The sequence below is a fragment of the Castor canadensis genome, chromosome 10, assembly GCF_047511655.1.
Source record: "Castor canadensis chromosome 10, mCasCan1.hap1v2, whole genome shotgun sequence".
NCBI classification, from domain to species: domain Eukaryota; kingdom Metazoa; phylum Chordata; class Mammalia; order Rodentia; family Castoridae; genus Castor; species Castor canadensis.
Window position 1 is genome coordinate 26,716,722 of NC_133395.1, and position 72,089 is coordinate 26,788,810.

A 72,089-nucleotide genomic window follows, 5' to 3' on the forward strand; every position below is an offset into this window, starting at 1 on the left:
ATGAATAATAAAATTTAAAAAAAAAGAAAATGTGGTATTTATATGCAATGGAATTATATTCAGCTATTAAAAAGAATGAATTTTGTCATTTGCAGGTAAATGGATGGAACTAGAGAACATCATCTTAAGTGAAGTTAGCCATGTTCAGAAGGCCAAAAGCTGCATGTTTTCTCTCATCTGTGGAATATAGGGCTAAAATAAATACTGCAATAGTTTGAAAACAGATCATGCTAAGGGGACGTTACATATGAGAGAGGTTGGTTAAAAGAAGAAAGTTAAGAAGGTGAATATGGTTGATGCATTCTCTATATAAGAATGAGTATAGAGTTTTTAAATGCGTTGAAACCACCATAAGAAAGACATTATGGTAGAATCAAGAAAAATATAGATGAACCAATCCATGATATAATACATATGTACATGTAAGTGCCCAAGGAAACTCCCTGTGTAGCTACTTTAAGAAGCAAAAATGTCAGAAGATGGAACCTGTTCTTCATGGAGGGGGTACCAGTGGGAGGGAGGAAGTGGTAGGGAAAGGAGGTAGGAACATGAATATGGTGTGAATACTGTATACACACGGATGTAATTTGAAACATGATACCTGCTGAAACTATTTCAGGAATGTGGGTGAGGGGTGATAAAAGAGAATGGTTGGGGTGAATTCAAGTAGGATATATTTGATATATGGTTAGAAATTTTGTAAATGCCACAAGGCACCCCCACCCAGCACAACAGTAAAAAAAAATAGAAATAAGGTTTCCTGATACAATTGAGTGCTTCACAATAGCTTAATAATACACTTAAGATATGATCTGACCATTATATTTGAAAATTATGTATTGCTTATTCTGAGTTTTGAAGCAATTATGATTTCAAGTCACATTATAGCCACAAAATCAATTAAAATAAAAATTTTGGTAACTAATACATTGTATTCTATAGTAGCTCCTTCAATTTTACATAAAATCATCTAAGATAAAGTTAAATATATAATAGCTCTCCATAGGCACAGCAGGTTATAGTCAATATCCAAATGGATAACACTCATCATCTTGAAAATACTCTAGTTTATTCCTGTTTCCCTATCAATAGGTATTTATCTTGGAGTCTGTGTGAATTTGTACTGATAATAGAATGCAGGTTTATCAAAGGAGACTTACATTGATTTAATGCAAAATGATAACTGAAGTCATCACATAAGATGTGCCTTAATTGCTTATATATATTTGAATGGACTACATCTTTTCCAAGGTGAACAAGTGGCACGAGATGAAACATGATAATTCCACAATCCATATTCTCTTTGAAAGAGTCCTAGAAGGGATATTTATTTTGAGCATAAAATATTTCTTTTTTAATTTTCTTTTTTAATTCTTCTGTAAACCAAGTCCTCATAATAGTGCTTAGTACCACAATATTGCATCTAATCCACCACTATCAACCTGAACCGGACAAGTGTTAGTTTTGGCCTCACATGAAGCATTGCTTTGGGGGAAAAATTTCCCAAAGGTTAGAATTCCACAGGCAAAAGGAATATGAACAAAGAATTCTTTTCTCCTGGATAAAAAGATTACTACACTGAGCTTTAAATCTGTCATCATTCAAATGAACTGAACCATTATAACCATACTTACAAATCCTGCAGGAAGTCACAGAATGCAAATCCTTATTCTATAACTCATGCCAAAGAGTTTGCATTTCCTGAGCAGCAAATTTTTGCTATACTTCACTAATTAAGAAATTGTTAAGAAATGTTAAAGGGATTTGCCATGATAAATCCACCTGGCTAGAATTATTGGATATGGTAATGGTATATCTAGAAACCATGTTAGAAAAATAAGTCCTTTTCTGTTTTATAAAAAACATCTATGCAGAGTGTAAAACAAGGAGACTGGGGACATTAAAATTTAAATTGTCTAAGCACTATCTACAGACATGAGCATTAACTTATTAAAATTTGTCACAAAATAAATTGAAAAAATAAATAAGCTTGCATTATGATAAAAGTTTTTAAATAAATGTGTCATAAAATTTCTTTCCTATATCACAGTGTCTAAATCAATTATATTGTAAATGGATGTAATGCTATAAGATTATTTAGCCCCTTATTTGGGTCTCACAAAATAAAATCAATTTATTAAATATAACATAAATTTGTTGTGCAGGATTTGAAGCTCAGTAGTAAAGTCCTTTCCTAGGTCCTGGGTTCGATTACCAAAACCAAAATATATGTACATAAAAAATAAATAAGTAAAAAATAAATAAAACATTACAAGGGCCACTTTACATAATAGTTGAGACTGGCCTGGGGATGCTTGCCTAAAATCCCAGCTATTGGGAGGCAGAGGGAGCAGGATTGTGGTTCAAGGTTGGTCCAGGCAGTTAGTAGGAGACTCTATCTGTGAAAAATAAAATAAAGCAAAAGGACTGGAGGCACGGTTCAAGTAAAAGAGTGCAAATTTAGAGTGCTGAGTTCAATTCCTAGTATTGAAAAAAAAAGGGTGAAAATTGTGACTATTTAACTTGAAAAGTACCCTAAAATGTAATTTAAGTAATTTTTTACATTTAGACAATTTAAAAATGTTTTCATTTAGTTAATAAGTTAAACTCAAATTCTAACAATTTATTGTAAACAAATTTTATTTATTCTGTTAGTGGGATAGTTGTGCCATTTGTAGAGAGACTTGGTTAGAATGCTTACATTTTTTAATACCCAAACAAATCCAAATGCGATTCTCTGGAATTTGGGTTTACTCAACTCTGGACATAGTGGTCAGGAATTGAAATAAATTGTAAATACCCTTACCTGTTCAGCCTTAAGATTACAAAACAAATTGTAAACAATTCCCACCTTATTAAATCATAATATGCATTAAAAGAATGGGCTTACTTCATAAATGAATAGAAAGTTGCATTTTATGTAAGTAAACATTTTTTCATTAATCTACCAATTGTCTCTTGTCATGACACCAGCCTTAGTAAATTTCTCTTAAATCAGAACTATTGAGCCAATTAAATCTTATGACTTCTGACCTTGGTCCTTCTTTGGCACACCATATCTGCAAGATACATATTTTTGGAATCTGTCTTCAAAATATGTATGAAAATATCTTACCTCTCCTAGAGTAATCTTTCCCTAAGTTGACTTTACCATTCTCCATTGCATCCTGTAGTTTATTTTTCACGTATTAGTGGTACTTCAAATACCACAAATCAAACATTGCTGTTATGCCAATCTCTTGATTGCATCAAATAATACAATTTCTTACACACACATACAGACATATATACATGTAAACATAAAACAGAATAGAGTGACAGGTTTTTCCTGTCACATTACATCTGGCTTATTCCATTTGAGGAAATCTTTTATAACTTTCCTCTTCTTCATTAACTAAGATTTAATTGTCATATCAATTTCTTGCCAAGAATGATACCCATAGTGACTTCTTATTATTTTATGTTGCCTTGACTTCCAAAAATTTGACTGTATCATAGCAGAAGTTTTTTTTTTTTATATATGACACAATTTGCAGTTGTTAACCTTCCTATAGCTCCTCAGTGTGTTGGATCCTGACATCTGCTTTCCACAGCTTCTTTCTGATAACTTACTCCCTACTGGACAGCCAGCTACAACCTAACTCATCCCATTGAAACTATACACCTCATGGACAGAAGAGGCATGTCCCAGTGACCATCTCCAGTCATAGTGTAACTCCTTAGAACTCATTCTTTCTTGCTGCTAACCCACAAATTACAAGTTCTCTCAAGAAATATACTTAAGACAACTCCCTGAACAAATATTTCTCTCTCTCTCTCTCTTTCTCTCTCTCACTCTCTCCCTCTTCTCTATCTCTCCCTTCTCTCTGTCTTACTACCTACTTTTGTTCAAATACATTTGCACATATAGTCCTTCATTTCCAAATGGCTCTAAAAGGTGTATTACTCTCCTCTCTCAGGATCTATAAGAAATATACCAGTTCTGTTACTTCATGTTGTTTTATTGAGTTGCCTCCTTGGTATCTCACCTGATTAGCATATCTGAATATCTTATTTACCTGTCAGAACTTTCTTAGAAATTGTCTTTCTTAGAATGAGTCACCTTCCAGGTGAACATTTAGACAAGATCTGCAGGTGTACCTTCCAGTACAAATAATTTTTCTGTAAGAGAGATGCTTGGTACAAATTTGGGGACTTAGGCATTTGTCTGTCCAATAGGACATAGATGCATCCTATGAAAGGCACAAGGTAAACATCCAGAACAAAAGTCCTTGAATCCCTGTTAGGGCAGGTCCCTCTTCTAGGGAGAGACCTTGAGACCAAATTGGAAAAACAAAATACAACAAGCTTACCCATGATTTGATTCCCACTTCATTCAGTGTCTGCTCAAATAGTGCTGCATTCCTGAACTATCCTTTCAAAAATAGATGCATCAACTATTATAATTTAAGTTCTATCTTTTTATATTTCTTTCTGAAATTATGGGGTTTTTAAACTTACAATCATCCACCACTTTACAATGGTGAGATGTTCTGAGAAATGCATTGTTAGGCAATTTTGTCATTGTATGAATATCATATAGTATTAGTACACAAACTCAGATGGCATAGACTCCCCCACACCTGTGCTACATGGTATGTATATTTTGTATAACCTATTGATCCAAGGGCTATGACGAACAATAGAGCATACTATGAAAAATCAAGCACTAAAGAAAGTAATACAACAAGAGACACGTAACCACAGGATGTTGTGCTATTGCCAGCATAACACAGCATACATATTATATGATAAATCTTAAATAAGTAGAACAATTGGGCACTACAATAATCAAAAACAGAAATGATACAATAAATACTTAAAACAGTTGCATAGTTCTAAGTTTTTTAAAATTATCAAGTCCTGTGTCCTGTAACGAACTGCATGTGCTATGCTTTTATAGGACAAGTGGTGCAGGAAGTCCTACTAGAATGTGTGCTTCACAAGAGCTGTCATCAGCTTTCCTACCTGCAAAATCATCAAAGAGCAGCCACTGGCACATAGAAGGTAACTCCACAAAATGTAAGTGGATGGATATATGAAGGCAGAATGAAGTGTGCATTCTCCTTACTAGAATTTCTAGAGCTATGGTACAGTAGCTTATAAATGGTTTATTTGGAAAGGAAGTTAATGGGAACTAATAGTTAAAATATGAAATGATTAAAATTACTGTGCAATTCATTCTTAATATCAAATTTTCCTTATATATTATGATGCTTAGTATTTCTACTCATGTAATGGATGGAGTAAAATCACAACATGCTTATCACTTCAATTGACCAAAACTCTCTGGCAGTAAGATAGAGAGAAAAAGTATTGAACTATTTTCCCTGTAATGGGATAATAAGATGCTCAAAATCTTGTTTTCTATCAATTATATTAAATGATAAAGGAAAGTTCCAATCAGGATTTTGCTGCATACTTAGTCTAGAACTTGGAGTTCAAGAAAATTAATAAAATAAGAAAAAAGAATTAGAAATAGTCAAAGAATAAACATTTACTATATGTAACAAAAAGCAAAGAATACTTCTAAACTTAAAGTAAATTTCTCTTGATTTGGTTTATGGTAGGCCATTTTTCATTGCTTCCAAGTAATAGAGTAACAGAAACATGTATAGTTTGATTTTAACATTGTTATTTACACATGACACATTGTCCTTGTCAACCATATCAATTACTCTATTAAAATTGATTTATTACATTACTCTGAAACTTGTGCTGACAAATTTTCATTCAACCCATCAGTACCTTTCCCTAAAAAAATCAATTCCTTTATTATATTTTCTAGACCATTAAGTGGGATTGGATGCATCTCAGAAGACAATTGCTTAGGGTGATTTTTTTTTTTTTTTGGTGGTGTTGGGGTTTAAACTCAGGGCTTTTACATCTGAATTTGCTAAGCTTTTTTAAGACAAATGACAACAAGATCAAAAAGAATTATTGACAATTACTAGTGTAAACATCTCTTAAGCCTTCCAAAATCATACTTTTATTTCAGTGTGTGATTTTATGTATTTTTAGCTTTCATTAATACTTTATCTGAAACATAGCAAATTACATTTTCAGTGCTCTATGACTAATTTTTAAGAATAAAATATATTTAAATAATAGAATGGTACTTGTAAGTACAGTTTAGAAACAAGAAACAAATTAGTCTATCATAACTAATATGTGTTAGAGAGAGAAAATATGATGAGAAACTCAAACAGTGAAGATATTTTTCCTCTTCTGTCTTTGCAAGATTTCTGTTTATGAATTTTTAATATACAAGTTTGGTAGCTTAAAATGCTAACTTGTCAACTGCACTATATTCTAATATCCTATTATTTCTTTACTCATTTATGAATTGAAACTTCTAAAGAATAGATGAGAATTTAATTGGTTGGGGCAAAGAATAAGGGACTAATTTATGTCCTTTAATGTGAAAATCAGAATCAAATGCCAAATGTAAGCTTTTTAAAATAAAATTCATCAAAATGTTAGAGTTCTTTCATAGGAAGAACTATAGACAATATAAATCTATGTTTGATTTTTTAACATTATTCTTAAACAAATGAGAAATAAATGTACTGAAATATAGGAATACAAGGACGAAATTAAGATTGTTTGGAAGTAATATTTTATATGTGAAATATGAGGATAAAATAAGCAAAATATTAAAAAATCAGAAATATCCATGCATTGGAATATAAGATATTAATGTATAAGAAATACATATTTTGCAACAAAAGTAAACAAGTAGAAAAGTAAATTTAAGATACATAACAAAATCATGCATTATATTGGAATAAACATATGAGATATATTGCAAAGCCATGATAGAAAAAAAATCACTAGAAGAAAGAAGAAAGCTTTATTTAAGTTCAGATATTTTGCTTTTGGGAGAGAAATCTGTACTCAGCAGGCTTGCATTTCTGCTGTTAGCACATATTTTTATGGAGTTTTTTGGATGTTAGGTTTAAGTATTATCAAATGTAAAAATACCCATTTCATTTGATTCAGCAATCTCACCCCTATGGATTTTCCCTACAGATATGATGACAAAAGTACAAAAAAGTATTTATCTGAAGAGAATGTGTTAGTCTTTGATTATTTTGATAAAAAACTTGAAGACAATTTACATATCTAGAAATTAATATAAACAGGATTCCATATTTAATTAAATATAATAGTGTGATTACATAATTTTCAAAATGATAATGCATACATACAATGTATACCTGCAAACAATTATCTTCATTGTGAAAAATTATTTGAGTAGAAGTTTATTATGTAAGCCTATATTCATTTTGTGAAATCTGAAGTAAAGTTCATCAAGATGTCCAACATGATTTTTAAGGTAAGGTTGAATTTCTCATAATGATTAAGTTCCTTTGTATTCTTTATTATACATTATAAATTTTGGATTTGATGCATCTATCTATCTATCTATCTATCTATCTATCTATCGAGGCAGTCTCACCATGTAGCCCATGCTGGTTAGAACTCCTGATCTTCCACTTTCTGCTTCCTGATGGTTAGGATTACAGGCTTATCAATGAGTGGAAAAAATGATTTTCTAAACTAAAGGGTAAAATCTAAAGTGTTTATTTTTGTTTAGAAATCATATATCATTTATCAATACAGATATGCTAATCAAAACCATTTAGAACCATATGGTTTTAAGATGTGTACTTAAAATAGATAGTGCTTAATTTTAAAACTGTTACTTGAAATTTGAAGTTTTCTCCTGAAATTATATTTACATTTGAAGCTGTTTAGTGAAATATTAACATTTTATAAAATACACACATTTTTCAAAGATACACACAAATCTTACTGATGAAGATTGATTGGAAATGACTTTCCAATCATTTTCGAACTTGTAGAAAAAAAAGAACACTGCTGTGAAATGCCACAGTTATAGCTCATGAGCTTGAGAGCAAGATGTTACTTCTGTTTTCTTTATTGTTAGCAAAAGTCTTGATCTGGACATGGGCATTTATTAAATGTGATTAACTTTGTTCAAAATATAAATTCCTAATTTTATATGAAACTATGTTGCCAGACACAATGAGTACTTTTCCTGTTATTTCAGTATATGTTTTATCTCCTAATGTTAAGGTAAGTTTCTAGAAGTTTTAAAAATAAAACAGGAGAAGAACACTTGAAATATATTCTGTATGTTACAGCTACAGCAAAATTTCTGCTCTGTTGAAGTCACAATTTGTCTTCCTGTCATTATACCTGATAATTTTAATTTGAGATTGAACAAGTGAATTTTGGTGAACATTTATTTGTACCAGTAGTATGCTTCACAGTAAACTAAGAAAAATTAAATATTGAAAATTGTTAACTTAAGGAAATATTGACAGTCTGATAATTATAATAAAATACAATATATATTTTAATACCATAATTCCATAATATAGAAAGCATTGTCTTCATCCAAACTCATGATAGGAAGTCAAAAAATTATCAGTCAATGGGAGAAAATATAAGTATTCCTATAGAAAGTGTCTAAATGTTTATGCAAAGAATGGAATACCCAATATCATCTGAAATGAGAGAAAATACGTGGTATAACTTCTATACTAATTCAAGTAAACTCTGTGATTTCAGTGGTTTGGATGGTAACTAAATTTGAGTTGCAAATACAGAAAAAAGTTTTGTCTCTTCCAAGTGGTATCTCTATAAGCCCGTGACAAAAATTTGAAAACCTCCCTCTGGTGACGTCTGAGGACTTCCTCTGCACCATCTGTGCTTTTGAAATGTCAGCACTATAAGTATCTGATACTGAGAACAAGCTGCAAGGAGCTCACAGAAATAGGACTACTAACTTTTATCAGACTCAGCCCACTGCTTGCATAGATGGCAACAGAAACAATCTGATGTCCTTTACTTCATGAAAATGTTCTACCTCAGAAACTGTTAGATACTTAGAGACTCCTAAGAATTTATTGACTCTATTGAAAGATTTTGGATAAGAATTACACATGGCAAATTTAACTTGTGTTGTTACATTTTTGGCTGAAATACTCTGAGGAACTTAATAAATTTGTGCATATACAAGACTAATTAAACTTTGAAATATTTGTTGCAGACCAGAAAAAAAAAGTAATTTGCCTATACTTGAATCAAATAATATTCACAAATTGTTTAACCAAAGAAATGACATAATTATTGTATTGGGTGCATTACTTAAGAGCTATCTTCAAGGAAAATAAAATAAAACATTCACTCATATCCTAGAAGAATTCTAAATTTATTTGCGATAAAAATTTGTAGTCCCTGTTTGTGTGTGTGTGCATAAAGCACATTGTAGGAGTTTAAAAAATAGTATTTGATCTTATAAATAAGCATAAGTTTTAAATGCTTTCCTATAAATATTGTGAAATAAAAAATACCTAAGCTAAAGTTTAGTGAGGTTGTATTATTGACTTTTAATTAGAACAAAAACCATTCCCTACAGAATAAACATTATTATTTGATAATTAACTTTATATCAAACAAGTTGCAATGGAATGTTATTCACATTTAAACAAAAATCATGTTAAATACTATAAGATAAATGAACCTTGAGGTTGTAATTCAAAGTGGCATAAACTAATCATTGCTGGTCATACTGCATGACTACACTTAGATAAGGTATCCAAAGTAATGGAACACACCGAAGTAGAAAGTGAAATGATGGCTATCAGGAGCTGGGAAGAAGGAGAAATAGGGACATGCTTTTCAATGGATATAAAATTTAAGTCATGCAAGTTGAAGTTAGAGTGAACCTCTGTACAACACTCTGCATGTAGTTAACAATATCAAACTGTGCACATTTGTTACAAAGGTAGCTCTTACCTTGAATTTTTTACCACAATTAAAAAGAAGTTGTGTATCTGCTTTTGGGTAGAATTATCATGTATCCAAATATCAAATTAAGTTGTTGTGTAGCATAACATTGAATGTGTAATCAATTGTGAACCCAAACTAGTCAGTTACAGTGGAAACAGCAGCTCTACTGCTTGATCATTTTGTATTCTTTTATTTTTTTCATTTTAAACTTGTCAACCATGACTAATATGCTTCTTTTTGTGTGCAACCCAATGTAAGGATTTGTTGGTATACTGTTGAACAGCTTTTGCTATTTGTATAGGTTTGAATGTAAATTAAAACCATGTAGGACATATGCATCCCCAACTGATGAGAATATTCACAAAGAAAATAATCATTTGTTTGAAAGTCCAGAAAATTAAATATATATATAAAACAACTATGTATTTGTGACACACATACACAAAGATTTATAATTAAATGGATTTAAAACATGGTTGATAAAAGTTAATGTTATATATAGACTTAAAATTATATCTACATTAACATATTCAACTTAATTAAATAGCATGTCTTAATGTATTCACTAATCATTATTCTAAATATGTTGAAAAGAAGTGTCAATAAGCATTATTTTCTGGTGGAAATGACATTCATTCATTTTAACTGCTGTACAAGTGTTGTAAATGTTCAACAGTTTAGAATTTAACTAAGTTAACTAGTCAGAGTGTGAACACTTAGAAGTTATCCATTCACAATATTTTGGTATAAATAACAGTTGATCACAATTTTTAGATTTATGTTTAAAATTAGTATTATGGTTGCATAAAGAGCTCAAAATTGATAATTAAAAATTTGGAATGATTTTGTTTTTTTGTTCAATATCTCTTACTTTCATTGTACAGGTTTCTGATAATAATTTCAAGATAAAATCTTGTCCTTTCTTCTCTAAAACTTAGGAAAACATCATGCAGTTTCTTCAAATACTTTGAATTCCTCAATCTATGAAAACACTGCTCTTATAAAAATATATTACCTGCAGTTCTAACAGAAATAATTCAGCCCATGTCTTCTCACAAGGAGACTTTTTTCCTCCATACTTCTGTTTGGGTGATGCCAAACTAACTACATATTTTGTAATTTGCTCCTTTAACTGGCCCCTTTGCAGTAAGGAAAACATCATGTTTTTATAAAGGTACAATATCTGACATCAGGGAAAAGGACAGAATAACATATGGTGGTCATGAAAACAAGTATACAATGATAACATCAGTGTACATACACAACTGATACTTGTCCACACATGTAATGACAATGAAATGACTTATCTATAAAACTCTCTTCAGACAGGCATGGGAAATTTTATTGTTTTTATCACAAGTTTTTCAATATAAGGAATTTCACTTTTTTCTTTCAGCTGAAATACTAAGACTAGCATCCATTGGATTGTTTAGGGCAAAAAGCACAATCACAAATCAACAAGAAAATTAAATAAGAAGTGTTACTATTGTCAAAGAGCACCATGTTTAACATGGCAGAAGAAACTTTTAAGGTACAAACCTTTAGAAGAACAATTAAAAAACAAAATACAAAACACAAAGTATAACAAAAACAAAATCACCTACAAAGGCAGCCAATCTTAAGAAGTTGCAACTTGGATGAATATCTTTGGAGGCTTTAGTTTGATGAGGTGACACAAGGCATTTTGGTGTTTGGTGACTGAAGCTCCAATTAAGTATCCACCATTTTCATGGCTTAACAAATCAGATACAAGTGGTGACACTGCAGTAGAAATTTAAGTTGTGAATCCAAAAGAGAGAACTTCAGTTGATCTGTTTTTAAAAAGGCCAAATGATAAAATTGACTAAATTCTGAAATTTACATTCATAAAATTCATCCTGCCAAATTAAGGGTCAGAGAACTAAAGTAACATTTGAGCTGATATCCACATGAAAGATTTCTCCAATTTTTACCTTATCATTTTAATTTCTTGCTTAACACTTATTACTTCTATTTAAGAAATATAACAAAACCCACAGTCTGTAAAGCTAACATCCTATTATCCAGGATATAAGCTAAAATTACTTGACATACACAGAACTAGGGAAAGTACTACCAATACAAATAATTTTTATACTAAATATTCAGGATTTGAAAGCACCTATTTTATCTATTCACAATGAAACAAAGATAAATATCCTCAAAATGAATTTAAAAAAGAACTATTAATTTAGAAATACAACTATTATGAAAATAAAGAAAAAAAAGAATTTGCAGCTGTCAAATAAAATATTTGCAAGTCTCACTAAAGGACTGCTAGATTAGATACCAATGTCTGAGGGACGTGGAAATTGGCATTCCTACACTTGGTCTTAGCCAAAAGGCCGAGAAGCGATGGAAATTGGCATTCCTGACTTCACACCTTGGAAAGCTGAGCACATTAAAAATCAATGAAGTTTTTCAATATAAAGAACAGAGGTCATGAAACAAATTGTAATACCAAAGCCTGGAAAGAAAAGAGTAGCCAGAGAGTTATAGCTGGTAAGATTTTCTTACCCGAAACAAAATCACTAGAACCATGAACCATGAATTGGTAATGTTGATAGTGATGATACAATCCTGGAGACTTAAGTGTAGATTGAGGTGAGAATAAGACATTTCTAAAGGCTGCTTCATCTGATCAAGGACCACCTTTCATAGCCATTATTGTCAAGATTCTCATCAAATTCTATTTTGCTTCCAGCTGTATTGAGGCATACCTCATAAAATAAAATTTTATAGTTTTTAGATGTATAATATGATTTGATACAGGCATGACATGAGGGACATATTTATTTCATGTTTCAAACATCCTTTCTGCTTTCATTTTTCATATTTAAGTATGCAATGCATTGCATGGTAGGATACTGTGTGAAAAATGAATAGACATTGCATCCAAATTTTAGCTTCCACATGGTTACTTCATCATAGCCATATCCTGCATCCACTAAGGCATGTTTTCTCCTTACTGAGAATCATCAGCTCTCATGTATTCGAGTCTTTCTCTGTGATTTTCATCTTTCTTTCTTTCTTTCTTTCTTTTTTTTTTGCAGTACAGGACTTGAGCTTATGGACCTCACCTTGAGCTACTCCATCAGCCCTATTTTTGTGAAAGGTTTTTGAGGTAGCTTTTCACAAACTATTTGCCTGGGCTGGCTTCAAACCACAATTCTCCTGATCTCTGCCTCCTGAGTAGCTAGGACTACAGGCGTGAGCAACTGGCATCTGGATTGACTGTGATTTTCATCTTTGACAGAGCTCTCTTGGTGATTCTTCCCTTATCATACTGTTTTACATTTTTGAGGAATAGTTTCAATATACTTTGATATATGGTAGAGTGAGCCTATGTTCATTTCCCTTTTCAAAGTATTACAGAATTGGGCCAGATGTGGTAATACACATCTGTAATCCCAGCTATGTAAGAGACAGGTAGGAGGATCACAGTCCAGAGCCAGCCCCAGGCAAAATGTATGAGTTATGAGATCCTATTCAAAAAAACAACTAAAGAGCTAAAAAGAGCTGGGGGCCTGGCTCAAATTGTAAATAACTACCTTACAAGCACAAGACTCTGAGTTCAAACCCTAGTTCTGCACATACACGTAAAAAAATTAGTAGATACAGTGTATAAAAATTTTCAATTTAATTTTACAATCATCTCTGCTAATTGGAACCGTATATATGTATACATACATATGTATACATATATATGTGTGTGTGTATATATATATATATATATATATATATATATATATATATATGAAGGTACTCAGTTGTAAATTCTTACTATAATGTTAAAATTGTGAATTAATATAAAGGGATGCATACGAGTCTATCTGCCTATTTAAGAAATTAACTTATGAGAAGGGGATCAGAAACTAGAAAAAAGGACAGTTAGAGATGAATCAATTTAGAATGTAACACATTTGTACATGGAAACAATGCTAGGAATCTCTCTGTACAGCTATCCTTATCTCAACTAGCAAAAACGCTTTGTCTTTCTTATTGTTTATAGTCTCTCTTCAACAAAAATTAGAAATAAGGGCAGAACAGATTGTGCCTGGAAGTGAGGAAGGGTGTAGTGGAGAGGGAGGGAGTGGGGGTTGGCGTGGAGAAATGGCCCAAACAATGTATGCACATATGAATAAGTGAATTAAAAAAAGAAATTAACTTATGCAATAATGAAACCCATTCTATGTTGTTGAGTTTGCTTATGAAAGAATATTATATCACATCACCTATCTTTAAATCTTTCATGTTCTTCATGAAAGTTTTAAAATTATCATTGGATTTATTTATACATTTACCAAGATTTTCTTGTTGATGTTGTTTGTTATTGATGCTGTAGAGAAGAAGTTGTGTCTGTAAAGTCTATTGGATATTGTGCATTTACTTGAACATTACTAATGGCTGAACCATCTTATTTGAAGTAGTTTACACTTACTTTACCAAAACATTAGGTACAAATGGAAATGTTATTTTTTACTTGAACTAACACATATTCTTTTTTCTTTTTTATTAATAAAATTCTGTAATGTTAACTAATTGTAGAGAATGGAGGAAATTATTTTGTCTTCAAAAATATTTGAAGATGTTTCACATGGGTCTTGATTAAACAATGATGGCTGTTGTGGTTGTATATTACCTATTCCTACTCTAATAATAGTTTCTTTTATAATTAGGAAAATATATATCATATATTAAATTTATGCTTGGTGTCTTCACAATACGTTCCCCTAGATCTATTGATTTATTGAATTACTAAAGTTATTTCCTCTTAATCAACCATCCTTACAATCATAATTCCTTAAGACATATTATATATCGGTTATCATGTCAAATTAAATTTTAAAAAGACCTAGAATGACAAACAAGAATGTTTTCTCTTGTATATGGAAGCTAGATAGAAAAAGAAGTGGGCACAATAATAAATGGGGAATTATATGGGGGAAAATAGTGGGAAGTGGAAGAGACAAAAGAGATGGCATGGTATGGAGAATGTGGTTCATTGTATCTATGAAAAGCTCATTATGAAACCCATTTGAAAACTGTAAGAAAGATTTTTTGAAAAGGGAAATAGAGGAAGGGGATAAGAAAGTATAATAGAAAGAATGAATATGATAAATATATATTACATGTTTTTATAGAAATATCACAATGAAACCCGCCACATTGTACAATTAACATGTAAAATAAAAGTGTGGGAAATTGCTACACAGTTCCCTTTTGTAATGTTTTACTTAAAACTGTTGCATATTTATAAGGGTATGATGTCTAGATTTATTGTTAATATCATGTGCTCTTCATAAAAATAATTTAGAAAATTTTCTTCTTCCTCATTGGTCACTCAAGCTTTCATATTGGTTGGAAATACCTGGTCTATTAAAGTACTGGGGTATGTTAAGAAGTTTGACATGTACTTGCAAATATATGCATTTATTTGTGAAGTCTATTAAATATTTTTTGTTTCCATAGTTAGTTTTGTTAAATTATATCTTTCAATTAAGATAAACAATTCACCCAGTTATCAAGTTTTGATTTGACCCATTAGCATTCCAATTATTCCCTTAATTTCTTTTTGATCTGTAGTTATTTCCTACAATCCATTTCTATTTTGAATCCATAAACCACCAACAGATGTCAAGTATGTACTATTCCGTCAGTACTAAAACAGTGACCTCTTACACCAAAATCATTAAAGATTCAATGGGAGGTTCATACATTGACTGTAAGATCTCTTTGCAAAGACTCTTTACCTCTATTGGAATCAGTCAATCCATATCTCCAGTTTGCACCTGTTACTACCTCCAGAACACACCCAGTTTCACTACCACTGAATGCCTTAAATCCACAATGAGTATTTTGTGTGAGTGGGGTTAATACTGAAATTTTGAACTCAGGGCTTGCCTAGCACCCTCTAGGCAAGTTCTCTACAACTAAAGGCACAACCTCAGTTCTTTTTGCTTTAGTTTGTTTTTCTGATAGGGTCTCATGCTTTTTTGCCTAGGTCTGGCTTTATTGCATGAGGCCTCTATCTCCTCCTCCAGTTACTGTGAAGTTTACTACATTATCTACCTTGATCTTTTTGCCTGGCAAGAGAGGCATTCAGGCAGGATAGGAAAATATGTGAAAACTACAGCAAAGTTTATTATGAAAGTAGAACACTGTCAATAGACTGAATGCAGGTCATCTCTAGAGTGAGAATGATAGTGTCAGCATTTGGACATAGAATATTTAATGAAGAATTTTCAGCACCAGGTCCATCTGATGTGCTCTTGGGCCTGGTCTTTATGGTATTCAATATACAAAGATTACCTGTTGAAGTTCTCAGGCCTTGGTCTACCCAGAAGAGATTATCTGTGTGGCATACCCAGCCTCCTGGTCTAGCTGATGCCTAGGATGCAGCTCTTGGGCCTGGGTCATTATCTAATTAAATTAAGGAGATTATCTGTGTGAAATTTCAAGCTGCAGGCTTAGCTAATGTTTAGGGTATCACTCACTCTCCAATGGAAAAAGGCTTAAGCTTTAGGTGAGCAAGAGATTTCAAAGAATCCTGTGATATACCCTGCCATGATGGGCTTCTTTGATCTTAACAGAGACTGGTCACCTGTGGAGTTGGGAAATTTAATGACAGTGATTTTCTTTCTCTTGTGGCCACCTTTCATGACTATCTACTATCTGTCTGTCCTGCATAGCTGGAATTACAGGCATGTGCCATCAAATCTAATCCCACAATAAATAATCTTACTGTGTTCTTTATCAGTATTTTTACTAGGTCCTATCTGTTCCTTTGCAGTCAGTCCAATGTATACAAAGTGTTCTCTTCTCTACAATGTGCTTCTGTTCTGTCTTATTCTGCTCAATGCTTTAGTACCTTTCACTCTGTCTTCTAAAATTTATGACTCATATTTGACAAAATTCTATTTATCTCTGAACTTTTCTTTGTTCACAATGTAATGATATCTAGGCCATCTCTTGAGAATATTAATTTCTCTATCATTCTTATTAATGTTCAGCTTTTATTCTATCCCAGAACCTTTATGCTGAGTTTATAGAAGGGATTGACGTCTTCACTCATCTGTTTTTGCCATATTTGAACTATTTTTCTTCCCCATTTCTGGCTGGAATATGATGTCATCAAAATATTAGATCAACTCTCGTTATGTTGTTAAGTACTTGACTGTAGAGACAAGCCTTCTCATTTCACAGTGATCTTACTTACTGACTCATTGTTTTTCTAAATTTAATGACATAGGGCCTGAGAGCTTACAATTGATATTATCAATAGCATCATTTCATTAAACACCCCACACTCATTTTTTCACTGTCACATATTCATGTAATGCCTTTGATATTCTCTTTGTACTCATTTTTACTTTACATTCATGTTCACTTGTTATAATGATTCTCTTTCTTGAACTTTTAATACACCTGTATTATATTGCTGAGTAATTTAATATTGCTGTAACACTAACTTGGTTTAAAATAGAAGTCTTAGCTTATGTTTTTCCATCAAGGTCAAGCATGAATTAAGAATTTTAAGTAGGATCTTAAATGGGCCCTAGTAAAGGGTATGGAGGAGTGTGATCCTGCAACAGAGAAAATGTTGTTTTAAGTTTAATATCATAATTTTGTTACTACTTGCCTACCTACAACTGTCCTGAAATTATGAGCAGCCATCTGGAACATCTTTCAACCTATCCACCTGAGAGTTGGAAGAGAGCTTCCAACCAGCTTCCATCAGCTTCCACCAGCTTCCATCCCTTATTAGTAATAGTTTTTCTTTATTAGTCAAAGAATAACAGGTTGCACCTCATGACTGCTGACAGATTCTTGAAGACATTGCAGGAGAATTCCTGGACAAAATGTAACATTGTGTGCTTCAAGTGCAATGAGGTAATATGTGGTTAAAGGAAATTAAGCAGGGTGCAAAAATAATGGGTGGAATAAAAGGTAGTACAAAATGATAATATTTAAAAGGGTTGCAGAGAGTATCTAATATTCTTTTTGTTCAGAATTTTCCATTAGATAAAGATCATTTTGAAGTCAACAATTGATTGTGCCATCCTAATTCCTAAAAAAAGATTAAATACAGGATTATTAGTGAAATAAGCTATGTCCATCTGTTGTAACTGTACCTAATACATGACAATCTTCAACTTTCTCCTAACCAACAAGTATAGATTTATGCTACTCCTGTCCATTACTTCAGTAAATTTAGTTAGCATGGATAAGATCTATTTCCTAAAGGAAATAGGTCGGTTTTTTTATCATTGTTAGGGAAAATTGCTATATATGTTCACTTTCAGTTATTACTGAAATAACTGGAATCATCTGGAATCACTAAGCAACTGCAGTGCATACCTGAAATGCCAAACTAACTCTCCTAATCTTATGGTGTAGGAGTTCCAATGATTCTCTGATTATCTGAGTCCCATAACCCAACAAATATTTTAACTTTACTGTTTTTGCCTGTCTAAAATTCAAATGATACTCAGACTTTCAAATTCAACAGATATTTTCTCAATGTCCAGAGGGAGTAAGTCCTGTCCCTTGGAAATAAAGACCTATAATCCAGCATAGTAGGAAATACCAATTTGGTAAGAAAGAGGAGAAAATATCCTTCCATCATATATACTTAGACCCATGTATAGTGCATTCTTATTGAGACCAAAGTCTGGTACCAATTCCTTTTTAAAGTATATAGTACATGTTAGAAGGATAGAGCCCTGATCACTCCACAGAGTGTTTTCACAGAGACATCTAAGTGATGCAGTTTATAGAAGAAATATTTCTATTGGTCCTATCATTCTACATTTTGTCTCTTCTCTGTTCTTTAATGGATCCCTTACCCAAGTCACAAGTGATCATATTCCAAAAAATAATACAGTCTATGAAACTTCATTTGAGGATATTTTCAAACCACTGTAGCCAAAGAAGGAAAATCTGCGTTTAGAGAAGATGTGAGTTATGATAAATCCCCTTTTTCACTTATGTAATATATCAGGTATAATTAATATGCTACTACATATCTCTCAACATATTATATTGAGAGATATATGTCAGTGTCTTTCCTGGAATCAGCAGTTATAATTGCTTGGAAATGAGAAAGTTAAATTCTATGATATTGAATAAATGAATACTCCCCATTCCTGTCACCACAAAGATTTCTTCATGGACCAATTGCAGCCTCTCTTCAGTAGTCAGAAAGATGTTCTGGTGGGCTGCATACAAACAAAAAAAAAATCACTGTTCTGCTTGATTGATGTCTCCTCAGAAATGAGGAACCTCAATGTGACACACAAAGTGTTTCACTCATGTACGCCCACCTTTACATGCTTTGTCACCAAATCTTAAACCTGAGATGATGATCAAGTTCCTGTTAAGCGGTTGCTCAACAATCCAATGGTTGCCTTATTCTAGGAGTTAGCATATCTACACAGCTGTGGACATTGACATCTTTCATCTTGAACAAACATCTAAGTTCCATCTGGATTTTGGGAGCACTTCTTTTCAGTACTCACTTTTAAAGCTGTCCTTCACTGGGTTTGTAGCTAAAACATTTTATGAACCTATTTGTATAGCAGTCTTTTTTTAATTTTCCACTTTTCCACAAGTTCTTGGGACCTTTTAGTGTGAGTAGAACATTTCAAGATAGGAATACTTTATTGTGTATGTCACAACCCTCTATGTTGTGATAATCTTATGGAGTCATTTCATGCACTTAACTCAGCATACTAGTCATTTTTGCTGCCATCTCATTGCCAGTGTCATATAACTTCTGAGACAGAGCAGCTTTAAGCAACTCTAGAGCTACTGTCAAGCCTTCTTACTTTAATACATCATCAATGTTAACTAGTTGACTTTCAATCGATTCATTAAAATTATTCTGAGGAATACCCTCAAGGTTCTAGGTAGTTCCTTCAATGTCTAAAACCCATGTCTCTTTTTTAGTAGTATGTGATACAATATGCACATGTCTCATTATTTTAATGGAGATATCCTAGCGTCACAAGATTAGATACTTAAAAATTCCTAAATGTGGTAGGTTCTTAAGTTGTCACATTATCTCCTAACATCAAAACTCTGTCTTACTACATTGTCATACTTACAACTCGCAGCTTTTCAGATCCAATGAATGTCATCAATGTTGCATTTTTTATGAATGACAAGAGGATCAAGTTCCTGGTGAATCATATTGTGACAGGAATCAGGACATTTAAGAAAGATGAGATAGGATGAACAATGTGAACATAAGAGTAAACCATGTTCTATGTACTGCTAAAGACTGGAAAAAGAAAAAAAAAGCTAATTTGGCAGATAAGGAGCTGAAATGCCAAGTGTCAGGGACTATGGTAATTCCTGCCAATCAGGATACCTTGTATGTCACAAAATCTGATAACAAGGGTGCCACTCGATTAAGTTTAGGATAGTCTATAGACAAATGCCATGATTCATTTATAAACCTTAAGGCTTATACAGGTAAATGATTTAGAGAACAATAAGATTCACCTTCTGCTTCTTTAACTCTTTGAGGATGGGATTAATATCTGCTACTCCTTCCAGGACCAAGTAGAAAATTTGCATTTATTATCTTGGCTGGGGCAAGTAATTGCACTTGACTTTATATTCTTCTATGTTGATTGTTGAGCCTCAAACCAGTTTGCAAAGCATGCTTCTTTTTTCTTGTTAAGATATTAAATGTATGTATCCCAATTACATAATGAAAATAAGGGAAAACAACACTAATTTGAGATTGTGATGCACAGTACCATGAGAGACTTGTGTTCTATTAATAAATTACCATTTATAAAGTGCCACTTTATTACAAAGAAGATTGTTTGTGATTATGTGTGGGATGCCTGACATGAGTATGCTAAAAGGAAACTTTCAAAATTTGAATATCCTTTTCCTTAACACTTAAGTACTGTTGTAAAGAATTATAGCCTCCTGTGATGGTTAAACATTGGACAATATACCAAACACACATACAACTATCAAGTCATCGCTAGGTCTTTCTTTAAGAAATCTCACCCTGCAGTTTGACGGTGAATGATGAATATCATAAAATCATCATAATTTTTTTTTTTGCATTTGAGTCTTCAACTCACCAACGTTTGCTCTGTTATTTTCTTTTTCTTGTTACGCAATTCTACCCATGCACTTGTAGTCCGTTCAGTTCTCTAGAACTCTAGAAACATCATGATCCATTAACAATTCCCACAGTTTCCTGAAGGTAAGGCACTATGGCTGCCATTTTGGCCTTATTTCCTATTATAGGCATATCAGCCATTCCTCTGTAACTAAGCACCATTATTTTATGTCTGTCATTCTGAACACTCGCTTTATCACTGATGCCAGAGAGTAGGTGTGGTACATTTGTTACTTCCTTCAGAAGCAATGGCATTTTATGTTCTCCTGATAACTTACATAGTAGGGTCTCTGGTCTCAAAATGAACCCACTGCAACATTCCTGCCATAGATTTAAATATGTCATGTCTCTCTGTTTCAGGTAGGTGATGGTGGTAGTAGAAAGGTTATACTACTAATACAGGTACAGAGCTAACTAACCAGGCTGGTACTCATTTAGGTGTCCAACTAGCAAATGAGATGGTATTGCTTTTCTGTTTTTACATTATAATCTCGTTCCCATGAGAGGGTAAAATAAAGACACAAAAACAGGCTCTGTGATGATGACAGGTCTTTCAAATATGAAAAAGGAAGATATATTACTTCAAAAGTTGCCTAAAAATTGAGAAAATCTGAAACTAGTTTAACACCCTCTAAAGAATTATAAAAATTATATAAATTTGGAACATTTATTAAAGAAAACAATTATTATAAATTTATTTGTAATAAGAATCAAGAAAATATCATTAATTATTGCAAGACTTGAGACATCATAGATAAGTCTAATATACTTTGGAATCCCTAATAAAGTGCATTTAAAAATGTACATGCACATAATAAACAGAAAGCTATTGAATATACATCAAAATTTAAATGATATTGAAATGATTTGCTTCCTTTTATTATATTTTTAGGTTTTATAATGATTAAATACTACAGTTGTAACTATAAATTTTTTGAAATAGGGTCTCATTATATAACTTAGAATGGCTTTGAACTCCTTATCTTCTTGCTTCAGCCTCTAAGTGCTGGGATTACAGAAATGTGCAACCACACCTGAGCTTTAAAATATTTTATTACAAAATAAAATTGGCATGTATTTTTAACGGGAAAATTGGATGAATCTATTTCAATTAAACTTGGTTAATTCCTATCATACCCTTTCAATGATTAACAGAAATTGATTTTTGGTATAATTCAACATAGCTCATTGCTGCATCAGCACACTTGAAACTGAAATATTTTTCTTTTGTCAGGAAATACATTTTGTTTTTTCTGTCAGTTATAATTTAATTTATTTAGCCAGGGTATAATATAGTCACCTAAACCCGTAATTCCCCTGTTTGTCCTTGTGTATCATTCATAATAGCCTATTGACTCAACTATATGGGGTTTTATTTTTCTTAGATCAGAGGATGTCTAGATGAAGGCAATATATACCCATGACATGAATTCAAAGAATGTATTTAGGCACCAATCACTTTTGGATTCGTTTTATGTCATACTTACTGAGTGCCTTTCATGTTTATGTCAGTGAGGTATCATCTGCTTCCTAAGCACTAAGTTTGCTTCAGACAGGAGCAGGCAGGAGGGGATAGTATTAAAAGAAAGAAGGCACATGCCACTTGCGTTGTCTCCACTAACATTTTCTTTTTTTTTTTTTTTCATTTTTCTTTTATTATTCATATGTGCATACAAGGCTTGGGTCATTTCTCCCCCCTGCCCCCACCCCCTCCCTTACCACCCACTCCGCCCCCTCCCTCTCCCCCCCCTCAATACCCAGCAGAAACTATTTTGCCCTTATTTCTAATTTTGTTGTAGAGAGAGTATAAGCAATAATAGGAAGGAACAAGGGTTTTTGCTGTTTGAGATAAGGATAGCTATACAGGGCATTGACTCACATTGATTTCCTGTGTGTGGGTGTTACCTTCTAGGTTAATTCTTTTTGATCTAACCTTTTCTCTAGTACCTGTTCCCCTTTTCCTATTGGCCTCAGTTGCTTTAAGGTATCTGCTTCAGTTTCTCTGCGTTAAGGGACAACATCTCACTGGCAGAATTGTATCACCTGCTCACTCTTCCTTGCATGGCAGTCATTCAAACTCTATTTTAATTTGGCTGAATTCAGCACTCAGTATAATACTAGTGGATTTTTTGGTTTCTTTTTGGTTTTGGAAATATAGAAAGCATGAACAGAAATCAAACCATTGGAAATGTCTGTATGGATATGAACCTGGCATCAATTTATATCTGATCATCTAGTTAATTACTATGGTAAATTCAGGGTCATATGGTATGTTAAATATAGCTAGAGGAAGCATGAAATTTGATGAGTGCATTTCTAATTTATATAATTTATATTAAATTGGCATAGTAAAATACAGAAAAAGATCACAAAAGAGAATCAAAAGAACTATATTCTGTTCTAAGTATTATGATTAATTTACTTTTTCTTCTTAAGCTTAATATAATTTTCCTCTGATTTTATCACCTGTCTGTTTCAGTAGGCAAATATTAACTTTCATTTCTTACACAAAACTATAATGAGTTAAAATTAACTGTAATGATATTTGACATTAATATTATTATGTGTAGGGTATTTAATTATGTGAAAGCTCCCATTAAAATAAATTTTATGTGAGAATAAATAATATACATACACTGTGTGCATATAGATATATGAATGTTTACTTATATGATCACTTGATTTATAATGATTCCCTCTCATTTATTAACCTACTTGCAATATTTTCTAAAAGCTCTTTTTCTTTTAAATGTTGATATTTAGGTAATTTTAACTTATTGGCAATCCAACACACACTTTAAGATATGCACTTTAGACCTTTAATAAAAACAGGCAAAACAGACCTTGAGGCACTAGATATTTATTTGTCTCTCCTTTACAAAATCACAGTGCAAGATGACAAATGTGCCCCATGCAAAGAAAACACATTTGAAATAAACCTTTTAATGAATTAGTTCATGGTTCTAAATAAACCATTTTATCTGAAATATGATCAGAATTACCCTAGCACTCAACTCCTAATATATCATCAGTCAGTTGAGAGAGTAACTGCCATGAAGCTGAGAGTATTTAATTATTTTCATTTAATGACACTTTTTTAAAGGGACTCTTTAGAACTTGTCTTTGTTAAGTCTACCAGTTGTTACATTGGTTTAAATAGATACTGTGAAAAATAGGAGCTTTTGAATTAAATTTTCTAGAGTAGTGATGTCAGGGGAGATAGCCCTTGACATACATGACAGAGCACAAGTTGGCTGCGACATTTATTATTCTGCTTCTGTCAATCGGCTGGGTAAGTGCCACTTCAACAGTCACCACTCCACTTGCGTCTCTCACAAAATGAAGGACTTAATTTTACAGCATCATCTCACCTAGAGGAGGATGTGTTACCTGGTTACAATCTGTAAACAAGAGCTTCCTTTCCAACTTCAGAGAATCTTAACTTTGACATCTAGAATATTCCTTAAGTAAAATTTGAAATGAAATTATCAGATCCCATCTATTTAAAAACATGTAATTGATTCTCATTTCATTTTATTTGTGTGTATGTAGTCAGATCTCAAAAAGGAAACATATTTTAAGCCAAACAATGAATAACTGACTCTGTTAATGATTTTGTCTTCAAAGCACCAACTTTTCTGCTTTAGCATTATTTCACAGAAATTCTTTAGCCCTTATGGAAAATGTGAGGAAACTTGGTTTGTCTGGTTTGACTGTTAAATTTGAAAAGTTCATATTTGTTGCCATCACACTCAGTTGTCTTAAGCCACACCATTGCTGCATGGTGGGGTTTCAAAGAACTCTTAGACCTGGAGTTCCCTTCTTGTGGAGGCCCCACTGAGCCTCACAGACAGATTAACATTAGTGTTTCTGATGCCTTTAGCCAAATAACGTGGACTGGAGATTTCTTCAAAGCCCTTTCGTATAAACTCTGACACAAGGCAGGGATGATTATACTCTCAGTGGTAATGGGGCTCTAGAGGACTGCTTTTAATTATTGGAAATTCTTCGTTTGCAAGACAAATGTTTCTCTTTTTATCTCCACATTCCTCATTTTTCTACACTCCATGTGAACAAACAGATTTGATTTCCATCTAGAAAAATTCCACAAATATTTGAATGCAGTCAAATTGTCAATATGGTATTTTTTAAATTTTTGTATCAAAACATCTTTTCCATTTTTCAAAGGCACAACTCTGTGGTTTCAAATAGGATGTGAAAAACAACGCATAGCTTGACGTTTATGTGCAGGAGCTCATTTATCAGAGATATGGACATATTTTGTCACTTGTAAATCCATAAGGACCCTTTCTCCCAAATTCAATGAGACAATCTCAAGGTCCTGACATTATGTGATTTAGTCTGATGCCATCAAATAGCACACAGAACTTACATTTCTTATTTCTCAATGACATTAATGCAAATTTTTAAGACGTGAGATGCTTGCATTTTAAGTAGTTGTTTCACATTTGCATCAATTGCCTATTAAGAGAAATTATACTTGCTCATTTCTTCATCCATAAAATGGTAAATATCTATTTAATGAAATGTCTAAAACAAAATGCCATACATACTAGGCATTGTCACTGATCCCAAGTGATGACTGAATTTTACTGTGGACTATCATGTTCAGTGAAATTTTTATAAGAAAATTATTGAACAAAAATAAAATTTAGTCTTATTTCCACCATGTATATGTATGCATACATTTATATGTATGTATACAAAAATAATATGTATACAAAAATACATGCATATATATAGTAGACATACAGAGTTATATTTACTATAGATTAATAATGATTCTGGAAACTGTCTTGCAGAAAAGAAGATAAAAGATAATGTGTATTACATTGCAATCATTGTGTATTACATTGATACAAAATTAAAAAGTGATTTCATTCTTTATTTTGGAATGTGAATATTTTGTGAACATTGCTGGAAAATGTAATTTCTTTTTTGTGGTTAGAAGAACAGACCAAAGAGGCCAGCTGCTGTGGTATTACAGGTCTGTAATCTCAACTATGTGGTGGGCAGAGACGGAAACACTGCAATTTGAGGGAGCCAAGGCAAGAAATGTTAGCATACTTTATCTCAGAGAACAAGCTGGACATGGAGGTGCATGTCTTTAATCCCAGTTACTTGGGAGATTTAGGTAGGAGGATCAGGGTGCAAAGCTGGTCCCAGGAGAAAGTGCAAGGCTCCACTGAAAAATAAACTAAAGCTAAAAGGGCTGAGGGTATGGCTAAAAAGGTATAGTTTTGATCTAGCAAGAATGAGATCCTGAGCTCAAACCCCAGTACCACCAAATTGAGAGAGGGAGAGAGAGAGAGAGAGAGAGAAGAGAAATTATTGGTAGAGAATAGTGTAAAAATATTGTCCCTTTATTCTACTGAATAAAAAACTAAAATACTGAGCCTAAAAGAAGAGATTGCCATTTTATCAGGTAGCTATTCTTCTGGATATGTTGAAGCTATAGAATAATCAATTTTGTTTATTTCTAGTAATATAGGTCCATTTAGAAAGCATGATGTGTTCTTTTAATAATTGTAAAAGCCCATAGATTTAATAAAAAGGCAATTTGAAGAGCATGAAATACACTTTCTCTGTAGATAGATAACTTCTGTAAATGAATATGTACTCATGCTTCTTTTTATGTTAATATTACTCTTAGTCATACAGAGTATCCCAATTTCTTACAAGACTACCTTATAGATTCTCTTTGTACAATAATCCCTCTTGGATATTATATTTTTATTATAAAACTTGCATTCATATATTTTTTGGCAATCTCTAACAATATTTTCATGAAGATTTTGTAGGGAAATTAATTTTAATTAGTCAAACACATAATATCTAAATCTTTAATATGCTTTTCTTAAAGGTAATTACTGAATTGACGGTCTTCAGATAATGGAAGTGTCTTAATTTCTGTAATGTATTAGGCAAAAAACAAAATAAAGGCATTCAAAATCTCATGATCCATTAGTTGGCTGACTTTGATCATATTTTACAGCTTGAAATACTTTGAAGGCATTAGACTTTAGTGTGCTATATTTTTCTTTATTATTATATAAATATCAGAAAATTACTTTACTACCATACTGAAAACATACTGTGTCTGTAATTTTAATACATCTAGGCATATAAAAAGTAAGTTCTGATATAGAGAATAATGGTGTATATAAAATACATTATAGAAAAATTAAGATCAATTTGTTAGATATAAATATCAACATTTTCCAGTACAAACACATTTGTGATACAACTCATGAAAGTTACCAAGTTATGTAGTAAGATACATGTGGAAATTATCAATGGGTAGATGCCACAGCAGTGCTTTCTCATGTTGTATGCCTAACACTGCATCACTGTGTAACATGTATAATGTTTGGCTGATTTAAAAGAGAAAGAAATTGATGTTCTCTGGTGTTGAGTAATTTACCTGAGGACTTACAAATATATGGTCTCAGGATTTGAGACAGAGATCTTGTTGCTGAAGGAACATGATATAGACATAAAATTATCCAGGACAGAGTTAGGTCTGTAGAAAAGCAGTGATTTTTTCAGGTACTGAAAGTTTCCTCAAAGACTTCAGAAAAAATAAAGAAGTAGTAGGCTAGGAAGTGAAATAAGTATTCTTTATTAAATATATATTGAGAAAGAGAGAGAGAATTAAATATGTGCATTTCTTTTGTGAAATACTGATGGCATATATTAGAAGTTTAACAGCACTAATACTTTTCCAAACATGTTGGAGATATTTTTACAATATGACAGTGTATATATCAGGGAAGAGACATGTCGAGAATTACAGACATGAATTAACTTTCAATAAGGCAGATTCGGAATATTAAATATACCTATCAAGCAAAAGAGATTTCCAAAATGTTATTTAAATTTTTGTTGTTCCAATAACAAAATTTATCTGCTTCTCTGGGACATCTAATTACTCTCACTATTTTCCTGCCAACAGTACTCTTCTAGCTAAAAATTTTAGCATTATTAGCAGTAATATTATATTAACTACATGCTTAATAATAGTAAACTTAATTTAAATTTTATTTATTTATTCCAAAACTATTAACACTCTAAAAAAAGATTATGATAAATTGTAAAAGGAACGTGGAGAATATTCATGTCATGATATGAAATATATCTTGTAGAGAATGTAGCATTTTTTGCCAATCCCTTTGGTACCATTAGAGAAGATTTCTGTCTACCATCACTCCTGTTACATCAATAGTACACAGAAAAGACAGATGAGAACATTCTCCTGTGGGAGTGGAAGTTACACATGTTCTGGAGATATTTGCCACATCGGTTTTTGGCACAGTGAAAATGAGAGTTCTTTTCTGGTCCAGTGAGATTTAAGAATTGAAAAGGGAAATTGGATTATAAGGAAAAGACATACATAGAAAGAGAGATAGAAATAGAGATGAGAGAGAGAGAATCATATTGCATGTGAGAATTTACAGATAATCTTTGGCTTAAAAAAGAGACAGGAAAGTATTATTTTACTCTCAAGCTGAAAAACAGACAGCAGTGACCCAAAAACATTTCTATGTGATGATCTGGTATCTAGATATTGCAATAGAACCTTGTGAGTTGTATGTTTATGTAGAAGGAAGACCTTCCAAAATACAAATCCATTCAATCAATTTTGATTATCATGGGAGGGTATTATAAGTTCAAGGAACTGATTTTGTACAATTCCTTAGAGATCAGCTCTGAGGAATATTGAATATAATTGGGGATATTGCTTCATTCATAATCATATTTTTACAAATATATTCTAGCATCAATATCTTAGTTGCAAGTAAGATATTACCATTATTAGATCTTCTTTTGAGGACTATACTATAAATCTTTGCAATTTGCTTAGTAAATAATGAATAATTTTATTTTGGATTATAAGGCAGGGGTCTGTAACCTATTCATGGCATATTAGAGCAATAATTATGGCAGATATGTGCAAATACAGATGAACATAAAATATTGTCTGTATAACTGAAAAGATAATAACGTTCACAAAAGTACTAATTTTCAAATGTATATATATATTATGATTAATGATATCTTCATTGTAACATGCAATTTATTATATGGTATTTTAATATTGTATAAATGCTAAAATGTGATCAAAATTGTGTGAGACTCCAAAATATATCACATTGATTAAACCAAAAGAACAAGAAGTTCTTAAGAGAAGAAAAAGGTAAGCTTTGGAAATCTGCTAATCATAGATTGCATCTGTATTCCTTCCTAAACTACAACAAACTCCAGTATTCGTTGTAATTATGGATCAATCATTTAACTCTTTTGAAATCTCAGTTATTGGAATACTATGAGCCCAAATTTCTTAACATTGGTCAAAATTATCAAAATGTTCTTAATATCAATATCATGATAAAATGTCAGTTCCTTCATTCTTTCATTTTATTTTTGGACTGTAATTTTATTTGTGAGGATGTACTTTTCACCTTAACATTCATACCATAAATAGTTCATTATATATTTCATAGGATATAGTATTTCTTCAATTAATATTTGCTTAATAATTTATAAAATTGGGATGGCAAAGTTACAAAATGTTACTAACATAAAAATAAATTATCAAGTAACAATGTTACTAAAATGTGTTTATGTAATTTTTATTTCAATTCATTAAATAAAGGTTACTATTGGTGTTTGGTTTATGCAAGTATAATATTTTTCCTACTTCACTTGCATAGGCATTTATAAAACTAGCTGATGTGGGAATCCCAGTAGGCAGGAAATGGAATTTTCTGTGTACATTTGTCTTAAACATTGGAAACAAGTGCAAATGTCTCCTGAGCACTCACACTTTTCAAACTTCCAGATTGACTAAGATAATTAACATTATTTTCACACTCTTTACAGGAATCTATTTATGCATAGTATGTCTAATACAAATGAATTTTTCTGTTAAGGAAGTCAACTGGAAATAGTCAACCCTCTTTGTCTGAGTTACTGACAATTTGTTTAATAAACACAGTATACTCAGAGAAAATCTATGACTCATGAGAGAACAGTATAGCACAACCAAAAGAAAGCAGATTGTCCCAAGTAGGTGATTGTTTTATTGCAACATAAGGACTAAAAACTGAAGATTTTCAGGTTATCATCATCCTCATCAAAATAACTTTCTATGATCAAAGTGGTCACATGAGGGTGTTTTCTATTCAGAATTCTTGAAAACTAATAGTGCATTTTTGTATGATTTACTAAATAAAAAAATAGAATCCTAAAATGATATTTGCTAGTTCGCATAATCTCTGTTGAAAACAGAGTCAGAAAAAGACAGCAACAATTCCTATACTTTAGCAGCAGTTCAACTCCTTGACTTTGTTGACCAGACACTTCCAGAAGACACTGGACAGAATGTGCTTTCTTTTCTTCTTTCTCACATAATCAATGGTAGAATCAAGATCTGGTCTTCTTGTATCCTACCAATCCATATCTCTAGGCTCCTGACAGTTATGACTGATACTTTTTTCATGTGATCTTTATTCCCTACTCCTCTGCTCTCATCACTGTCCCATCTAATATATTTTTCACAAAGAATATTGACAACTACAAAGAGTTGATAGAAATTTTAACCTGTGCATTTCACCATAAAATCTCTCAAGTTATGTATTTTTGCAGCCATGCCATGCTTATTTTATTATTATTTTCTTTGGTGGAACTGGGCTTTGAACTCAGTGCTTCATTCTTGCAAAACAGGTGCTCTACCACTTGAGCCACACCTCCAGCCACCAATATTGTATTTCAATTCAATTTAAATAGCTGTATGTTTCTCTCCTTGTTCATCTGCCTGTTTAATGATTGTCTTCAGTTTATTCTTACTTGACTCCTTCATTAAGAAATGAGAAGAGATATTTGGTCTCAGACTGGCCTCAACAGATTCTGGTTTTTCTAACATTAACTCATACTGTCATAGCCCTGAAAGCAACACATCTCCATAAGCTTCACCTAGAATGATTGTGCTTCACTTCAGAGCCCTGAGATCTATACAATTTGCTGTGTAAACAGCATGAGAGCCCTGGAGTCCTGCTGGACAGCTGTTTCTGCCAATATTTGTGTGCTTACTGGGTACAGAACATGATTTTCCCTTAACACAGTACAAGTATGGGAAGACCTGAGGCTTTCTTCAGTCACACTTGCCAACGAATTCTTCATGACACTGAGACACAACATCCCCAGTGTTTGCTGGACCCTTCTCTCCAGTTCAGCTTTGAAGGTTCTACTTCTCATCCTTGGTGATATCCCAAGGAACTGACGAGATCCTAACCAAGGGGTAAACTTCCAGCAGTAAGGTGTAAGCAGATTGAGACCTTTGGAAATTTCCTGTTTCTAAGGTTCATTACCAGCAGAACAATGTTGGTTCTAACTTGTTCCTCTTGCCCAATACACCTACATAAGAACACTGGAAAAATTTTCCCATTTTTCCTATATTTAGCCTGAAAGACTCAGTTTTGGATATTTGTTGTTTTGCAGTGCGGGAGATTAAACCCAGAGCTTTATACATATTCAGTAAGTACTCTTCCACTCTGTGTATACCCAAGTTAATCAGAGTGATTAACGAATTTCATCACTAAAATATATATGTGTACATACATATGTATGATTATTTATTGCATGGCACCTAAGTTTTTAATAGAAAGATAAGTGAAAAGCACATACATATAGACAGAAAAATTACTAGTTTTGTAATTATCCTGTCATCCAAAGCTGAGGGTTAATTGCAAGAAGGACTTTAAATTAATGTCTTTTGTACGTAAAGTAGAACTCTGATTGTGCACTGGTTTGTCATATTACTGTGACTTTAAGTATATTGGTAATTCTAGATCTAAAATGGATATAAACTCTATTAATCTTCCCTATGTGCATGAACCTTGACCATGTCATTATCTCTATTTACTCTCTCTAACCCTTTCACTGATATTCTACATATGTGACATCATAAAGGAGCCAGAAGCCAGCAAAATAATCTGTCAATTTTTCAAGACAAATGTTTTTTGTATGTATACCACTCCTCAAAGTTTTCTTTCTCTATTCCATTTTTATGAAAGCATTCTCCCAGAACCAAACTAAGCACTAGCTTTTCTGTAGTCCTCAGTCTCATTGATATTACTTTATCTGAAATATCTGAATTTATCTGAAATATCTGGATAAGTTAGTACTTACCAGCATTCTTTAAACATATAAAAATGCAAAGTAAGAATAGCTATTCTCCTTTCCTACCTTGTTTCAGACATTCTCTGTGAATTTATTTTTCATAACTGGCCCACTTCAGAAACCATTAGGCTATTGCCTTGACTTTTACAATTCCATTCAAATTAATCTTTTAGGGTTGTGAATGACTGAAAATAATAAATTTTGCTCCCCATCTTTCTTAACCTCAAGTCATACCATTTTTTGGCATTGTTGAATGTTCATGACACATTATTTTACATATGTATCACTCCTATATTTTGGGCCACTCATCTTTACTTTTTGTAGTTATTTTTCCTACAAAACCTGAAACATGTTGCCATTTTGCATTTTCATCTATTTGAATAACCAGTCTCAACATCCCATCAGTAGCAGAAGCCACACTGGCTTACTCCTGGACTAGCTTATCTATTATCTGTTGCCAGTAATTCCACTTTCCCCTCTTTTATTCACCCAAACACCCAGTTAAGATCTGCTGTGCATTCAAACGTCATCGCTTTGAGTTTCTGTTGCAATATGACTGTGGAGGCATAACAGCACTAACAAGAGGCATAAGTTCACAAATAGCTATGTTTGTTCTCTCTTTTTTGAAACCATAATATCTAGGATCATCTCTCCTCACCCTTGTCATACCAAATTATTAATTCAATGAACTCAACATGATTTTTCTCAACACTGAAAACTTAAAAATTTGTGATGTCTGTTTGGAAGATTTTCTTCCTCTCCTGTTGAACTTCTACATAGTCAATTATTTCTTCTTCAGCAAAGCCTCAACCAAACTTTCAGATGGCTTTTCTCTCTGCACCCTAATGTCTCATTTCACAATGGACTGTATTTTATTTCATATTTGCCACAAATACTTATGCAATTTGCATTGTTCCTTCTATTCTTTAAAAAAACCCATGACAGCAGGGGATATATCAATCATGATGACTTCTTATCTCTAGGGATAGAATCAATGTCTGAATCAGAGTTCTTACAAAGTCAATGTTATTGAACGTAAAAGTTTGCACCGTAGTCCTTCATACATTCTCCAGTTATGGTACTTTTTTCTCTGCATCACTTATCATTGCATTTTCTTTCTTTTTTTTTTTTTAGTTTTTTTAAAAAATTTTTATTCGTTTATTCACATGTGCATACATTGTTTGGGCCATTTCTCCCCCCTGTCCCCCTCCCCCAACCTCTCCCTCCTCATCTTCCTCCCCACCCCCCCTCACTTCTAGGTAGAACTTGTTCTGCACTTATCACTAATTTTGTTGAAGAGAAGACATAAGCAATAATGAGAAAGACAAAGTGTTTTTGCTAGTTGAGATAAGGATAGCTATACAGAGAAATTCATTGCTTCCATGTACAAATGTGTTGCTACTCAAGCTGATTCATCTCTACCTGAGCTTTTCACTAGTTCCTGATCCCCTTCCCATATTGACCTCTGTCACTTTAAGGTTTCTGTATTAGTTCCTCTGGAGTGTTGACATCAAACACTTTCATGTTTTGGGTTTCTTACCTATCCCCATGCTTCCAGTATGTGCTCTCCCCTTGTCATGTGATCCAAGTCCAACAACATTGCTGTTATGCCCTAGATGTAAAGTCTGCTTATGAGGGAGAGCATACGATTTTTGGTCTTCTGAGCCTGGCTGACCTCGCTCAGAATGATGGTCTCCAGTTCTATCCTTTTACTTGAGAATAATAAGATTTCATTCTTCTTCATGGGTGAGTAAAACTCCATTGTATATAAACACTACATTTTATTAATCCATTCATCAGTATTGCAGCATCTTGGCTGTTTCCATAACTTGGCAATTGTGAATAGTGCTGTAATAAACATGGGTATGTATGTGCCTCTGGAGTAACCTGAGTTACATTCCTTTGGGTATATCCCTAGGAGTGGGATTGCTGGATCATAAGGCAGGTCTATGTTTAGATTTTAAGAAGCCTCCAAATTTTTTTCCAGAGTGTTTGCACCAGCTTGCATTCTCACCTGCAGTGTACAAGGGTTCCTTTTTCCCCACATCCTCACCAATACCTGTTGGTGGTGTTTTTGATGATGGCTATTCTAACAGAGGTGAGGTGGAATCTTAGTGTGGTTTTGATTTGCATTTCCTTTATGGTTAGAGATGGTGAGCATTTTTTCATGTGTTTTTTAGCCATTGGAATTTCTTCTTTTGAGAAAGTTCTTTTTAGTTCAATTGCCCATTTCTTTATTGGTTCATTGATTTTAAGAGTAGTTTTTTAAGTTCCCTGTATACTCTAGTTATCAGTCCTTTGATGTACAGCTGGCAAATATTTTCTCCCACTCCTTGGGTTTTCTCTTCACTTTAGAGATAACTTCTTTTGTTGTGCAGAAGCTTTATAATTTTCTGAAGTCCCATTTGATCATCCTTTCTCTTAGTTGCTGAGCTGCTGGGGTTCTATTGAGGAAGTCCTTGCCTATGCCTATTGATTCCAGACTATTCCCTGCTCTTTCCTTTTCTAACTTCAGAGTTTTGGGTCTGATAGTAAGGTCATTGATCCATTTTGAGTTGATACTAGTACAGGGTAATAAACATGGATCTAGTTTCAGTTTTTTGCAGATGGATAACCAATTTTCCCAGCAACATTTGTTGAAGAGGCCCTCTTTTCTCCATTGGGTATTTTTGGTGCCTTTGTCAAAAATAAGGTGGGTATAGCTGTGTGGATTCATATCTGGGTCCTCTATTCTGTTCCATTGGTCTTCATATCTGTTTTTGTGTCAGTACCATGCTATTTTATTGTCATTGCTTTGTAATATAGTTTAAAGTTGAATATTGTGATACCTCCAGCATTGCTCTTTTTGCTGAGTATTGCCTTGGATATTTGAGGTCTCTTGTGTTTCTAAATGAACTTTAAGGTAGATTTTTCATTCTCTGTGATGAAAGTCATTGGGATTTTGATGGGAATTGCATTAAACATGTAGATTTCTTTTGGTAGTATAACTATTTTTACTATGTTGATTCTACCAATCCATGAGCATGGGAGATCTCTCCATCTGTAGTCTTCCTCAATCTCCTTCTTCAGGGGTTTGCAGTTCTCCTTGGTAGAGATCATTTACATCATTTGTTAAGTTTACTCCTAGGTATTTTTTTTTTGAGCCTATTGTAAATGGAATTGTTTTCATATATTCTTTTTTAGTTTGTTTGTTATTTGTGCATAGAAAAGCTAATGATTTTTGTAAGTTGATTTTATATCCTTCCACTGTGCTATAGCTGTTTATAGTGTCTAGGAGTTTTTAGGTAGAGTTTTCTGGGTCTTAAGGTATAGGATCATATCATTGACAAATAGGGGTATTTTGACAGTTTCTTTACCTATTTGAATTCCTTTTATTTCTTCTTCTTGTCTAATTGCTCTGGTTAGGAATTCCAGTATTATGTTGAATAGGAGTGGGGATACTGGCACCCTTGTCTCATTCCTGATTTTAGGGGAAATGGTTTCAGTTTTTCACCTTTAAGTATGATGTTCACTGTAAGCTTGTCATAAATAGCATTTACAACTTTGAGACACCTTCCTTCTATTTCTAGTTTTCTTAGAGCTTTTATCTTGAAGTGGTGTTGGACCTTGTCGAAGGCTTTTTCTGCATCTATTGAGATGATCAAGTGTTTTTTGTCTTTGCTCCTATTAATGTGCTGCATTACATTTATAGATTTGCATATGTTGAACCACCCTGGCATCCCTGGGATGAAGCCAACTTGGTCATGGTGAATGATCTTTTTGATGTGTTTTGGATTCAGTTTGCCATTGTTTTATTGATGTTTTACCCATAGATGTTCATTAAGGAGATTGGCCTATACCTCTTCTTTTGGATGTCTCTTTGGTTGTGGGATGAGTGTAATACTGGCTTCATAAAACGAGTTAGGCAGTGTTCCTTCCTTTTCTTTTTTTTTTTTTTTTTTTTTTTTTCATTTTTCTTTTATTATTCATATGTGCATACAAGGATTGGTTCATTTCTCCCCCCTGCCCCCACCCCCTCCCTTACCACCCACTCCACCCCCTCCCGCTCCCCCCCTCAATACCCAGCAGAAACTATTTTGCCCTTATCTCTAATTTTGTTGTAGAGAGAGTATAAGCAATAATAGGAAGGAACAAGGGGTTTTGCTGGTTGAGATAAGGATAGCTATACAGGGCATTGACTCACATTGATTTCCTGTGTGTGGGTGTTACCTTCTAGGTTAATTCTTTTTGATCTAACCTTTTCTCTAGTTTCTGGTCCCCTTTTCCTATTGGCCTCAGTTGCTTTAAGGTATCTGCTTTAGTTTCTCTGCGTTAAGGGCAACAAATGCTAGCTAGTTTTTTAGGTGTTCCTTCCTTTTCTATTTTGTGGAACAGTTTAAGGAGGCTTGGTATTAGTTCTTCTTTAAATGTCTGATAGAATTCAGCAGAGAATCCATCAGGTCCTGGACTTTTCTTTTTTGGGAGACTTGATTGCTGCTTCAATTTCATTTTGTGTTATAGGTCTATTCAGGTGATTAATGTCTTCTTGGTTCAATTTTTGATGGTCATAAGTATCTAGATATCTGTCTATTTCTTCAAGATTTTCAAATTTATTAGCATATACATTCTCACATTTATTAGCATATACATTCTCTAAGTACTCTCTGATGATTTCTTGGATTTCCCTGGGTTTTGTTGTTATCTCTCCTTTTGTAATTCTGATTTTACTGATTTTGTTTTTTTTCTCTCATTTTAGTCAGGTTTTCCAGGAGTCTGTCAATTTTACTTATTTTTTCAAAGAACCAGCATTTTGTTTCATTGATTCTTTGTATATATTTTTTTGTTGTTTATTTCATTTAATTGGGCCCTTATTTTTATTACTTCTCTCCTTCTGCTTGTTTTAGGATTTGCTTGTTCTTGTTTTTCTGGGTGTTTGAGATGTAGCATTAGGTCATTGATTTGAGATCTTTCTGTCCTTTTAATATATGCACTTATGGCTATAAACTTTCCTTTTAGGACTGCCTTTGCTGTGTCCCATTGGTTCAGATAGGTCATGTTTTCATTTTCATTAACTTCCAGGAACCTTTTAATTTTCTCTTGTATTTCATCAATGACCCAGTGATCATTGAGCAATGTGTTGTCCAGCTTCCAACTGTTTGCATTTTTACTGTTGCTTTTATTGTTGAGTCCTAGTTTTAATGCTTTGTGATTACATAGAATACATGGGATTAGTTCTATTTTCTTATATTTGCTGACACTTGCTTTGTGCCCTAAGATATGATCAATTTTGGAGAAGGTTCCATGGGCTGGTGAGAAGAATGTTTATTGTGCAGAAGATGTATGAAATATTCTGTAGACATCAGCTAGGTCCATTTGATCTACGGTGGGATTTAAATATAGGATTTCTTTTTTGATTTTTTTGTTTGGATGACCTATCTATTGGTGACAGAAGGGTATTAAAATCTCCCACTACCACTGTGTTGGAGTTTATATATGTTTTTAGGTTCTTCAGAGTGTGTTTGATGAGATTGGATGCATTGACATTGTGTGCACATAGGTTGATAATTGTTATTTCCTTTTGGTGTATTTCCCCTTTTATTAGTATGGATTGTCCATCTTGATCAATGTAAGTTTGAAGTCTACTTTGTTACAATGAGTATTGATACTTCTTCTGTTCTCGGGGGCAATGGCTTGGTAAATCTTCTTCCAGCCTTTCACTCTAAGCCAGTGCTTATTTCTGTTGCTGAGATGAGTTCCTGTAAGCAACAATTTGTTGGATCTTCCTTTTTCATCCAGTTTGTCAAATATCTTTTCATGGAGTAATTAAATCCATTAACATTCAGTATTATTATTGATAAGTATGTGGTGATCCTTGTCATTTAGTTGTTTTTGTTGTTTAAGGGTTTGATTGTATGCTGCTGAATCACTGTTACTCTCTGATTCCTTGTCTTTTCTTCTTCTCTGGTTTGGTACTGCCTGTCCTCTCATGGTTTTGTTTGCTTTCATTTTCTGTGAGCAGTATTCCTTGAAGAATCTTTTGTAGTGGTGGCTTGGTGTTCATATATTGTTTTAGTTTCTGTTTGTCATGGAAGATTTTTATTGTTCCACCTATTTTGAATGATAGTTTTTCTGGGTAGAGTATTCTATTGTTGAAGTTATTTACATTCAGTGCCCAGAAGACTACACTCCATGCTCTTCTTGCTTTTAATGTTTCTGTTGAGAAATCTGCTGTGATTTTTATATGTTCACCTTGCATGTTATTTGTTTTTTTTCTCTTCCAGGCTTCAATATTCTCCCTCTATTCTCTGTACTAGTTGTTTTAATGATAATATGTCGTGGGGTATCTCTATTTTGGTCATGCCTGTTTGGTGTCCTGGAGGCTTCCTGTATCTGAATGGGCATAGTTTTCTCTAGATTTGAGAAATTTTCTGTTATTATTTTGTTAAACATATTATGAATTCCCTTTCTGTTCACGTCTTCTCTTTCTTTAATGACCACGATTCTCAGGTTTAGCCTTTTGATGTTGTTGGTGAGTTCTTGCATATTCCTTTCACAGGTTTTGAGTTGTTTGAGTAATACTTCTTCAGTTTTTCCTTTAATTTCCATTTCAGCTTCAGGTTCTGAGATTCTTTCTTCTGCTTGTTCTAGTCTGTGGAAGTGGCCTTCCATTTTGTTTTGCATTTCTGTTTCATTCTTTTTTCTGAGGTTTTCCATATCATGGGCCACTTCCTCTTTAATATTGTCAATTTTCATCCTTAATTCATTTAATCCCTCTATTTATGGTGTTCTCTGTTTCACTTTGGTATTTCCTAAGGGCTCCTATGGTTTCATTTATTTGTTTTTGTTCTTTCTCATATTCTTTATTTTTGTCATCTTGGAATTTCTCGAATTCTTCCTGTACATTTTGGTTGACCATGTCTGGTAACATCTCCATGAAATTTTCAGTGATTCCTTGTGGCGGGATATATTCTTTCAGGGTACTCTTGTGAGTTTTGTTTGGTTCCTCAGTATAGTTTATCTTTGTTTTGTTGGAGTCTGGAACTGGGTATTTGTTGTCCTCATTTCCCTCTTAATCCTATACTAATTTATTTTGTGGGAAGAATGGTTTCCATCCCCTTTTCATCTTCCATCACTCCACTTGGTGCTGTTTCTGTCCCTGGTCTGTGTTTAATTTAGTATTAGCTAACTTACAATAGTAAAACTAACAAAACAACGAAAGAAAGAAAGAAAGAAATAAAAGAGAAGGAACCAAAGAAATCAACAAGGAGAAGTGGCGGACAAAAACCACACTAAAAAAAAAAAAATTCCAGGTTCAGGAACAATAGAATTTCAGTCTTAATAGTTCTGGTGTTACTCTTTCATCATCCAGTTCTGGTGTTGGTATTTAACCAGAAGCTCTGTCTTAGTCTCACCAGGTAGTTGGAGAGACTTGCCTATTTTTTTTCCCTATCTTTCAGTGGCAGCTGCTTAGTCAGCATCTCCCTGAGTGTGGTGTGTCTTGTTCTCAGGTTCTGGAGATCAGCTCTGTGACCCACTAGCCATCCTGCTTTGGAGTTGGGCTTTCACTGTGTTGGTTTATTGGGGGCTTGTTTCTTTGCCTCATGTCCTTTCTCTGGGGCAATGTCAGAGATCTGTCAGCTGGCTCTCTATCGTCAGAATGTTATGCTGGCTTGTTGACTGTTTTTCAATCTTGTAACATGATCTGACTTTGGATGTTGCTCACTGGCTTGGGAGATGAGCTTTGTGGAAAGCTATCTGCCTTATTTTAGGTAGCAGCTTATCAGCTGCCCACTGTCAGCCCTTCTGCCTTTCTAGTTTCTGTTTACAGAAAGTTTGCAGGGAGATCAGCTTCTTGCTCCTCCCCCCATCTCTGGTGCACTCAGAGCACCCATACTCTCTGCTGCGTGTTCTTTTTTAGTTCCTTGTTTATTATTCAGTTGTTTTTTTTTTTTTTTTGCAGTGCTGGGGTCAGTCTGTCCAGGGGGCTCTGCTGGTTTATCCCAGGGGTTTTTATGGGAATACCATATACCTCTTATTTGCTCACCCATTGGTCTGCATCTCTTAAGCAGGTTTGGAACCAGCGTCTGGAGGTGCAGGAGCCCTACTGTTTTCTCAGTGCAGTGTGGTGTGAAGAAGCTTTGTACAGGCTAGGGATTCAGGGTGTTAGAGTTTTGATTCTTCTTGGTGTTTTTTTTCTGCCACGTGTGTTTCCAGAGTCTCAATAAAATTTTTGATTTATGGAGCTCACACTGTTGCTTCTGCCCTCTAGTTACCATCATGAATTAAAAAAAAAAACTCAGCATATGTATTTTCATTTGACATTTTTAAACAGAAATTTCAATTGAAGAATAAAAATAACTATAAACTATTAATGCACTAAGTGGAGCAAGGCAAACAAATTAATCAAGACAAAGTCTGTTCAGAGATTATTTTCCCTTCTCTGAGTCCTTTCTCAAAGCAACATGATATCAGAAATTTGTGAATCCTCTAGTTGAGGCTACCCTTTAATTAGATCATATTTAACTTTTTAAACTATTTCATGACATTTACTTTTATGTGTCAGCTATTACATTTATTTTAAGTTTATAGTCTAGTAATTTCTTGACAGAGATAAGCTGGACATTATATAAGTCACCTTTGTGTTGTCATGACATACTACCTGAAGACCAATTTATTTTGGCTCATGATTACAGAGATTTCAGTCCATTATGGAGGGGAGGATGAGGCAGAGAAGAGCAGCTCCCATCCTGGCCTCCAGGAAGTAGAGAAAGAAATATCAGGAAGAGGACAGGGCAAGATATAGCTCCCTCTGACACACCCCTGATGATCTACTTCAACCAGGTTTCAACTCTCAGAGTTCTACAACCAAACTATTTTAATGGTCTACTCCAATTTTAAATCTAATAGAAAAATTCATTCCTTAGGTCATAGTTGTTATGATCTAATCCTCTAAGAAATAACCTCATAGACTCACCCACAAGTGTGCTTTAATAATATTCTAGGAATTTCTCATTCTAATCAAGTTGACAAAATTATCCATTACACATTTATTAGTAAAATGCATGAATAAAAGTTCATATCCATATATGTAGACTAGCCATATGTATCTATGCTCCTTGCTGTGAAGTAGTTTCCCGTGATGTGTGTATGTAATGGTTTAGATATCAAGTGTTTCCCAAAAGACTCATGTATTGAAGCCTTGGTTCTTAGTTGGTGGTGCTTTTAGAGGTGATTTGATTATAAAGCTACAAATTTAATCAGCGGATTAACAGATTATGAGTTCATAACTGAAAGGGATCTTATGAAATAAGACCTAGTTGGAGGAAGTTGATCACTTGAAATCATTCCTAGAAGGATGTCTCCTGTCCCTTGATTCTCCTTTTTCTCTCTGCTTCTCAGTCACCATGAAATGAGCAGGTTCTTTCACCACATGCCCTCCCCCTTACTGTTCTCCTGCACTACTGTTCAGAACCAAAGGAGCCAAGTGAGAATGGACTAAAATCTCTGAATCTTCAGCCATAATAAATCCTCCCTACTTCAAATTGTTACTCACAGGTATATTGTCACACTGATGAAAGGCTAACATAATATGTGACCCAAATTGCTCAGCTATACATCTTATTCAGGCCATCTCTAGTGAGTCCAGGTCTTTCATATGACAAACATAGGAGTTAAGAACATAATGTTTTTATTTCTCTGGGATACATGACTAGGGGTGCATAAACAATTTTATAGTGACTACCTATTTAGTCTGCTAAGTGATTGTCAAAATATTCTCCAGAGTTTTGAAAATCTTTACATTCCTGCAAGCAAGTCTCCATCAGTTTTCCCCCAATTTGAAGCAGTCAACATTTAAAAAATTACTTTAGCCTGCTGGTGGCTCATGCCTGTAATCCTAGCTTCTCAGGAGGCAGAGATCAGAATGATTGTGGTTTGAAGCAAATAGTTCCTCCACACCCTATCTGGAAAAATGGCTCACAAAAATAGGGTGGGTGTAGTGCCAATAGGTATAAGCCTTGAGTTCAAGACCCAGTACTGAAAAAAAAAAATTATTTTGGTTTGAGAAATAAAATATAATTATTTATATATATGTAATATACACATATTACTTATATATATTGAAAAACAGTATATAATAATTGAAAAACAAAATATGTATTTTATTTATGCTTGAGATGTAGTTACATTTCATTTAGACCTACGTTTGCTTTAATCTGATGGAAAATGAGGTTGAATACCTTTACATTTGCTTATTTTGCATGTATAGATCCTAGGCAGTGAAATGTCTGTTTATGTACTTTCTTACATTGTAATTTGCTTTTTTCTATTGTTGTTACTTGAGTTTTGAGAGTTCCTCATATATTACAGATATCAGTGTTTTCTGATACTTGATTTACAGCTATTTAAGTATGTAGCTGATATTTCAATTGGCATTCACACAATACAAAATTTACTGTTCTAATTTTTATGAAGTGAAAATTACCACTAATTTAATTGATTGTCATTTGATGTCATTTTGGAAGATTTAGTTCTATGTTATTTTCTAAAAATTTAACAATTGATCACTTTCTTGGTGACCAGAGGACTTTGAGGTACTCTCTGGTATCATAGCATAAATTTTCCTTTTGTAGGAAACTTGTAAGCTCAGGCATTCAGAACTTTGGGCATGGTTCAGCACTAAGGCATGATCTAGCACTTTTATGTTTCTTTTTCATTTGTCTGTTAGAGAAAATAATAATCAAGAAACTGCATGTTAACACATTACTTATTTTTTTCTTAGTATCCTCCAAGACAACATCTTAAGTGTCTCCACCATTTCTAAATTTCCTTCATTGCTTTTACCTTCAGTAGCTCATGAAAGTGAAGCTCTAGTGCCACATTATAGTGGACTAGCCAGTCACATGGGTCTCACAGGTTCCCTAGGGGTCCCACAGATCATTCTTTCTCTTCTTAAGCCACATGTGTTGATAACCCAGAGGAAAGTATACCAAAAAATACTTGTCTAAGGTAATTAAAACAGGCTCTTCTCTAGCCATGACATTTCTGGCACCAGGTGTGACACCAGGGTTTTTCACACCAAGTAATTCTCTAATTTTCAGCTACCCAAAGTTGATGTTACTTCAGTTATAATATTGAATATCTAGAATTAGCACATACTCCACAGATTAAGAGCTCAGTTCCACAAAATTGCCCTACTTTAGCTGGCAATTGCAAATCTAAACCTCTCCTATTTCTCATCTTCCTTTTATAAATCAAGGGTCCCATAATAGGATCTGTAGGAACTGTAGAGTACTATAATTGCCTCAAAAAGCTCACAGAATTCAGAGATCACAGTTTATTTATTAGTACTGGTTCTTATAAAGGGTATTATAATGTGTATGAATGAATGGCCAGATGAAAAAGTACATAAAGTGAAATCAAGAAGAGTTCCAAGTGTAGAAGATTCTGTCCTAGAGGGTCAGATTTTACTATTCTCCTGCTATGTGTATAAATGTGTGGTCTTAGAAGTTCTCTGTTTTCCATAGTTTGAGAACTTTTAGGTAGTTTTATCACTTAGGTATCATTGATTATTAACACTGCATTCAGTCCCATTTCTTTCCCCAGAGGATGGAGGCAGGGAACTGAAAGTTCCAATCATCTAATCACAGCTTGATCTTTACAGCTGTCATTCTTAAAACAATCCCCGACACCACCAACGGTAAGCTTATTAAATACAAGCACATCTATCACTCAAAATTCCAAGAGTTAAAGGAGATCTGTGTAAAATGTTCCTATAACATCTGCCACTCAGGAAATTGCAGTGACTTTGTTGTTTGTTTCTGTAAGGAAATGGGGACAGAGACCAAAGATATGTTTTTTTAATTATGTCAAGTTAGGAACAAAGTTTCATTGTGTTGAATGGTGGCACTCAAGATGCCCTGTATCTTCTATGTCCAATCCTAAAATATCATGTCAGCTTGCCTTTTTGGGGAAAATTTGAGAGTTCTCTTTTGCCTATCATTTTTATAACTCTGATTAGTGGGAAAAAGCAACGGAAAAACAGACTTACCTCATCTGGTCTGGCTCAGATACTGTTGGCTTGATGTGGTATGGTATGTCTATAATCCCAGATATTTGGGAAGCAGAGACAAGAAGATTTCAGTTTGAAGCCAGCATGTGAAAAGTCATCATAAGACCCTATGTAAAAAACAAAACAAAACAAGATCTAATAAAATAACAACAAAAATAACCTAAAAGCAAAAGGACTGAGAACATCTCTCAAGTAGTAAAGAACTTGCATAATAAGCATGTGAGCCTGAGTTCAAGCCCCATTAACATGAAATTGTTGGAATTCCTTGGGTTTCCTTTTTTAAATATATATTCACAAAAATTTTCTAATGTTCTTAAAATGTATAATGTACAATCTCTACAACATACTATAACATGTTACTTTTGGGAAAACTCAGTTTCTTATAAAAAATTCAAAATACTTTCAATATATACTAAATTGTGACTCATACTTGATAGTTCAAATACACAACTCTGAAGTTGAAGTTGCTTTCTAACATTGGTAGTACTTACATTATTTATTTAGTGACTAAGATTATCATATAGGCAAAGTGAAAAACTACATTGTTGAGATAGAATAAATAATTACATAAGACAATTTAGGATGAATCATTACTTATCTTTTGAGAATTTTTGCATTTAAATATTGATTTTTTTCTCTATTAGGATGCTCTATGCAGAAGAAAGGTCATTGAGTATTGAGACTGTTTGATACTTTACTTTTGCTTAAGCAAGGCAGATTCTGGAATATTAAAATAATGTTGAGTCTTACATGGTGCTCAATTGAATATGAAATGTTAATGATAATTTTTTAATATAAATGAGAATTTTGATCTGAAATTATTAGACCTTTATCTGAAAGTAAATGACACAGAATAGAAAAAGCACTAATTTCTATACATCATTTATTCTTTACATGTTAAATGTAAACTTAGTGACAAATATCAATAAATGGGGCCTCTGCTTATAAAATCATGTTTTAGGTTGTGAATGAGCCTTTGCTGATGAGAAGTCAGAGCAGAGTTCAAAATGGAAATGTTCACCTTAATACTTAGAAAACTTCCTTTACTTTTTATCACCTTAAATGTAGAAAAGAAGGGACAAAAAGTTATTACAGTGGATAAACTTCTTACTAGAATTGTCTTCTTACAAATCATCACCCTTACATTTAATATTCATTCATTAATTCTGGTTTAATTATCCCTATTTTGAAATACTTTCAAATATTTATAAATGGATTGCTTAGTATGTACAAACTATGAAACACAGTTTATTCCCATGGGATAATATTATAAGTGGTTATTTACTTCATTTTGAGAGCTGTAGTATTTAATTACTAAAATTAAGTGAGATCTTAAATTTTTTATACTGAAAAAATTTGAAAAATTTCTCCTATATCCAAACCACATGTATATGTAAATGTATCTAAATAATTACAGCCAGTTTGTAAACTTGGTCATGTGGAGATAGAAGAAAAAGTATCAACACAATTACTTGTAGGATCTGTATCTTTAAGTTATACATATTCAAAATAGTTGTACTTCAGGAAAATTGAATTTACTCTGAATATAACAGACTTTAAATCTTATGCCTTCTAACATTCAAGGGAACCTTTCAAATCTGTACATTTGTAAGTTTACATTCTTTACCTTGAAATAAGCCTCCTAAATAATATACATATTCTCTCCACAAACCTCAATATAACTCTGATTCTCATGATCTAAAAGAAGCTTTTATTGAAATCTTGTCATCTGAGTCTTTAGGACATACAGACTCACATGCTTCATAAGAATTCAAAATGTTTACATATGTAAATAAATGCCAAAATGATATCTGTTGAAAATACTCCAAGAATTGGGAGAGAGGAGATGAAGGAGAATGGTTAAGGAGGTGAATTCATGTATGATATATTTGATACATTGCAAGAAGCCATGTAAATGCCACAAAGTACCCCCATCCAGCATAATAATACCTGGAAAAAATAATTCCCATAAAGAATTAAAATTCAGAATTTCAAATTTCACAATTTTGATTGTAGCAATGTTAAATAAAATGAATGATCATTAATTCTAATATCATCTAAACACAGTCCTGCAATTTTTACCAGGCAATTGCATTTCTGATAGAGAAGTCCTTACCAAAGATGGAAAAATAAAAGACTCCAAATAATCATGCTTGCAAATCAGCACAGGAATGTCAATAAGCAACATTTCTAAAGCAGGGATTGAACCTTTAGAAGAAACTGTTCTGCTGACATCTTGTTCTTGATGGTCCCAGATTCCTGAGCTATAGGAGATCCTTTTGTAAGTTAACCAGTTCAATATATTTTTATAAATGATCTGATTTAACTGGGAAATATCAAGAACAAATTTAAAAGGAACTACTGTGTAAACCAATCTAATCATGTAATAATTTCTTATACTTCAAGTTTGACCAACATATAAATTTTGAAAATGATATTTTGAAAGAAAAATTTTGTTAGACTGCTATACTATCCACCAGTTCTATGACTATATATATATATATATATATATATATACATATATATATATACATATATATATATCCATAGGAAATGAAATCTGTATGTCAAATATACAGCTTTATATTCATGTTTATTGTAGCACTTTTTACAATAGATGACATGTGCATTCAAGTATCTATGCATAGATGAATTATTAAATTATATATGTAACACATATATATAGTCATATTCTAATTAAGGACAAGTCCATACATAAGATATATTAATAATGCTAGGTTCAAATAACAAATATATAGAGATTTAGGAAATCATGATAAGAACAAGCAATGGCAGAGCAATAAGTGTTTGTACATATCCATGTGTATGTGTGTAAGTGTATGTGTTTGCACATTTATGTGTGTATTTGTGTAAGTATGTGCATGTGTGTGTATGTGTGTGAATGTTTGTGTATGTGTATGTGTGCATATGTATATGTGTGTGTGTTGTATGTTTGTATATGTATGTGTGTGTGTTTGTGTGTGTGTGTAAAATGAAGCGCTCCACCATAGAAAGGAAGCAACTTGTCATTTGTGGTAATTGGGATGAAACCAGGAAACAAAAAGTGAAATAAGTCAAACACAGAAAGACAAATATTCCATGCTCTCAAATACCTGAGAAATCTAAAACAGATGGAAATCATAAAAACAGTAAAATGGTGGTAGCAGCTGAAGTAGTGGAAGGATAAGAATGATGTTGGTCTTAGGATGCAAAATTTCTTTTGCAGAAGAAGACTAACTTCAAGAATTTTATGTACATTGTGTCTATTATACTTAATACAATTATTGTATACTAGAAAATTTGTAAGACAGTAGTTATAGAGCAGTCTCACCAAAAAGAAACAAAACAGAAATAACAGAAACAGTAAATACATGAGGTAAGGAATAAGTTAAAGAGCTTGATTTAGCCACAATGGACACACACATCAAAACATCATGTTGTACATCATAAATATATACAGATGTCTGTCAACTGAGATATATCAATAAAAATCAAAACACTATATCAAAACTACTTTTGTTAAAATACATTTTGATTATATTAAAGTTAAAGCCAGTTTTAGAACAAAAGACCTAAATACATGCTCTCCAGCTGAGGTATTAGTAGTGAAGAACTTTTTAGAGTTAGTTGTGAGACTGGGAAGTTTATTGACAGACTGATGGCACTGGGGACCAGAGATCTTGACAGAACCTCTGAGACCTGTCCATCAGGGATGAGTGGACAGTGTCAAAACCTAAGATTCTTGGGAATAAAGGAAACAATTTGAAGACAGACTTGTCTCAGGAGAAAGGTTCCTGAAACACACACACATTACTAGAAGAACGAGGGAAGTAAAAAATCCTAGTGAAAGCAGGAATGACTAGGTGGATCATCAGCTGAGTAGACTATTAAATGGTCCCACTGCTTAAAAAGCCTTGCAACTCGGCAGAAGAAGGTCTGTGTTCAAGACTTCTAGGAAGAGAGCAATCTCTATTGTTCAGTTTAAAAGTTGTGGGTCTCTTGTATCCACATTCAGAACAATTATTCCTTTCCCTTTTAGCACTTCTCATCACAGAGAACAGTAACTTCAAATGTAATTCAATTATAAAAAAATTATATTTTTACTGTTTATAAAATAATAAACTTCAAAACATTGTCAGTGTTCAAATGAATATTTTCAAAATGTTTCATTACAGTGTATTCTGGAATCTGAAATTTATTTCAGGGCAGGTTTTCTCTGCATCAAGCCCCCTTAAAAATTCTAGATATTTTAGAAATTTAATTTGAGTGCTTTTGAAATCATATCAAGTAAAATTATCTTATAGATATAATAGAGTTTGGAAATTTAAAGAAACAGAAAACACTTCTCCCTTGGGAAAGTGTCATGGAAATGTGTTCACAGAAGAGTAAAATATACGGAGAAAAACTAATTTACCTTTATTTACTTCAAAGCTCTGTAAAGACAATATTGAGTCTGCTATTTAAGACAATTAAGTTTGGATTTATGATTAAACGTTAAAAATAAACCCTTTAAAATTAATAAAATTGTATTTTAACCATTTAAAATATATAAAATGCCTAGAATAACTTTGAAATACTTATATTAGTACAGCAGAAAGCATAAACCTTTAATAAATGTAGTGCTTAACAAGTGACTCAGGGAGTAATGAATATATTAGTTTTGCAGCTCTGACAGCTAGTTTTGAAATTATTCTACTCAGTAATAAGAGGAAAAACAAAACTGACACATCACTACTTATCATTTATATTAATCTAATTATTTTTGATATGTTTCTTTGCCTTAGAACTGACAAAAGAAATGTAGTCATGCATTCTTTATTGAAAGCTTTATAAAGATTGATTTTGTATTGAATACAATGAATGTAGGATGTAGGCTTACTATGTGTATGGAGAAAGTAAATAACAGTAACAAAAAATAAACTCCATGCAGTCCTCAATAACTATTAACACTGCTTGAGTTATAATGATAAACCCATAATATGTTAAAAATACTGTAACTGAAAACATTTTTTTTTTTTGGTGGCACTGGGGTTTGAACTCAAGGCCTCATATTTTCTATCTAGGTGCTCTTACCATTTGAGTCACTCCACCAGCCCCAAATACTATAACTTAGAGATTACTTAGTGTACCTAATGTACTGGACACCCTAGCTTAGCAACACAGTGCACTGTGGAGTATGGATGCTATCCATAGTGTATCACTGCTGCTGTCCAAATCAGGAGCACATCCTAGCACATACCAACAATCCAGGAAAAAGTCAAAATTCAAACTTATGAGTATGGTTTTTACAGAATATATGTTATGCTTTTACCAACATATGGTCCAAAAATGTAACTCAAACTATTATAAGTCAACAAACTTCTATGGTTTAAATTACTGTAAAGATGTAATCTGTCACTACTCATTCCTTAATATTCTTGAGCACTTACCTTCCAGTACTGTTTGTATTGACCATTCATTTCTTTCTTTTCTTTCCTTTTAATGTTTTTTGTTTTTGCTTGTTTGTTGTGGTGCTGGGGATCTATCCCAGGTTCTTATGCATGGTAAGCAAGTCTTCCACCACTGAATTACATCACTGGTTTGACAGTTTATCTCTCCTCTTTTAATTTTGGTAACCCATCACTATGAAGATTCCTGATATTTCTTTTCTCTCCTATTTTTCTCACTCTTTCTCTTAAAGGTGAGAAAAACTAATGTCACCCAACTGCACTCATAAATTAGGTATTTTAACTTATTTCTGAGCCTACCAAAACCTATGCTGATCAACATGACTGGAAAAAAAATAGTATCCAACTATAGGAACTGTTCTCAGTTTAAATTCCTTACCAGAAGCTTTAAATGGATTATTCATAGAATGGATTACTTATTAAATCATACTGTCCTAAAACATCCTGTATCTGTTCCCTAGTCTCATAGTAACCGGATAATATTTATTCTGCTATGTCTCAGAAAAAGAAACAACATAAACAAAACTTTACAAGTCTCCAGCAACCACTCATGTCTCACAAAGTCACCAATAATTACTTGCATTAAGTTAAATCATCCTCACTGGTGCATTTCTCCATTGCCTTAACCTATCTTTATTCAAAATAGCATTTTCATCACGTTTCAAACAAAATGAGTAATTCACTATATTATTTATTCTATGTATATATCTACTGCAAAATATGTGTCTAGAATAGTTAGAATAGTGTCTAACTCATAGCATAAATTCAGTAAGGATTCTTTGAAGAAATCATCTATATAAGTACCTTCCCTTTCTTCATTTTATGACCTCATTTATGTTCTAATTATTACTCATCTATTACTAAATTCTACTGCTAAAGAAATTTAAGTATTATCAGGATACAAAGGAAACATCAGGTCAAATTTTCATCAACTGATGCCACTAAAAGTAGAATTCTGTAGGCTGCATCCTACAAAATCATGACCATATTTGGTTTACTATGTCATGAGAATCAAATCTAAAGGCTTACACATTCCAGGCAAGTACCCTACCCATGGCAACTTCCCTAGCTCAAAAATATAGCCTTATTTGAATATAAGTATAAATATATGGGTTTTATTATATACAAAACTGCAAAAGAAGAGCAAAAGTAGAAAAAAGCAAATCTTATCATTACATAAATAATTAGATAAATTTCACTTGATTCTATCCATGGAAAATAAAATAGAACCTATTTCTTATCTGGGATAATTCTTCATGATTTATTGGTAGTTAAATAAAAATAATATCACATGCAATATACATCCAGGGAGGATTTATTAATAGGCTTCTATTTGAGTGATATTGTAGATGAATATCAATTATCTTCAATTGTAAACATATAAAATGATCTCTTGTTAACAGACATCGTTTAGAGTCACTGTATTTATGCTGATTTTAAAAAGATGTCTGAGATAAACATTGAAATCACTGCAAAATCTAACATAATAGGGTAAAACATATTATATTATTATTTTAGTAGAGATAAGTAGGAAAATTATTTTTACTATAGTATCAATAATACCATTGTTTTATAATATATTAGATAAGGATCAACATACATGTGAATTAGATGGAAAGGTAATTTTAATAGGGCACATTTTTGGTTTGTACAGTGTTCTTTTTTAAAAAATAAAATTAATTGTTATTTTACTTAATTACTTTTTATCTAATTCTGTTTAATTAATTAATTTCATTCACAGAATAACTTCTGATTGCAATGAAGTTTTTGCCTAGACCAAAAATATGTTTCAGATGGAAAAAAATACAAAACATCTGTGCTTTTGCAATATTGTAAATTCATATTCTGTCTAAAACTCTGCTGGGGCTGTCAGTCCTTTACTAAATAGTAAATTTTATGAGCATTTACATGAAAAATGAGATATTTCATGGTCAATTGTTTTGATCAGAGACTGTGGTCTCCTTTCATGGGTAGATACAGGAGTTGGCAAAAATATTTATTACCATGTGTTTGCTTTTATTTATGGGGATGAACCATTATTTAGAAATACATGAGACATAGTGTTGAGAGAATAGTTTATCAATCTAAAATTGATCATGTTTTAAATCATTTCCACTTTAAAATATGAGTTATTAAATATTATCTCCTTTAAATTGGCATTTAACATGTATTTTAATATTACTAGAAAAAATTCTACAAACTAGTAGTATCTGAATAAATGTTGACAAAATAACATTGAATGACACTAATTTTCAATTTTCTTTTTCTCCAGTATTCAACTTCACCATGTGTCTCTATTTGGTGAAACTCTTCTTCTTCAAGCTATCTCTTAAATTACTTACTATCCCAGTATTCCATCTGCAAAAAACTCAGAGCAGTGTAATTTACTCAGGAAAATAAAAATGTTTTATAAATCCTCCCTTTAAAGACACAGCCTGCCAAAATGTATGTTTTCTTATGAAGAATCATTAATAAAATGAGGCTAAGGATGACTCCTTAGAACTCCTATCATAATAAGAGTGATGTCGTTTGAACCTCCTGTTTCTGCCTGCCCATACCCATATATATCCGCATATTTTTCACTATATTAATACATATGTACTGATATGGTGAGTTTCTTTATAATATGATACTGAAACATATGGAATTATTACATTATAAAAGATTTGTTTTCAAGTTCAAAAGAAGTCCTCACTCTATATATTTCGTAAGATGAGGAAAGTGCTCAAGCCTCTTTTTATTTTCCTTTGTTTTTGTGCTGTATGGGGGTACATTGTGGCATTTACAAAGGTTCTTACAACATATCAAATATATCTTTCTTAAAATCACCCTCCACTGCTCTCCCATAGGCTCTCCTCCCCCATTCCTGAAACGGTTTCAGTAGATATCATTTTTGCTTTTACATACATGTGTACACATTATTTGTACCATATTCATCCTCCTACCCAAATCACAATTTTTATTAGAGAATATATTCATTATCTGCATTTTCACTTTCATTTTACTACTATTATCTATTATCTATGTTACTATTAACATTTTTCTATTACCAAGTGAGACTTACTGTTGAAGTGATTTGTGGAATAGTACATTGAAAGTTAAAAATAAAACTAAAATTATTTTCCAGAACTCTATTTCCTCTTTAAGAAGATAGTATGTCATACCATATGTTTGGAGCATTTAGTGCAATATTAAATGAACACAGATTTTAATCTAGATTTTATTAGCTACTTGTACATTTCATCAAATGTATTTCAAACTGTACCAGGTTTTTTTTGTTTTTTTATTATTTTATCATTTTTATATTTACTTACATGTGTACACATTATTTGGGGAGAACCTGTTCTGCCCCCTTGTTCTCTGATTATGTTGAAGACAAAATATTAGATAATAAGAAAGACATAGAGCTTTTGCTAGTTTGAGATAAAGATAGCTATACAGAGAGATTCTTAGCGTTGCTTCCATGCACAAGTGTATTACAACCCACATTAGTTCATATCTACCAGACCTCTTTAGTACTTCCTGGTCTCCTCCCCATAGTGGCCTCTGCCAGTTTAAGATTACTATATTGGCTCCTGTACAGTGAGCATATCAACAACATTCAAGTTTTAGGTTTACTTACCTTTTCCTAGTCCTCTCATATGTGTTCACTGAACTAAATAGAATTTTTTCAAAGGAAGAAGTCCAAATGGCCAAAAAACACATGAAAAAAATGCTCACCATCCCTGGCCACAAAGGAAATGCAAGTCAAAACCACACTAAGATTCCACCTCACAAATGTTACAATTGCTACCACCAAGAACACCACCAATAACAAATGCTGGCAAGGACGTAGGCAAACAGGAACCCTCATACACTGCTGGTGGGAATATAAACTAGTACAACCATAATATGGAGGCTTCTTAAAAAACTAAACATAGATCTGCCATATGATCCAGCAATACCATTTCTAGGGATATACCCGAAGGAATGTGACTTAGGTTATTACAGATGCACCTGCACACTTATTGCAGCTCTATTCACAACAGCCAAGCTGTGGAAACAGCCAACATGCCTCACTATTGATGAATGGATTAAGAAAATGTGGTATTTATACACAATGGAATTTTATTTTGCCACAGAGAAGAATGGAATTTTGTCATTTGCAAGTAAATGGATAGAAGTGGAGAACATCATCTTAAGCGAAGTTTCAGGCTCAGAAAGCCAAAAATCACATGTTCTCCCTCATATGCAGATTACAGATTTTTTCTTTTTTTTTAAACACAACAAGCTTCTTGTTTTCAAGTTTGTGAATTGATTCAGATGTAATCCTTCGTAAGTGAAGAGCACATTTTAGATAGTTTCAACATAATGGCTTGAAAAGTAAACTGCAAGTCCAGAGCATTTTGAAAGAAACTATATTTTGTGTTTGTCCTTCATTGGTATGGTGCTCTATTCTTACTTAATCACCACTAGAGATTACTAATCACCTTAGAAATTGAGGTCTAAGTGAACTCAGAAAATGAGTTAATTTTGTACTTCAGCTTTACCAGGTGAATGACTACACATACTTTGCTTACAACATTAGATGCAACGTACCGAGGTGCACATCCATCAAAACCTTTAAAAAATTGTGCAATACTGTCTTAACTGATTTCAAGACAAAATTTATATTTTGTGACTGGTGCATGTGTTTGAATAGTCTAATAAATTATACATGAGGATATCTTTCATGAGAGAAGCTATCTCTCTCTTATGTAGAATATAAAATTCACTTTACAAAACCAAAATAATTTATTTTCTCTCCATTAAACTTAAACTTAAATTGTATATGTTACTGGAAAAATATTGCCTTATTGAATGGTATGTTTATAAATATAGAGATGAAAAGGAGATTCCTGAATTCCTATTAAATTATTACTAAAGAGGAATGTCATTTCTAGGACTTAAAAAACCAAAAACCATACCACAGGTTTACTTGAAATCTTTGCCTCAAAATGATTGTCAAAAATTTAACAGTTTAGAGAATGATGACTTTGGTGTATGTAAAATATTCTAATAGTCTTTGTTGTTTAGCAGCAATTTTTCATCTTAAAGAAATTATTTAATAAATTGCCCTATCATTCCTTTGTGCCTCTGTTTCTTTCTTAACCTTTTTGCAGTGTTATTCATGTGAGCTTACTTTTATTCTTTTATTTTTTATTTTCTTTTGCTTTTGAAAAGGTACAAACAACTACTTTTGAGTTTAGAATATTTGTAATAATATATCTGTATTTAAAAGAGTTTAAAAATATTTAATTGAATGCATTTATTTTACATGAAGACTTGGAGTAATCGTGTCTTATAGGTTTGATCAAAGACAATAATGTAGCTGCCTCAAATAATCAAACATTTGAAACTGTGCCATAACTTTCTGTCAGCCTAGATTGTCCCTGCAGAAAATTCTTTTTCAAAATCAAATCAATGAAACTTCAATATACAAATGTACTTGTTAGTAAATGTAATCTAAAAGCTGCAGAAATATGCCTCATTTTTAAACATTTAGTCTTTTATAAAAATATCTTTCCATTATACTTTAACTTGGACATATACAACATGAATAAAATCTTAAGTACTTATCTGTTTCTCTCTGCAAAGTAATAAAATTATTTTCTAAACTGTGACTTTTTACATGTCTCATAAAAAGTCATTTTTCTTTTCTTTATTTTTTTGGTGGCACTGGGGTTTGAACTCAGTGTCTCATGCTTGCTAGGCAGCAGGCACTCCTCACCACTTACTTGAGCCACACCACCAGCCCCTAAAACTTCATTTTGTATATAATTCCAGATATTTGCCTTTTCTAGCAGGTTAGCAAAGTGATATACTAATTTGTCAAACAAAGCTTATTTTCTTTGTGTAACTATAGAGAAAATATCACTTCTGTGGTGTATTTCAAAAGTGTTGTACATGATAGAGCCTTTATAAATATCCAAGTATGAAATTTCAAACCTGGAATATGGCAAGAATAATTTTGGATTAAATAACATTAATATGAAAAATGTACATCCTAGCATCCCTCATCTTTTTGTTTCCATTATCTCCAAGGAGAGGTTGCAATCCAATGAGAGAAATTTAATACTGGAATAGGATTTTTCTACATAGGCTTGGAACTTAGAACATCAAGTTTCTAGTAATATGATGTTTATTATTTTGTTTTAATTTTCTTACAGTGTTTAGGATGTTCTTTGTTCCAAACATGATAGGTGTTCAATAATTATTTATCAATAAAATTTAGTATAAGTATTTGAACAAACAGTAAACCTAAGAATCTATGCCCTGATATGCGTTCAATTAGAACTTAATTTGCAAACAATTAAATCCATCCCTAATCACTGATTCTTACTCTTGTGCACTATTCAGAAACATTACATTGTATTACTGCCTCCTAGTTACTGCAATATGGTAGGAAAGAACTGTTAAGCATTTACGAGTATAGGCAGTCTTTACTTGATGAAAATAATTCTCCATTTAAGAAATAAATTATTGTTTAAAGAGATCATAGTCTATCTCAGTTCTGCAACTAATATCAAAAAGAAAACAGTAAATCTTTGTTATAATATTTCTAACCATACATTCAAATTGTAGTATATTTGAATTATTGCCTTTTATACTACTTCCTATACAATTACATTTAATCTAATGAAGTGAAATTATTTTGACACAACCAGAAAACCAATTCAAATGTTACACAAGAAAAAAGATAAAATTAGGAGCAAACAGGGGTAACTTAAACCTCAATATTTGAGAGGATTAAGTAGTTAGCCTGTTGTGATTTAATTTCAGAAGTTTACAAAACTAACTTTAAAAATTTTATATTATGATTGAAAAGTATTGTAAGTAACAAAATGTTCAGCACTTTCAGTTAAACTTCTTCTACAATGAAAATTATTTGTTTTGAGGGTTAATGCTCATCGGTCTTATAATTTAACAATTAAAACACCAATGTTATCTGAAAACTATGAAAGTCTACATCAGAACATCATATTTCTTATGATTAGGAATTGAGCCCACTTGCTCATCAAAATGATCTACTTCATTCCCTACATAACTTTTGCCAACCAAGACAAAACTCCACACCTGTACCTAATCTTATTATTACTTCCAGAGTCTTTTAAAGACCGCTCTGGTCCCCTAGACCTCTTTCCCTGCTCACACAATCATCTACTTACCAAGACTTCTTTCAAGATCATTACCACTCTAACCCACCAGTTTTAAATCACTGCTAACCCTAACTAGGAAAATCCATGTTAAACCATTTAAATCTAAATCCAAAGACTCTATAAATCCTCTTCCCTTTCTGGAGATGCTCTTACAAATGAAATAATAATCTCCATAATGACAATAAGTTCTAGGGAAAGCAATGTCAATCTTACTAAATGTCACCAACATATCCTTTTCTTACTCCAAGGCCAACAAAGACTACTCTGGATTAGTTGATTTCAAAATCCTGTTACCATTGCACTGAAGCCTTAGCTTAGCAGCATACATGAGCTTGGATCTGGCCTGTGTGACATTCTGGATATTGGAACACACAACTTACTCAGGTAAAAGAAGGAACAGAGCCTGGCAAAGTTGCTTCCACTAGAGGGAAGGCCTGGCCACCAGATACATTCTATGCTTTGGTTCATCTGTCACTTACTCTACCTCACCCAGGTTAAATCTGAAGACTACTTTCAGTTGGGAAATGGAGTGAGGACTACTCTTTTCTGTGATTGAGGCAATATCTCATTAGATGATGTGCTATGTTGCTAGTTGCTCATTATACCAAACTATCTGCGTCATTTGAACAGCAAGATGGAAGATAATGTTCTGGCTATGGAGGGAAAGAAGATTGAATTTCTGCAGCCAACTCTAACTCCACAATCCATTGAAATTGGGGAAAAGACCTGCTCATGTCATCTTGATAGATTTTTAAGAGGATCCTATTGAGGTTTGGATTTAAACTCCAGCTAAAACAATGTATTGTTCCTTCCTCTGTCCTCCCCCTTCTTTTTTAAATATTATTGTTAAGGAAGAAGCAGCATTTTAACATAGTATTCAAGGATTCATGATGCTTTGTCTATTTAACTTTCTCACATATTTCTTTCGTTACTATCATTTGTAAGGTGTGGGTTAATTCTTTACGTGAATAGAATGATAAAAATAAGTGATTTTGCATGTTATGTTCACAAAAAAATGACCTATGGGATCAAGGTGAATGTATTCTTCAGCTAGAGCCTTGTGAAATTTTATACACCACACTTTTCCTTAAACAATGTTTTGAGTTACAGATAATGTGTGAAAAAATATGAGACAAAATGAATTGTGATTATTATTATAAAAGCTAATTAAAAGAATTTGACAAAATTACCTATAAGAAATAATTAATGATGGGCTGGGATATAGCTCGGTGGTACAGAGCTTGCCTAGCATGCATGAGGCCCTGGGTTCAATCCCAGCACCAGAAAAGAAAAGACAAAAAAAAAAGAAAACTAATAGTTAATGATAAGTTCAGTGTTTGACAGAGAAGCATACATAATGATAAATATTATGCTCAAAATATAGCATACTTGAATGCTTGAAGTTTCTTTTTAGTCTGACCATTAGTTTCCTTTTATCAATATTTAATTTTTATGTAAGCTTCCCATCACTGTGGCAAAATACTGGAGACAATTATTTTGAAAAGTAGAATGATTTATTTTGGCTCATAGTCTCAGAGGTTTTAGGCCATAGTCTCTTGTCATTATTGCTTTGGGAATGTGACATCACATTTATCATAGGAGCAGAGGGTGGAGAAGGTCTGTGTATCTCACAGTGGCCAAGAAACAAAGAGTGAGAAAGGGGCGAGGGTTCCAATATCCCAAACACATTCCCCAATTTAAATCTGCCCATTAGGTTCCCTCAACCCCCAACAATGCTGTAGACTGGCAACCAAACCTTTAATACATGGGTTTTTGAGTACATTCAAGTTCCAACTTCAGTAATTTCTTTGTTTAAAATGCTATTTTCCTTCTACTTTAATTAAGGCATGATTATGATATTTACTTTATCAATTTTGCTTGAATGAAATTGTATCGACAATAATTTATTTATATATTTATTTATTTATTATTTTAAGAAACTTCAAGTCACTAGTTTGCTCAGGGTGGCCCTGAACTCTTTAGCTCAAGCAATCCTCCTGCCTCCCCTGCCTTGTGAGCAGCTGAGGCTGAGACTGCAGGTGCTTACTGCCATGCCTTGCTTAAAAGATTTTATTCTGAAATACTTTTCAGTAAAACACAGTACATTCTTTGTTTTAGCAAGAATGTTATTTTAAAAAATGAATTCCCTAGATATAGCAAAATATATCAGAGATTTGAAAATTCTATTTTCATTTATATAATCATTTTTTATGCACATAAGACTCCTAAGTTTAAAACAGATATAATTTCAGGTATTACCACCTATGAAGTTGAGTGAAGTAAATAAAATGAAGGTTAAAACCTTTTATGATTTTTGGAATGTATATGCTTAATCAGATGCTAAATATATGAAAGAAATAATTTATGATATAAATGAATCTCATAACAGAATTCAAGCTAAATGTATGCTTTCTATTATAATACATCACTTTTTCTAGTAATAAATTTGCTATATATTTATGAAAATTTCATTAGCCCTCACTGGATTGTTAAGGCACACACAAATGTCTACTTTCAATCAACTAGTTAACAATATTAGTTCAAATGTAATAAATAGACACAGTCAATTCTGATTCATTATATATTAATACATAGCACATACTTACAAAATTATTTTATTCAGAGACTATATTTAGTTGACGATTACTCATGTGTTTCATCATTTTTCAATAGCTTCTCAGACGTAAATGGTCATACTCAGAAAAAGAAAGAGTATGTGTCAGGTTAGCTGATTATGGCAGTTCTCATCAGTACCCACAACTACCTTAAGACTATTTTTTCATAAAGTAGTAAGTAAGACACTAATAATATTTTATACATATAAAGCCAATTCTATGTCTTTAATTCACCTTAAATCCCTATTCAGGCATGCAATGATAGAAAGCCATAATCCAGGTTTGACATTCAGAATGATATTCAAAAGCTAAGTAAAACAGGTAAGACCAGTAAATGCACAAATGAAATCCTTCTTTGATTCCCATGTTTTTACTGGCTGCAATTCTCTTCCTGGCTCAGATTTAAAGAAGAAAATTTATACAGATGCCATTCAAAGGTTCTGATTTAAATATGTGAATTCCAGGCAGGTTAAGCTGAGATCTGTGGAGTAGTGAATAAATTCCTGGAGTGTTTTAAATTGTGGTAATTTTCAGACTGTTTGGCAATCCACACTAGCATTTTGGAAAAATTAAGACAATGTCACTATCTCCCTTTAAAAAAGCCTCCTGTTTTTAATTGGAAAAAAAAAAAGACTATGGGCAAAATAAGTTCCTTACTGATACAGAATGGAGCTTAAAGCCTTTTCTCATAAGAATTAGGAAGGCTTCAAAAAGTCTTGTAATGAGTATTGAGTGAAAAATACGCACATTTTGCCAAACATATGAGGCTATCAACATTTAAGGTAGCTTTGTCTGTGTTCAGATTCAAGAAGAGTGCCAACTCTGAGATGGTTGAATAAAAAGAATCTTCCTGTGGGTTTTATAGTTCATTGGAGGTAAATTATTATGTGTAACACATTTTTGCTGCAGAAAAATTATACCTTCTTCCTGGGAGAGAAAGATATTGCCTTCACCAATGGAACTTCATCTACTTTGAACTTGGCCCCTCAGCAGTATATCTATGTGCCTTGCACAAACTGAACAACTATAGGGGATAACATTGAAATGCAGTCAGTATATTTAAGGGAAAAGCACAAATAAGGATACATATGTGTACATTCAAATTTAGTCAAATGTGAATTCCTTGCTTTATACATTTAAGATCATAATTTTGAGGTTTGTTTCAGATATAATCTGCAAATCCAATTTTATTTTATTTTTTCCATCAATTATACTGCTAGTCTTAAAATAGATAGCATTTTGTGTATTCTGTCAGTACAGATTTATTTCCTTCAGGATGTTGTAAAAAATTGAAGAAAATTTAGGGTCATGATAAAATTTTCCCTATAATAAGTTAAAGTTATACAACATATCTTTGTTTATTTAACTGAGGATGTGAAGAAGACATTGTTCATTAGGAGTATTTGAAAGAGTCCTATTTCAATTGAGGAAAATTATATAGGTCACATCTGCCCATTATAGTTTGCCTTCTGAATGAAGCTCCACAATTATTCCCTGCAAGAAATGACTCAAATCATAGGCCATCTCTATGGAGAATCTTATGCCAAGACTGCAGTTTCATGCCTTAAATTCACACCAAATTTTGGTATTTGATGAAGCTCAGTCACCTTACATTGCTGCTTTTGTTTATTCATTCTCTTTTTTTTTGTTCTTCTTTGGCATGACCTTATTGCTTGCTAGGCAAGTGTTTTACTACTGACCTACACATTCAGCTCCACTCATTCTTTCTCCATCAGGGTTGGTAGTGAATAAATACAAATGAATTTAAATACTGTACATCTAAATGATCACTATCCACTTTTGCAGTAATTTTAGAAAGAACATTTAAATTGTACTAAATATAAACTGATGAAATTAGGATTTAAATAATTAATTTTTATCATTAATAGGCCAAGAATAAGTTGTTAATGTTATCTTTATTTATTTATATGATCACTTTTTATTATTCTGTACAGAATATTTTGATACATTATGAAACAGAACAGCTCTAAAATGTGACTACTTCAGTTTGGAGGGAGTAATTCTAACTGCATGATAAGAACTTACTTCACTTGGACTTGAAATAGCTTAAATTTATCTATGTCACTGCTGTTCTTCATTCTTATAAAGTTCAATCTACCTGAGTATATATGTTTGTAAACCAATAAAAAAAATTTAGCAATACTAAATAAATAGAGATATTAGCTATACTTACTAAACATTTGCACATATTCATCACCCTCTGACTCATGATTCTTCTACATGAAGCTTCTAACAAAGCCCAAATGGTCTTTCACCATTAGACAAAAACACAGTGACTTCTGAGTATTAAATTACTTGCTAAATTTAGTTCATATTACACTGCTATTTTCCTTTCACTATCATTTACTAAGAAAAATTATTTCTATTATTTATTTTTGTAGAAAGTATACTTATGTTAGCCATTTTCAATCCAGTTGAAATAGTCATTTATAAAAAACCTAATTCTCTTTTGTTCCCAGGCAACGCATTTTCACAGAAATTCCTTAATCATACAACCTTGAAATGAATTGAGGCAACAAACAAGATTTGTAGTAGAAAAATAACTATTACTATAAAACCTTAATTAGCTACAACCTATAATTAGCCTGCACTCATTGAAGACTATTTGAATTCACACAAATGGTATGTACATAAGTAGCCATGTGCATTTTGTTTAAGAGAAGATTTCTTCTGCAAGGTTATTTACTAAAGAGACAGAAATGCACAGGGACATAAGCAATTGAGATGGCATTTATATATAATTGAGCACATGGTAAATGGACATAGAGATTGCAAGCAGTTAAACCATTTTGTTATAATTGAATGACATCTGTATTATGCAAAACAACATATTCAATGTCTGCCAAAAGTTTTTTTTTTCTTGTTTCCAGTTTTCCTGTTTTGTTATTCTGCAATGAAATTATAGGACAGCAATAACATAGCGGCAATAAAAAGCTTAAAGTCTTTTTCAGAAAAAGAGCACATATTATTTTGTAATAAAAACTGCCTACTCTATTTGTGATTTAGGGATTAAACTGATTTGAAAAAGTGGTACATATCTAAATTCCCTAAAACTATTCAAAGCATCTCAAACACCTATTAGCAATATTTAGCTAATTCTGGAAATTTTTCAAACAAAAAATTTAGTTGTATTTATTCAACATTTCAAAAAAGGTAACAACGCTCTCTAATTTGAGTTGGAATGATTGTAAAGTCCATTAGTTCCATAGCTAAATTCTTTTTATATGAACTTTGGAGTCCTATCAAACAGATGTTTGCTATTTTATCTGCTTCAGTTAATTTTTCTTTATCAAATTTTGTTGCTTTGTCTACCAGATGATATTTAATCCTTCCTTACAAGGCTTCCACAAATCCCAGCACTTTTTTTAAATGACATTAAATAAAATAATACATGCAACCAATAATTTATATATTGGTAAGAAATATTTATGATATATTTTTTATTTCTTGCAATTTGACATACAATATTTGTAGATGTTTTTGAGGTACAGTACAAGAGAGTATGTGTTTACCATGTGTAATGATCAAATCTGGGTAATTTCCATTCCTCAAGCATTTTTTTCATTTCTATGTATTGGGAACCTTGAGGCACTTCTTTTCTATTTATTTTGAATTTATTTTTGAACTTTTAGTTATTTTTTCTACATTAATTTATATTTTAAATTTACAACAAAATTCCAGATCTTTTTTTTATTTCCTTCTTTCCTTTTGTTCTTTTCTTTCTTTCACTGTCTCTCCCTCCCTTCCTTCCTTCCTTCCTCCCTTCCTTTCTTCCTTCCTTCCTTCTTTCTTTTTTGTCCTTCCTTCCTTCCTTCCTTCCATCCTTTCTTTCTTCCTTCCTTCTTTTCTTTCTTCTTTCTTTTTCTTTCTTTCTGCCCATCTTTCTTTCCTTCTTTCTTCTTTTTCTTTCTATGTTTAGTAATTCTTAGAATGGTACTTTGTTCAAAACTATTTGTTCAGTTTTTTTCCAGGTCCCAGTCACTTCCCTTTATCTTTCTGAATCATGTGCCTTTGAATTCATAAGTTGTAATAGGGAGTTGATCTCTGAAAAAGGAACAAAGGATTTATTCTGTGACCTTGTTTGTACTTTCTGTTCTCAGATATATCCAGTACTACCCAGCTAAGATGGCTTATTTCATCTATCTACATGTTTGGTTATGGGCATCTGGATATGGCTATTTTGATATATAACAATAGCTTTTAAATAAATAGACTTTCAATAAAACCAACTACCCCTTCAATAATGCTGGTAGTCCTTATCTAATCAGTTAGAAGTCTTAAAAAATGGTGGACCTGTCCCAACAAGAAAATATTTTACCAGATGTTTTCCTTGGATTTCAGCTGAACATCAACTCTTTTCTGAGTCTCTGGCTTGCTATTTTACCTGGCATATTTTGCACTTTCAAACCTCCACAACCATGAAATCCAATTCATTAGTCTTTCACTTCTTTCTGTTTTTCTTTCTATCTGTGTTCTGTCTTTGCATGTTGTAAGAAGTCCCACAATCTGCAATTGACAAGATCGACAGGTTTAGTAAAAGTTTGAAGGTTTAAGCATTTGCTGAGCTGATGCTGCAAGTTCCAAAATGAGTCAGTCTCAAAGCAGGAGAAGATGGAAGGCCTACTAGAAATAAGCTCCCTTACTTAGCCTTTGGTTTTGTTCAGGTTTTCAATGAATTGAGATGAAGCCCATCCACAAGCAGGAGGGAATTCTCCTCAACTTGGTATAAAAATTAAATTAATCTCACCTAAAAGCAAATGTAGAGAAACACCTAGAACTGAATCAAGTATCTGGGCACCATATAGACCATTCCTTTTGACAACTAAAATTAACCCTCACTCCCCCCATACAAACCAACTTCCTGATTTATTTCTCTCCTGATTATGAATTTAAAAAAATAACAGAATACTTAATGATATTTTTCTTCATTTATTTGCTATCTTTCTGTATTCATGGTTGTTTTGGAAATTATGTTAAGTTAGGAAACTTCTTCTTTCAGTTTGCCTCAAGCGTTTTGTTGTTGTTATTTCACTTTTCTTCTTTCAGGAAGCAGGTATAACATTCCCAAAATTTACAAAGAGCACTGAACTAAAAATTGAAGTTATGTTCAAATTATTCTATACAGCTGTAAAATATATAATGCTTGAAAGATTACAGAAAAGTGAGGATTTGAGAAACACATTAATAGCTTATCTCATATGCTGATATATGAATAAAGTTTGATGTATGTGAGCACTTCCAGAAGATAAATAGCACATTATAAATACTCTTTGAAATTTAATGAATTGTATATTCTTTGGTTATAAAAATTGTTAAAATTATGATTCCAAATGTCTGATTATAGAAACCTTGCCCTCACTCTATGAACACTTTAAACTTATATTTTCAAATAATAAGTAAATCCAACTCATTTAATTTGAAAGAAAAAACATATTCAGATTAGCACAATTAAGAGGGGTTCATTTTAAGGGCATGAAGGTAACTCTGTATTACAGCATATCAGTGTAGCTGCATCCTCTGCCTTCTGTCCTTCTCTGATGAAGTTTTTCTTTATCATCATTTCTTATCTAGTCTACTTCTTTTATCAAGGTAGTGTTTTCCCCTATTTCTCAATTACAATTTCCCAGTAGAGAGGATTTGTTTGGCTAAGTCATCACTGCTGAGTATAGGCAAACCCTCTGAGCAGTGTTTTCCCTCAGAAGTGACACTAAGTTGATGAGAGATCAATGACATGGGAGGATACAATCTATAATCTAATCAACATGGGCCAAGTTACCAGAATCATATGTAATGAAGCCTAGGGATCTACTTGAGTAAGACCACTTCTGGCTTCTTGCTGACTAGATATCCTTTGAAAATGGAAGACTTTCAGTATTCTAATATGATTATAGTTTACACAAGAAATGTTCCTCAATTTTGTCAAGTAAGAAAAGTTACTTTAGGGGCTGGTGGAGTGGCTCAAGTGGTAAAGTGACTGTCCAGCAATTGTGAAGCCTTTTGTTCAATTCCCAGTACCACCAAGAGAAAAAGAAAAATCACATTGGAACTTTAATAGATTGATGATGATATAGTTTTATTTAAATAGACAAATATTTCTATTAAAACAAGAAACGATACCATGACATTGAATAGATACTGTTTAACATTTATAGTATTTACATCATAAAATAATGCCCCTTTCAAAGTGGTCACATTTTAAACTTAAGATTTATGAATATGATGGGTAAAATTGCAAAGAAACCTTAAATCTTGCATATAGAATTAATAATGATCAACTGACATTAAAGTAGGGAGGTTAGTCTAGATCTTCTAGGTGGGTCTGTTATAAGCAAGAAGGCTCTAAGTAGAAGAGAGACGCAGAATAAGAAAGACAGAAACAGATGTAGAGTGGAAGGATCTGAGAAAAGCTCGATTTGTCATTGTTAGCTTTTAATAACAGGAAAGGGGGCCATAAGCAAAACAATATAGCTTCTTAAAGTTGAAAAAGGTGAGTGTCTATCTAGAGTAGATACAATTTGCAGATAAAATTAAAGTTGCTATCCAATTGATATTAAATTCATTGTGCAGTTATACTCTATCTAATTATGGGACCATTATAAAATATGTCTGAGAGTCAAGTATAGAGATTATTATAAAACGTACTTCCCAAACTAGAGTGAGAGAGATAAGAGAAGAAAACAAAGAAGAAAGAAGAAAGAAGAGAGAAGATGCTGATGGCTTTGATTATGGAAGATGAGACAGTCAGAAAGAAATGCAGGTGACCTTTTGAAGCTAGAATATGCAATGAAATGGATTATCTCCCAGAATATCTACAAGGTGTACAATTTGTCAACATCTTGTTTTTAACCTAGTAATTTTGCTGTTCTATTTTTTCTGAGCTCCAGTAAAATCACAAATTTGTGTTAAATTTGTATTAGAGAAAGCTAGTACAAAATATTTTCAGATAGTTTTTGAAAGTAAATCCTCATTTAGAATGAAATATTATATTTTCCCTAATAATCAAATAATATAAAGCTGTGATAGTGAATATTTGGATCCATGGGTTATAATTAGAGATGAGAATCAATGGAATAAAGCATCTTCAATTTATGTTATTTCCATACAAAATATTACTATCAGTAGTAGTAATATTATTTCTAGCCTTCAGGGCAAAGAACCTGGAATATTGCACCTAATGGAAAGCTTGTTTAAATAACAACAACAAAACAAAGGAAACCTCCCTAAAAACATAATTGAATTCTTGCCAAGGAGATTTGAAAGAACATGTATGAGAAAGAACATGGGAATCCTCGGGCCACAGACAGCCCCAAGGCACAGTTTTGTTTTGTTTTTTTAAAGCAAAACAAAAACACAGTAAAAAGCACTGTGACTATTAAATTATTGAAAGTCTCACGCTGATATGTAATGCATTATGGTTCAGGTAGACTCACTAGCTTAACTAAATGATGGTATTCACACTTCTGTTTCTACAGAAAATAGATATCTCATTGACAAATAAAGGTAAGTATGGTAAGTATAAAATACATCATGGAATTAAAATATTACAATGGTTTATTGTTCAGATAGTGGAAGAACTTGTTCCATAGACATTTAAAAATAAATGGATAACTGGAGCTTTAACATATCATTTAATAAATTGTGTATTTTATAGCCTAGCTATTTACTGATCATGGTGAAAAGAATAATTCACTGAAAAACTTCAGCATCACAATTCACATATTTAGTTCAGCAATAAGCTAATATTTTTTGAAACAATATTGAAAGAAAATAATGCATTTTGTAGTAGTGAATGCATATATAGCATGTTCAGTGCTACTCAGGCAGATTCAAACTCCTAGCAGAGGCAGCAGGAGGGGAGTGGAATGAACTGACTTAACCATTCCTGATATGGCTGAACACCTCTCTGACATCTTGATCTTCCACTTTCCTTTGCATGCCCCTGTCACTGTAACTTGTTCACTATCTTCCCAATAGGATATAAGGTCCTCACAGGCAATGACTTTTTCTATTTTAACTAATGGGGCACAAAATGCATCTAAAAGATTCTAATACATAATTTCTCAATAAATATTTTATGTGAAATGAAATAAGATAATGTAGGGAAGTGGTATTTTAAATGGAATACTGATTAATCAACACAAAATGTGACCTACACAATTTTCAACCAGTTCATTTTGTTCTGCCATATTTCTCATTTTAATAAAGTTACAAAGTACCTAAAATTAAATAAAAAAGATCAGATTCTGAGTCTTAAAATCAAGATTATAGTGCTTAGAAACCATAAAGTCAGGTAAGAATAAATGCTGAGTTTAATATTAAAACTTTATGTTATATTTTAGTATGGTAAGATTTATGATGTATACATATAAAGAGAAATCCATAAACTTTGTTTCAAAAGGTTAACATTTTCTGTATAGTCTTTTCTCTCTTTCAAAGTCAAATTAGGAAGCCAGATGTATTGTGGCATTTCTGTAATCTCAGAACCCAAAAGGCTGAGGTAGGAAGTTCACAAGCTAGCCTGGGCTGTATAGCAAAACTCTATCTTAAAAATATCAAAATAAGTAATATGCAAATATAATGGTAAGTAAATAAAGTAACTAAAAAAATAAATAGAGTCTCTGTCTGTCTGTCTATCTCTTTCTTTCTCCATAAGGTAGTGTCATGTAAGCTATTTAATAGGGAACCAGAGCAATAGAGAAAGAGTAAATAAGAGGGTGCTTAATATGATTAAAGCAGGATATATACATGTCTGAAATGCCAAGGTGAAAGCCCTTTGAACTATCAATATATACTTTAAAAAAAAAGTGATGGACAGGAAGGTAAAACATGGCCTGTCTGGAGATGGGTACCAGTGAGAAGGGGGAAGGGCATTAGGAGAAGGTAAAGGAGGTCAAATATGGTGGATGTAGTTTGTGTTCATATGTGAAAATAGTATAATAAATACTGCTGAAGTTGTTCTAACAAGGGGAAAGATGAGGGAGAAAATGGAGGGGGTGACTGTAACAAAGATATATTGTAAGTGAATATGTAAATGTCAAAAAGTATCTCTCCTACACAACCACCATATGATAATAAATATATTTTATATTTAAGAAAACCCTCAATTTAGGGAGCTGCTTTCCTTTTACCAATTTTTGAAACTGTATTTTTACTTTGGGACTTAGCACAGGTAAGAGCTCCTACTGAAATAATTTTATTCCACAATCTGATCATTTGAAACCCTACATTCTTAAAGATGCAGCTGTAAATTCATGCCATAAGGTGTTGTCTGTAATTTATTCTGATTACTTAATGTCCACTCAGTAGTTTTCTAGTACTCAAGTTAAACATAAGTTCTATGTTAATCATCTTTTCTCTAGCAGTTAAATTGGAATGAAATTTATCTCTCTTGATGGGTGAAAACTCCTTGAGGGTACGAATGTATTTGGTCTGTATCTGCTCAGTTTGTGGACTTCACTAAACACCTTAATATTTATTTCTTGATGACCAAGAATTGGGACTGGAAATGGGATTTGCAGAAACTTAATAAGGTTTGACTGGTAATAAAATGTATTATTAACTTATTTTTATGATTGCCAAAATGGAGCTGGTAATTTATTCCCATTTGGAATTATTTGAAATTCAGGCTCTTTTTATTGTATTCTTATTCCTGTCTTAGATCAAGCTCTTCTAAGGACTCAAACACATAGAAACCTTCAAGAGTTATAGAAACATTTTAATCTTCCAAGTGAACACAAGTGAAGCCCTCATAACTCATCAGTAAATAATTTTCATTTTTACCACCTGGTGAAAATGAATGCAACATTCTACTCTTTGTTTCTCATTGTTTGAAAAATGAATGATTTTTTTTAGTTTGTGCAATTCAATTTATTCTTTAGTAAGAGGGGGAATTGTATAATATTACAAATGCTTCTTTCAGCTCTCAAAAAATTTTAAGTATCAACAATAGTAAAAACAGTCATGCTCATTTAATATTTAATTTAATTTTATCATATAATTTGATTCCTAGTATAAGATAAAGCTTAACCAATTTCCCTATTACCACCATGCTAAGAGTATGTGAATTATCTGACTCAGTACAGAATGGTTTTTATATTATTCGTTCTGTCTTACCAGAAACTATGTGTCATCTATTTATCTAAAGCTGGCAAGGGTTCTGATGCATGGATGACACACATAGGAATTTCAGGTTCTCAGTGTTCTTGAGCCTGCTCTGAGGATGAAAGCACAGGCAGTCTCCAACAGCAGAGGTCAGAAAGATTTTATTTGTAGAGAATTTAGTTGGAGAAAAGAGAAGAGAAAGACTGCATATTGGGGAATACAGGGGGACCCAAAAACCAGTGATCCTGTGGTCAGGGTGGGGAGTGGGGTTTTATAGGCTTTTTTGCATTGCCTGGGGGCAGAGATGTCTCTCAGGTGCAGACAGAGGTTTCCTAGGGAGAAGAAGTGTCTCCTTGACCACTTATCACCTTTTGGAACCTACTGCAGTCGTCCTTCAGTCCTTCATTCCCCCTCTCAATGGTCACCCTAACTGCTGTTAGGGATAGGGATGATGAGGTCTATTCAGTAACTGCTTCTTGCTGACAGGGTGCAATGAAGGGCCCGCAGCATCAGGGCTGACCATGAGATTGGTTGTCAAGGGGACAGCGGTAGGAGGTCATTTTCATCTACACCAGAGGCATTTGTAGTTTAATGGATTCTAGGTGAGAAGAAACAAACTTGACAAGTAAGTTTAAAATGCAAGGCCCATACACAAGTAAGAGAATAATGGCAACTACAGACCCCAGAAATGGTAGGAACCAAGTCCTGGAGGGAAGCCAGGAATTTATTTGTTCCCATACCTGAGTAGAAACCTGAGTTTCAAGAGATTGCTCCCAGAGCTATTCAGCCTGTTGGAGAATGTAATCTGCATGTTCCTCTAGAATGCCTGAAGTGTTTATATATGTGCAACAGGATGAATTGGTGATGGCAGATGACCCCCCTTGTTTGGCCAAAAGAAAATCTAGGACCAGGTGGTGGTCCATGACCACACAGGCAAGGGATGACAAAGACCTTTGTATGCCCTGAATGGCAAGGCCTACCTGGTCTTTGGTTAGGTATTTTGCAATTACATGATTGGCAATTACACCATAGCTGATTCCAGCAAGGGCTGCAACCAATGCTGTCATCCCTAAAACTATTAAAGTAAACTCTCTTACTTCTATGGGAAGCTGTTCCTATTTGTTAGCATTCTCCTTTTCTTCCATATGGCTGCATGAGCATGCAGGATCAGGAAGGCATATTTAGAATCTGTATAGATGTTGACTCTCTGTTCTTTTGACAGTCTTAGGGCTCCTGTTAGGGTCACTAATTGTGCCAATTGAGCACTTGTATTAGGAGGAAGAGGATCTGATTTGAGGATGCCAAATTCTGTCACAACTACAAACCCTGCATGTCTGACACCATTTTTGACAAAGGAAGTGCCATAAGTGTATAATTCTAGATCTGTTTTTTTTTTTTAAGGGCCAATCAGTTAAGTCAGATCGGGCAGCATAATTTTCCATAAGTACCTCCTCACATGAGAGCTCAGGATTTCCCTCTGCCTCTGGAGGAAGGGATGCAGAATTTAGGCACTGACAGGTCCTTAAAGTTATTTCTGTCCCTCCCAGAAGCTGGGCCTTGTATTTAAGTAGATGGCTGCCAGATAGCCAAAGTTCTCCTTTTGAGTTTAAATTCCACCTAGGTTGTGTGGGGCATACACCATTAGGGGGCTGTTTAGGATAAATTTCTGAGCTTTAGGCACTAGAAGGCTTACTGCGGCCATTGTTCTAAGGCATCCTGGTCATCCCTTGGCTACCTGATCCAACTGTTTGCTTAAGTAGCCTACTGGCTGGGGAGTGACGCCCCGGAGCTAAGTCACCATGCCCAAGGCCAGTCCTCCCTTTTCATAGACATATAATTGAAACTTGTATTGTACTGGGAGACCCAAGGTGGGAGCTGTCATAAGAGCCTTTTTTAAACTGGTGGAATGTATTTTCTGACTCGTTATCCCATTCAAGAAATGGCTGGGTCTCCTTCTGTGCTTCCTTAAGGATTTGATACAAGGGCCTGTCTATGTCTGCATATCCCAGGATACAAATTCTACAGCATCCTGTCACCCCTAAAAAGGCCCTAGATTGCTTTAGAGTTTTAAGTTGAGGAAACGTCAGGATTGGACGGATTCTATCTTCTAGAGACCTCATTTCTTTCTCCAGGACAAGACCTAAATATGTAACCCTAGACTGACACAATTGGGCTTGTTCTTTAGAAATTTTATAACCTTTGTCTGCTAAGAAGTTTAGTAAGGACTCAGTGGCTTGTGAAACCACAGGCTCATTTTGTCCACAGAGCAGGAGGTCATCTACATATTGTAGCAGAGTGGCTTGTGGATATTGCCATTCTGCCAAGTCTTGAGCTAGAGCTAACCCAAAGAGGTGGGGGCTGTATCTGAGTCCCTGGGGTAGGACAATCCAAGTGACCTGTCCAGACTTTCTTGTGGGGTCCTCAAAGGCAAAAATAGGTTGACTT